The sequence below is a fragment of the Crinia signifera genome, chromosome 2 (genome assembly GCF_055691185.1).
Source record: "Crinia signifera chromosome 2, ASM5569118v1, whole genome shotgun sequence".
Taxonomy (NCBI): domain Eukaryota; kingdom Metazoa; phylum Chordata; class Amphibia; order Anura; family Myobatrachidae; genus Crinia; species Crinia signifera.
This window is the reverse complement of record NC_139218.1, coordinates 337159474-337231562: the sequence shown is the minus strand read 5'-3', so window position 1 is coordinate 337231562 and position 72089 is coordinate 337159474. Positions and strand designations below refer to the sequence as shown.

General features: G+C 45.1%; 1 protein-coding gene across 1 annotated transcript; it reads right to left on the bottom strand.

Annotated features, from left to right (window-relative positions):
* Positions 1–11834: 11834 nt before the first annotated feature.
* Positions 11835–45094, bottom strand: TESPA1 (thymocyte expressed, positive selection associated 1). Its single transcript, XM_083171256.1, has 9 exons — positions 45077–45094; positions 44373–44556; positions 39941–39986; positions 31709–31755; positions 23321–23374; positions 19040–19076; positions 16651–16734; positions 13016–13224; positions 11835–12541 (listed from the first exon to the last, which is right to left on the bottom strand). The coding sequence occupies exons 2-9, from the start codon at positions 44533–44535 to the stop codon at positions 12489–12491; spliced, it is 693 nt and encodes a 230-aa protein (XP_083027382.1). The 5' UTR covers positions 44536–44556; positions 45077–45094; the 3' UTR covers positions 11835–12488.
* Positions 45095–72089: the final 26995 nt, after the last annotated feature.

Genomic DNA, 72089 nt, shown 5'->3' with positions numbered 1-72089 from the left:
TGGGGGCGTCGGACACTTCCTGGAAGGTCCGCGTCATGCAATAGAAGGGGGCGGTATGTCCGTCACAGCGCGGGCTGTACCCCACGTGAAGGGGTGTTGCTAGATTGGGATGCTGCGGTCGTTACCATGGCAACACCCGGAACTGGTGCTGGTCTCAAGTGCTTTCTTTGCCATCCCTTATACAAATAGGGGTCATACCATTTAAATAAATATTCATGACCTTTAACCTTACGCAGTTGGTGTCCGTGTCTTATTTCAGTTAAGGTTTGTCCAGTTATTTCTAGGCTTAAGAGTTAAGTTAAGGTATAGATAAACAACAACAACATAATTCCCTAGGAGCCTTAATGTTATGTAATAGAAAAATCTAGGTAAAATAAGCAGAATGTAGGTCTGTAGCAGAGCAATGTAAGTTCGGCACTCCCATTAAGTCGTCCCCCCCCCCGGTATGTGGCAGATCTCCTGCACTCCGTCTCCTTCTCACCTCTGCCCCGGAGCTGGCTCCTGCAGTAGCTGGCCTCCTCTGCCTCAGCTCTGGCAGTGGCTGGTCCTGCAGCCCTGTGTCTCCCAGCTGCTGGTCTTCTCTGCATCCAGTGTCGGCTCCTGCAGCGGCTGGTCCCTCAGCGGCCCCATCTCTCACAGCAGGGTCTCCTCTGCGTCAACTCTCCCAGCAGCTGGTCCTTCATCCCCGGCTCCCCCAGTGGCTGGACCATCATTTGCAGCTCCCCCAGCGGCGGCTCCCACAGTGTTTGGTTTCCCTCTGCCTCAGCTCTGGCTCCAGTCTTCAGTAGCAGGTGGTCCTCGGCTCCCGCAGTGGCTGCTGGTTCCTCAGCCCCAGCTCCCCTGCACCCCCTATAGTTACGCCACTGGTGCCCACTGTTCTTTTATTCTGAGAATTTATCCCAGATGTCAGCAATGAGTGGTGCTGTGCATCTAGAGATAAACAGGGGTCAAAATTCTGAGCGCCACTGATTCAGTGGCCACTATTCAGTGTTAACCCCACATGGATTGCAGAAAGGTGTGGGGAGACACAGTTTATTGATTCTCCACTCTTAACAGTGAAGATGGTAGTTGAATTTAAGGTATATTGGCTAAGTTGATAAATGAAAAGAGTAAAAGGGAGTCCTTACTACAGTCTCACTGACAGCCGGATAGCTCTATTCGGGAGACAGAGCAGTTTCCAGAGAGGTGGGCATATATGAACCCTCTATGGGAGGAGATAGCATGAAGGAGATAGATAAACAGTATAATGGTGGTATCTGCAGTGAGTGGGATAATTACCGCGGTCTATGATGCCGGTCAGATTGCAGGGATCCCCCCGCCGGCGCTGCAGCGTCCTTGATGAGGGGTGTGGGGCAGTAGGGCTGGTTCCACCAGTGACAGGACACGTGTTTCACCGTTCACAGGCTTGTTTACAGTGAAAGGTCATCATGGAAATGGTCAGCATGTTTTTTGGGGGGGGTGTTGGGGGGGATTTTTATCTTGTAGAACATGGACCCCAGTTGGAGTACCACATCCCCACGCATGGCTCATCTCGCTCTCCATATTTCGGGCAGATTACTATCCCCAATGGTATTCCTAGTGGATTCATAAATACTCTCAGGATCTTATTGTGGTCCGCATGCAGTTCCCATGGGGACTGATGTTTGGCATATGCACAGCCGCATTTCTGCACATGTGCATACACTGGGTGCATGTGACCACGGTGAACAGACTGTTAGCCGTGGAGGCGTGGGGCAGTGGCAGATAGTTGCACCCATGGGAACACGCAGCATTTTATGGACATTCCCATGTAAATTCTGGGGAGTTTCCTTGGTAATCGGGCCGTGACATTGGTGCCAGGGGCAGGCTGATGACATCACCAGATGTCATCACCAGGCTGATGACATCACCAGATGTCTGCTTCCCGCCCACTTCCTCCCGAGGGTGCATGCAAATCTGAGTGTTCTGAGAGTCACTTAGATATGCGAGCACGTTCCACATCATTCAATGGTCGGAAACCCACAGGCCGCGAATAGATGTTTATAATAAACATCCATTACCAGGACCTGTGTGCCAACACACGCTGCGTTGAGGGGCGGGCGTATCACCATTTGCAGGGCTGGTTCTGGTTGACTCGCAAGGGTGTGAATTCCCATCTGAGCGAATTAACCAGAATAACCCCCTTAGTGTTTTTATTGTCAATGACTCAACTCCCGTTCATAAATTTGCAGTAGTATTAATGTATAAAAAGTATACACCCACACACCTTTATGTGTCTCAGATGATGGGTTAACAGGTAAAAAGCTGCTGGCTGCTTCTCCTGGATGTCCACATGAGGGCACCACTGGATTATTAAGCCCACCCCAAATCTGACATCTGGTCACCCATGTAGGGATTTAGGTGCCGTTTATCAATTGATGCCCTAGGTCACTTAATGGGCTGGCCATGAGAAGCGTTCAGTATAGATCCATGGAATAGTGTCCCAGCTGTTGTGGTGGGATCTAAAGCCCCCCATACACTATGTGACTTACTCGAGGGGAGAAGGTACATACGATCTCCCTTGAACTACTTGGGCAGCAGGATCGTGATCCCAGCAAGGGCTGCCAGATCCGATTTCTCGGTCCGATGTGTCAGAGTGAGATTTAAAGTGCCCAAATCACACTAGTGAATGGCCACCTTCAGATAGTATAAAGGTGCCCATGCATGGTGCGTTTGCACCATGCGATGTGATGCGCGCTGTCGCGGGCATCTCATTGCACAGTACAAAAAGTATGCGCTGCACATACTTTTTGTACTGCCTTAGGATTTCATCGCATTGCACGCAAAATGCATGCGTTGCAATGCGATCCAGCCCATAACGGGTGCGGTCATCACACCGTGTATATGCACCTTAAGAAGGCAGGAATACATGACATGCACATACCTGTATGATTGCTATTGTCCAGATTTAAAAATAAATTCTAAGAAAAAAGAAAGCAAATAATCCAAATGAAGAGTGTCTGGACCTGAGGATTTTTAGCTATAGCCACTAGAGATGAGCGGGTCCGGATCCCCGAGATCCGACAGATCCGAATATCGGGTATCCGGGTCAGATCCGAGCCGGCTCGGGAGTTCCCACCTGAATTCCGGACCAATAACGAGGCCGAACGTCATCATCGCGCTGTCGGATTCTCGCGGGAGCGGGATCTTATAAAAGACGCACGCACGCCCCGCCATCTTCACTCCAATCTTGGAGAGGGAAGAGGGTGGTTGGGAAGCTCCGTGTGCTCCGTGCTGTGCTCTGTGCCATGTGCTCCGTGACCTGACCTGTGCCCTCACTGCCCTGTGCTGTGCTCCGTGCCATGTGCTCCGTGCTGTGCTGTGCTCCGTGACCTGCCCTGTGCCCTCACTGCCCTGTGCTGTGCTCCGTGACCTGCCCTTTGCCCTCACTGCCCTGTGCTGTGCTCCATGACCTGCCCTGTGCCGTGCTCCGTGACCTGCCCTGTGCCCTCACTGCCCTGTGTTGTAGACTTGAGAGTCAGTGACTGTTTATAGGCCTGAGCCCTGTAGTGTGATTTAACTAACTAGGTGCTGCAGTGCTCACACGCAGGGGCTGCAGTGTCCACTGTCCAGGGGCTGTCCTGTGGCCCGTGCCCTGTTGTGATTTATTTAACCCTAAGCCCTGTGTTGTGATTTCTTTAGCCCTGAACCCTGTGTTTTTTGTGATTTAACTAACTAACTAACTCAGTGCTGCAGTGCTCACACGCAGGGGCTGCAGTGCTGCTGAGTAGTACACTGTGTACAGGGGCTGCAGTAATACAAGGGGCTGTGTCCAGTGTGACGGCCTATATCTTATCCATTGTCCAGTGTCACGAGTCACTCACGACATATATCCTGTGTCCTGTCCTGTGTGACGACTGACGACATATCCTGTGTCCAGTGTGACGACATATATCCTGTGTCCAGTGTGACGACATATATCCTGTGTCCAGTGTGCCGACATATATCCTGTGTCCAGTGTCACAAGTCACAACATATATCCTGTGTCCAGTGTGACATGTAATGTGTGCCGGCATATATCCTGTGTCCAGCGTGACATATATCCATTGTCCAGTGTGACAAAATATATCCAGTGTCCAGTGTGACGACATATATCCTGTGTCCAGTGTGACGACATATACAGTATCCTGTGTCCAGTGTGACGACATATATCCTGTGTCCAGTGTGACGACATATATCCAGTGTCCAGTGTGACGACAATATATCCAGTGTCCACTGTGACATATATCCTGTGTCCAGTGTGACGACATATATCCAGTGTCCAGTGTGACGACAATATATCCAGTGTCCACTGTGACATATATCCATTGTCCAGTGTGACGACATATATCCAGTGTCCAGTGTGACGACATATATCCAGTAGCAAAAAAGATTTGCAATTAACCAGCGCTGTGGAGATAATACATAAAGAATTATCTGTAATGTAGCATCTCTATTCACTGCCTGTGATTCTTCTGGGTATACAGTAGATTAGAAGTGAACTTACAGTGCACTTCAATTCAGGTATGCCCGTAACGGTTTCTTTAAGGTAAACTTCACAGTGCAGGAAATGCCAACATGAATTCAACTTACATGAGAATTCGCTCTCGCGTTCATATAAGAGGTTTCTTTATCAATAGATGGTCGTAGACGTCAGGAAACAAGTAGGTAGGATTTATTACATAAAAGATCCACGTATCCACACGACAAACAACGGTAAAAACGAAAGTCCAGATGAAGGCAATAGCTGATAGCGGGTGCCGGCGGCTTCTCCTTCCGTGCTGGGCGTGCTGCAGACAACGCCGGGGGAAGATGATGGTGACGCTGCCGGAGTCCGTCCCGCTGTTCCTTGCTCTTGCTGAATAGTATTGCGGCTCAATCAACGCGTTTCGGATATAGGGTATATCCTTTTTCACCTATCCTACTTTTTCAGACATATATCCAGTGTCCAGTGTGACGACATATATCCTGTGTCCACTGTGACGACATATATCCAGTGTCCAGTGTGACGACATATATCCTGTGTCCAGTGTGACGACATATATCCTGTGTCCAGTGTGACGACATATATCCAGTGGCCAGTGTGACATCTAACCATTGTGTGACGGCATATATGCAGTGTCCAGCGTGACATATATACATTGTCCAGTGTACAGGAGCTGTGTCCAGGGGTGGTGTCCAGAGGCTGTGTCCAGTGTGACGGCTGTGTCCATTGTCCAGGGGCTGTGTCCAGTGAGATGGCTGTGTTCAGTGTACAGGAGTTGTGTCCAGAGTCTGTGTCCATTGTCCAGGGGCTGTGTCCAGGGTGACAGGCTGTGTCCAGTGTCCAGGGGCAGTGTCCAGGGGCAGTGTCCAGTGTCCAAGGGGCTGTGTCCAGTGTGACAGGCTGTGTCCAGTGTAAAGTAAGAAAAAGAAATAAAAGTAATAAATAAAATAAAAACACATTTTTGGAGGATGATGGAGGAGGAAATAGTGGGAGTGCTGAAGCTGCTACCACCAGTCATGACAAGGCCGATACCTCTTTGTATTTGCTGTTTGGAGCAGTTCTCTTTTTTTGGGATAGTTTATTAAACTGCCACCCTGTCTGCCCCTGCAGTGCCGCTCTGCCAGGTTGGAAGTGTAAGGTCCACATGTATGTGATGCCGACTGCTGTCGCTTAGCTCAGTCATCCAGCTACCTCGGTATACCCTTTTGGCCCAACTACAGTAAATGAAAACAATTTTGTAAGCTGTGAAGTGATCAAAATTGACTAGAAATTAGTGGAAACTAATGCTATTGAGGTTAATAATACTTTAGGGGCAAAAACAGGCCCAAATTCTGTTATTTTAGCTATTTTTAGCATTTTTTCATAAAAATCCAGATCCCAAACCAAAACCAAAACCCACAAGGGTGGTTTTGCCAAAACCAATCCAGATCCAAAACACGAAGGGAGATCCAGATCCAAAACCAAAACCCGAAAAAGTGGCCGCCGCACATCTCTAATAGCCACATTTATTTCCCTTTTATAAAACTCTGCATAGTAGTGCTCCATGTGACATTGAAGCCCAGACATAAACACCTCATCTTTTTTTTTTCACTAGTAGACTTTTGTCCATGCTCAAAATATAATAATTAGAGCAGGGGCACTTAAGAGAACAGGAAGCCCTTGTGTATCCTTCCCCGTTCGGGCCCCTCCTCTATGTCGGCCACAGCGCAATAAAAGACTGAGCACTAGAGTGCTCAGAATGTACTGCGCAGGCACAGACCTCCAAAAAAATGGATGTCCCACAACGCTTGTGATGGAGGGATAAGTATTAAAAAATGGGTGCAGTGTGTGCCCCCTGGCACCCATTCTAAATACGCCACTGAGTCAGAGCCTTTAAGAGGCACACCTGATCTGCGCTGCTGGTGTTTCCAGACTATGGCACTTTTTGATTCCCTGGGGACCTTAGCACTGATTGCCACGGACCGGGAATGAACATAGTGCATTATACACTAAAAAAAACTCGAAAAAATAACCAGTGGGCGCCTTCTGTACAATAAAACAATTTAATACACAATTAACACAAAAACATAAAGCAATAATTATGCATGCATGCAAAAACCACAATTAATTTAAGATATCAAAAAGCCATTTCAATGCATTTGCATAAGGTTGTAACTAATAGTTACCGGTTCCTGTTTGGACAATACGCAACACGGCACACTTGTCCCTAGCGCTCAAACCTTGCTACTACATTATACACTAAAACCTGCCTTCTGGACTACTATTGGTCGAGGGGCGGGCTTAAATGTGTAATGCAGTATGCCGATTTCTGGGCATAGTAGGGAAGCTGGGAATCATTGCTGATGCTGAGAATCCCTGTTCCTGGTCAGCACTGATCCCCAGCTGATTCCACCTGCGACCCCATACACTACCCCCCCCCCCCCCTCCCCTCCAGCCCAAATTTGAAAGTATGGGTTATTTAAAAAGAAAGAAAAAATGCCACTAAAGGAGTTTAAATTGAATAAAACCTGAAATGGAAGAGGAGGACCATGTGCAATAAATAAATAAATGAAATTCATATGAAAAGCATTTGCCATGAAGTTTGCTATTGTACGCTGCCATCTTGTGGTAAAGTTCAGCCATGCAAGCATCACATGGTATTTTACTTAGTCTAGTAATAAGAGAAACAGTAGGCATTTCAGAGAGTCAGCGTGACTTTCATTTGGTAAAATAAATTTTCCTCTGAAGTATCTGAAAGGTTACACAACAAAGACGACACCAACAAAGACAACACAGCACAATTACATTTCTCATCAAGAAACAAAACTAAAATATAAAGAGTCTAGGAAGATGAGACTGTCCATTGCAGCAGATGTCTCTCTCAGTGCATTACCATTATGACACAATCCTTCCCATCTCCCAGAAATACCACATTGGTCTGACCCCTACCATAGTAGACCAATATACACTACATAACTAGGGCACTGCCTATATATTTAACTATATAGGTGGTGCCACTGGTCAAATGACATTGAGTGTACATGTAAGCCCGAGAACTGTCAGTGCCAGCGCACATAGAGTTAATCCGGCGGCAGCCCGTGATGGACAGGTCAGGGAGCGTACCTGATTGGAGGAGAGAGACTAGGAGGGAGCCGGAAGGAAGGAGGAAGTAGTAAGAGGCTGGACGCACGTGTGCAGGAGCAGCGTGGCGGAGCATGTGAGGCGAGGACCGGCAGCGCGAGCAGCAGGACAGCTGGGAGCCGGGGAGAGACTTAACGGAGGGACGGGTGAGTGACCCCCGCCGACCTCCAGCACCCGCGCCGGGCCAAGTGACGAGTCGCTTGGAAGCGCGCGACCCCCGCCGCCTACAGAGGCGCATGGAGAGCAGCGTGGAGGCGCCCAACCCACGCTGGTGCCTGTGATCCATGAGGGGACAGAAAAAGCACAGCGGAGTGTGCTGCCCAGCATCCGAAAGGCCGCGGAGAAGGTGGTGACCCCCGTGACCCCCGCTGCCACAGCCAGCGTGACACAGAGAGCAAGACGGGTTATACCCCGCCATTCGCATTGGCCGCCATCTTGCCCGTCTCTGAAGACGCCAACAGTAAGTCAGCCCTCGGGGCACCCAGTCACAGTATCCCTGCTATAGTTTCTCCCAAGGGCACTGTTTCTCAGTCACTTGCCCGCTGAGTAAGGCACATAGACTGTCTCCCCATTGAGATGCCTGTCCCAGAGGCCCATCCTGGTGACAGAGCATAAGGACAGAACCCCAAGCCCTTTGTGACCTGAACACTGCTAGGAATAGAAAAGGCAGTAACAGCCTGGCCACCATGGCCCCTCTCCCATTCCCCTTGCCGGTAAGGAAACAGGGTAACTATAAGGGCCCAAAGGCCTCCTACCAACACCTGGGACTGAGCTAATCCTTCCAGGACTCCAAGAGGGAGTCACCCACGCCCTAGTAAAGCGACCCCACTCACAGCAAACCAAGAGCCCTTCTTCTATTGTTTTCCCCTGGCCCATCTTCAGATAGGATCATCGTTTGGGCCCCACCAAAAATCCCTGTGCACGGGTAAGGTTACTAGGACCTGCAGTCCGGAACTTTAGTTAATGGTCATGGTTACCGGTAACCTTAGGTTATGTGCATGCCAAGAGTCTATGGTGAATAGATGTCAGAAGCACTGATTGATTTCATGAGTAATGAGTATGGTCTAGTATTATGGTAAAACGTTTCCTTCTATGCATGGTCTAGTATTATGGTAAAACGTTTCCTTCTATGCATTGTCTAGTGTTATGGTAAAACGTTTCCTTCTATGCATTATCTAATAGTATGGTAAAACATTTCCTTCATGTTGTCTACACTATTGCACTTTGTTCACTTGTTGTTTTAATACTGTTAAATTATTCAATGAAAGAGGTTGACGTCCTCAGGGACAGATTCTGAAATAAAAGGTCAACCTAACCCAGTAGTCGAGTGTTCTGTATCCATTCCTGTATCAAGAGAAGACTCCAGACTGAGATCCGTGAAATCGGGGAAGCACAACCCCCACCGCATCCATAAGGTAACTCCTCCTTTGGGTGTCTACATACACACTGAACAATATCGGTAATCGATATCGATCATTCATGTCACTAGGACCTGCATGTTCAGCAGACGGAGGGAAGGGGTGGGGTCATTAGCAAGGCCCTTCTGTGCAATATCTTTCAATTTCTTGTCTAGTGTGTATGGGGCTCTAAGTTCTGCTCCAATCTCACACTGCACATTACTGCACTAACCCCGCCTGGCCATTGTTGGGACTCAATGGTAAATAAAAGATGGAATGGTATACGGTCACTAGGTCTACAAGCATTGGGTCGACAGCATTAGGTGGACACCATTATGTCGACATGCATTAAGGTCAACATGCAGGAAGGTCGACATGATTGAAGTTCAACATGGGCTAGGTCGACAGGGTCATTATGTCGACACACGCATTGGGTCGACATGTGGAAGGTCGACAGTCCAAAGGTCGACATTGGGGTTTTTCACATTTCTATTGAGCCGACATGTGCCGACAGGTGGTATTTCATGCCCTACCATCCACTAAGGTGTGATGGGCGAATAAAATAGTGTGACAAGTGCAGTAGGGTACTGTGCCCAAAGCATGGCGAGCGCAGCGAGTCATGCGAGGGGACGCGGTGCTACGTTTGAGTGTCCATGTCCACTGTGTCTAAATTCAGGACAAAGAAAATGTGAAAACCTTCATGTCGACCTTTGACTGTCGACCTAATGCTTGTGTCAACCTAATGACTCTGTTGACCTAACCCATGTCGACCTTCTGTCATGTCGACCTTCCTAAATGTTGACCTTAATGCATGTCGACCAAATGCTGTCGACCTAATGCTTGTCAACCAACATGCTGTCTACCCAATGATCCATACCCGATGGAATGTGGTTGGATGGATTACCACAGCGAAAACATAAAAACATGACGTTATTGACTGGAATGATTTATTTATTTATTAACAGTTTCTTATATAGCGCATCATACATTGCACTTTACAAATGATGGGCCTAATTCAGATCTGATCACAGGACAAATTTGTTCTCAAAAAGGACAAAGCACATGCACTGCAGGTGGGGCAAATGTAATGTGCAGACAGAGTAAGATTTGTGTTAGATCTTTTGTTTCTGTGCAGGGTAAATATGGGCTTGTTTATATTTTAGTAATAAAGACAACTCTATCAAGTCATCAGGAAGTGGTGTGTTTGACAGAGAGAAAGGGAGAGAGAAAGAGAGAGAGAGAGAGAGAGCGCGCGCAAGAGAGCAAGAGAGAGAAGGAATCTACTTCAAATAATATTAGGCTTTTTAAAATGTCTGCTTTACATTTTTGTTTTATTTTTAACATTATAACAGGAGAGTGCATTTCATATACAGTTGTGCTCATAAGTTTACCTACCCTAGCAGCAGAATTTGTGATTTTATTGCCATTTGTCAGAGAATATGAACTTTTCTTTCACTCATTGTTAGAGGATGGGTGAAGCCATTTATTGTCAAACAACTGTGTTTACTCTTTTTAAATCATAATGACAACAGAAACTACCCAAATGACCCTGATCAAAAGCCTCCATCCAGTTCCTGTAAATTCTTGTGCTGTCTTGCATGAACTGCACGTCTGAGATCTCCCCAGAGTGGCTCAATGATATTAAGGTGAGAAGACTGAGATGGCCACTCCAGAGCCTTCACTTTATTCTGCTGTAGCCATTGATAGGTCGACTTGGCCTTGTGTTTTGGAACATTGTCAGTACGTCCCATGTGCAGCTTCTGGGCTGATGATTGCAAATTTTCCTCCAGTATTTTCTGATAATATGCTGCATTCATCTTGCCATCAATTTGGACAAAGTTTCCCGTGCCTTTGTAGCTCACACATCCCCAAATCATTGGCGATCCACCTCTGTGTTTCACAGTAGAAATGGTGTACCTTTCATCATAGGCCTTGTTGACTCCTCTCCAAATGTAACGTTTATGGGCCACGAGGCCCATATCTATATATATATATTCGATATACAAATACACAATGGCAGTTATTCAGATCTGATCGCAGTACAAATTTGTTCTCTAAATGGGTAAAACCATGTGCACTGCAGGTGGGGTACGGCCTCATCTGGAATACTGTGTCCAGTTCTGGAGACCATATCTTCAGAAGGATATAAATACATTGGAGAGTGTACAAAGAAGGGCAACTAAAATGGTGCATGGCCTACATCACAAAACTTACCTGGATAGACTAAAAGATCTTAACATGTATAGTTTGGAGCAGAGAAGGGAAAGGGGGGACATGATAGAAATCTTTAAATATATCAAGGGTTTTAACATAGTACAGGCAGGGCCGGCGCCACCACTAGGCAGCTCTAGGCATTTGCCTAGAGCGCCGGCCACTGGAGGGCTGTAGTCCGGAGCTGGGAACCCCCCTGGATGTAGGTAAGCAGCTCCCCCGCCACCCCCAGCAACCTAGTCGGCTGCAGATGCATCTCCCCCTGTCAATTCACTTCTGGCGACAACCCTCCCGCCCAACGCCGCTGTGGAGAGACGCGGCACCCAGCAGATGAGCAGCTTCCCCTCCACCCCCAGCAAACTCAGCGGCTGCCGCATCACTACCCAACCCCTGCCAGATGCCGCTCTGGATAGACGTGGCAGGGACCCGGCAGGTGAGTGCGTTCCCCCCTACCCCCAGTAAACTCGGCGGCTGCCGCACATCTCCCGCTCTGCCCCCCGGAGCGACTGCATCCTCCATCCCCCCTCCCGCAGCGGCCGCATCATCCCCCCCGTAACAGCGCGACAGTGGGCGCCGGGGCGACCCCCCCGCCTGGGGCGACCCCCCCCCCCACCTGGGGCGCTCCGGTGCCTAGCACCGGCCCTGAGTACAGGAGGGAAATTTTCTTCAAAGGAAAAGAAGTAATAGAACACGAGGACATGCACTGAAACTGGAGGGAGGTAGGTTCAGGGGAAATGTTAGAAAAAATTACTTCACAGAAAGGGTAGTAGATAAGTGGAATACACTCCCATCAGAGGTGGTAGAGGCTAAGACAGTAGAACAATTTAAACATACCAGTAAATCTGTAGTCCGTCGGGAGGGCCAAGTTCTTATGATCCAAATCTATGCTAACTGTGCTATTTTGGTTGTGCCCCTATTAAATTGTGCACGAAACGTGGATTTTTGGGGGGTAAAGTGTGATGATGTGATTGTCCGCCCTGCCCGCATCAACGTCCACCTGCTCCTTTATGGAGAGGAGATTTTAGAGGTCTGTAAGTCTTTAGTTTAGTCTCATTCTGAACAATATATATTTACTTTTCTATTACTTGCATATAACCTTTACATGTCCGTGACCAGATAAATTCTGCTGGGTCCACAAAAACTAGCTATAATGTCCTCTGAACCCTACAGTACGTAGAAATGTCTTCTATTTACATATATATATATAATACATGTTCAGAACTTCAGATTGTCTTTGAGATGTCCAGGCCTGGTTCTTGGATCCTGTCCGGTGTCACTTAGGAATACAAGTTGTGAAGTGTACCTTCTGTGTTGTTCAGGAATTCTTCATCTGAAGATAAAAAACAAATATCAGAAGGGTCCACCCAAAGAAAACATCCAACCACATTTGTGAATGAAATTTAACTTTTTCCTGGGAGACTGTAACCAGCGGAAGGGACAGTCTACAATTAGAGGGACTGTCCCGCTGTAATCGGGACATTTGGGATGTATGTCATAGGCAGGGGTGATCAAACCAGTCCTCGAGATCTACCAACAGCCCATGTTTTCCAAATCACCTAGCTACTGCACAGCTGTAGTCATTACCAACTGTCACATTGTCAAACATGCTGCATTCATTCCTACTGCAGATCCACAGGTCGCCTGAAAAACATAAACTGTTGGTAGATCTCGAGGACAAGTTTGGCCACTGCTTTCATAGGTAATTCCTGAGAAGGGGGGCATGGTGTTTGAAGGGCTACACCTCAAAAGTGGTCAGATGTGAAGTGTATATAACGTATAAGCCACTGTCCACTGGTGTACTTACCTGCTGGTATATAGCTGGGGACATCAGTCTTCATTCGATGTAATTGGGATTCAACAAACATCCTAAAATCAATGCCTGAAGCTTTAGATGGGAAGAGGAAAAACCTGGCCGGAATTTTGTACATAGAACACATTTTCTCACAGGCAAATCCCAGGTTATAGAGGACGCTCTCTGGATCTACCTGGCACAGTGTCAGGACCTCTGAGATACTGAACAGAAGAGGAAATTGGAAGCAATTAGTAAATAGAGTATCTCCCACAGAGGATACCTGTATCTATACTAATGCTACTTTCTGCTGCATAGAACATGATTAAAACTGGGGGAATTCAACATGCTGCAATCCTGCTGCTGTGGAAATAGACATCCCAGCAGACTCCTTAAGACAGGCATGTCCAAAGTCAGGCCCGGGGGTCAATTGTGGCCCGTGCTGTCATTTCAAGTGGCCCGCAGCCTCCAGTTGGAAGCAGGCAGAGCATCAGATGAGGGAAGCACAGCACAGGACACTAAAGGTGGGGCCCCGGCGAGCGTGCCTTTACCTTGCTGTCTGCTGCAGTGAGGAGGTGCCGACCACCACAGTCAGATTTGTTTGGCGTCCTACCTCTGCTGCTGCAATCGTATATCACCTTACTCCACAATCACAGTGACAGCCCGCCACAGTCAGATGTGTTTGGCGTCCTACCCCTGCTGCTGCAATCGTATATCACCTTACTCCACAATCACAGTGACAGCAGTGTTTGGGGAGGGGGGCAGCAAGGGGAAGGCTTGCTCCCATAACATGCAGAGCGGAGGAGGGCAGCAGCGGGAGCCCAAGCATCTCCTGTCCTTGCAGTGCCTGCTTTGCCTCTCCTTCCTCTGGCTTACACAGGGGGCTGGGAAACATACAGAGAAGGGAGGGGGGCAGAGTGGGGGACATACAGTGAAGGAGGGGCAGGCTGGGGGACATACAGTGAATAAGGGCAGAGTGGGGTACATAGTGAATGGGGGTCATACAGTGAAGGAGGGTCAGGCTTGGAGACATACAATAAATGGAGGCACTGATGGACATTAAGAGAAGGAGGGCAGGCTGGGGGACAGAGTGAATGGGTGCAGAGTGGGGAACATACAGTGAATGGGGGACATACAGTAAATGAGGGGCAGGCTGGGGGAAATACTGTGAAGGGGCAGGCTGGGTGACATAGAGTGAATGGGTGCAGAGTGGGGAACATACAGTGAATGGGGGACATACAGTGAAGGAGGGGCAGGCTGGGGGAAATACTGTGAAGGGGCAAGTTGGGGGACATAGAGTGAATGGGGGAAAGGTGGGGGACCATTCTGATGTGATTAATGATTCAAAGAATGTCAGGCTGAATGGTCGGCCCCCACCCATTTACACTTCACCAAATCTGGCCGTTGTCGCAAAAAGTTTGGACACCCCTGCCTTAAGACATGCTAACACTGTGACAGGGATCCTGGGGTGTGTAGTTCCAGAGCAGCAGGTATGATAAACATATTCTGACATTTCCAGGTGATCGTTTGCGGTGAGTTGCTGTTTGCATCTTGCACTGTTGGTTCTGTTGTTGGATATAAACATGTAGGCCTATCTGTCTATAGCAGCTGTCTATTATTCTCAAACTCGGTCCTCAGGACTCCACACAGTGAACGCGGCAGGTGCACATGTGCATTCATTACTCACTGACACATTTGAAAAGGTCCGCAGGTGGAGCTAATTATTTCACTTGTGATTCTGTGAGGAGACCTGCAAAACATGTACTGTGTGGGATCCTGAGGACCAACTTTGAGAACCTCTGGTCTATAGTACATATTGGATAGTGATGCACAGTCCTGCACGAGTCAGTTGGCAATGAACAAACAGAATGCTTATGTTCGCCTGTATGGGGGTTATTCTGGTTCATTCACAAAGGCAAATTCCTTCTCAAATAGACAAAACCACGTGCACTACGGGGTGGGGGGGGGGTGGCAGATGTAACTTGTGCAGAGACAATTAGATTTGGGTGAGTTATTTTGTTTCTGTGCAGAGTAAATACTGGCTGCTTTATTCTTACACTGCAATATAGATCTCACTGTAGTAAAACCCCACCCAAATCTAATTCTCCCTGCGCGTTACATCTGCACCCCTGCAGTGCACATGGTTAAGTCCATTTGAGAAGGAATTTGCCTTTGTGAGTGAACCAGAATAAGGGCCTATGTGTGTAATTGTACACATCTGTCCAACCAGTCTTCCCCTACAATTTGTTTTATACCGACTTCATTATCAGTATGCAAGCCCTATACTTAATACATATGCACCACTTCGCATATCCCGCATTTCCACAACACCCTCAATGCCCCTCTCTGCTGGGCTGGTGGACACTGCCTGCCATCGACTGTGATTTGTATTCAGCTGTGGAATTGCCTAGCTCACTGCATGTGTTTAGTGTCCCGGTACTTGTGTACTAGCACGGCGCCCATCGCATCGCAGACCATATCGCATGCGATGGTATGCGATGTGACGTGATATCGGCCGATGTTGTACAATGGCATACAATTTTTAAACTGTATGCCATTGTATATGGCATACAATGCCATACAATGCGATGCGATTATAAATTGTATAAGCACCCTAATGGGTGCTTACAATGGTTAAATGCACCCCCACGCCACCCCCAAGTATAAACGTAAACCGAAGCGTGGCGAGTGCAGCGAGCTCGCGAGGGGCGGTGGTACGCATCCTACGACCTTTTTATACCCCACTATCCACGTCGGAGTGGAGTTGAAAATAGAAAGTGTTGCGAGCGCAGCGAGCCACCGAGCCCGAAGCGTGGCGAGCGCAGCGAGCCCGGCGAGGGGACGCGGATACCTTCACAGGTATACACGTCACCTCGCGGGCTTCACAGGTATCCGCGTCCCCTCCCCATTAGGGTGCTTATACAATTTAATATCGAATATGGGTTAAAATTGCATCGGGTGTATGGCATGCGATGCAATTCGATTAAAAAATCGGGCGACTAATTATCGGGGCGCCGTGCTAGTACACAAGTACCAGTGTCCCTTCTTTCATTCTGCTGTGTCTCTGTGGATTGGTCCTGCCATTGCTTTGGGCTTCTAAAGGATTAGGCAAGTGAGACTGAGTTGGATGATTCTCACTCCATCCTTGGAGATGCATCACCCCTATTGTGTACACATGTTAATGCGCAGTGTCAATGCGCAGTGTCAATGTGTCTTTCCGAAAACCATTACAATGAGAAAATGGTGACTATACTGTGTGTATCAGAGGTGTATTTGGACAATGTAAAATACCAGTTTGGGGCCATCACCTCTCCACCTTTGCACTTTGCAAAGTCTACTGATATATACACAGCTGCATAAACATCAGCATTGAGTACAAATCTGAATTAGGACCAACTTTGAAATTTTGGTTGGCCAGGATATTTTTATAGGGCCCCTTGGAACCTGCAGGGTCCTAGGCAGGCACCTAGGTTGCCTTTTGGAAAATCCACCTCTGGTATGTATGTACAGTATACTCTTTTTTAACATCACAGACTGCAGTGCAGAGATAATGCAAAGCCATTGGATCAAGCCAAGAAGATGTCACAATACAGTGTATATGTTTAATATGTGCAATCTGGTAAAGATCAGCTTTGTATGTCATACTGTACCTGGAACTAGTTTTAAAGGTTTTGTTAGATGTCATGCTTTCACCAAGGTACATGGTTTTGAGTCGTAGATGTTCTTGCACCACCCTGTGGACACAAGCAGAACAGCTACTGCTCTGTATTATAACATGATGGAAGTACATACTGTATAATTATTTTTTTTTTATAAAGAGATACATTTATTTTGATATAAGAAACTTCCTGCATAAGTATTAATATTTACATAAAACACCTCTACTTTTGCCACAGAGAGCTTGATTGACATGCATAACAGCCAGTGTCTAAATCTATGTGATGTGTACCCAGCCGGTATGCCGGCTCAACAGGCTGACATATCGAATCCATGGTACAAGCAAGAATTATGAAAGAAGGGCAGAGTGACATATCGCTGCATCCTTCATTTACATATACTATTGCCTCTTTGGCCATACAGTAGGACTAACTGGGCGATGTTGCTCGCTACTGCAGACAACCACTTACACACTGAGCCATAGGCATACCTCCTCACATTTGTAGTGTAAGTAAGTAAGTTTTATTTATATAGTGCACTTTCTCCAACAGGACTCAAGGCGCTTTACAGACATTAAAAATAATGCACATACTGTAATACAAACGGTTATCAGAACGAGCAACAATGGCAGTACAGATATACATCACACATACAGATGTGCACTAGATGTACTCTAATGAGGGACACGGATATGGGGATCATATAATTACTGAGCTGTGCAGCACCCAGGCAGCCATTCAGCGGCGCCACATGGTGATTGCACCAGCCAGATTGGTAGACGAGTAAAAACGGTACAGATATAGGACACTACGGGAGTGACACAGGGTACATATTTGGCTAGCAGCATAGATCCTAGGCAGCCAGTAGAACAGTACAGGATATACAGAATAAGACATAACAGCAACAGAAGAACAAAAACAGAGCACAATTAACAATACAATTCTTAGTACACAATACAGCTGAGATATAGGGAAGTGAATGAGAAGAGATGCAGGTATAGATGAGTAAGAGAGCTGTAATTGAAATGCAAGAAGAGTGCTGTGGGAAAAGAATGCCAGTGGGACTCCTGCATGCGCCGAAGGTGCGCACCCAATATTTGGGGGTGTGGCCTACAAATCATGTCACTCCCGCGAGGCCCGTTTTCACTGTTGAGGGGGCATGGCCAGCGCTGTGAGATCCTGGCCATGGCCCCCAGCCACTCTGTTACTGTTAATAGACGCTGCGTGTATGAGCTGCTGGTACCCCTGTCTGCTCCAAGCGGGATGCAGACTGTCCCAAGAAAACCTGACAGTTGGGAGGTATGAATATGCCTGATTTGTCACCCTGATTCGGACAGAAATGTGCTGATATTGTGCATACTGATATTAAAGATATGTGTTTGACTGTATACCAGTTTTATTCTGCAAAGATCTAGAAACAGATGTGAACAGAATTTCTGGAAAATCATCTTAAGCTGGTACACATTAGACAATTTTGTATATAATAATGACTGCCCCTAAATGACGGCTCCTGGATGTGGCCACTGACTATATATTTTGCAAGATTGCACAGTGTGTACAGACCTCCCAACTGTCCCAATTTTTGCAGGACTGTTCGCGTCCCAACCGGGGCTAACAGTGTACTGCGGTGGGGGGCACTGGTCATTCCTCCACAGTGGTGAAAATGGGGGGGTGGCCTCGTAGGAGTGATGCAATATTTTTAGCACATGTACCTGACCACTAGACCATGCCCTCACATTTTGGTGTGCTCTGGGAGAATTTGCGTGTTGCAGTGGCGTAACCCCTGCCAAAAAGTTTGTGGCGCAGCTCTCCCGGGATCCTCTGCAGCGTGTTTCCCCAGCGTGTGACATGATGACGTCACACGCATAATGGAGAAGCTGAAGCAGGAGAGAGGCAGAGAGACCAGCATATACTGCTGCTTCTCCTGGCTCAGACGCATCCCAGGCCGCCCCAGCACACCCATCCGCCCGCCCATCCTGTACACAGTAGCCAATAGCTGGCTCTGTGTACAGTCAATTAAATCAATGAGGGGATTTGTTGTCTCTGCCATGGCCGCACCCGGGCTGCGGCTGACTCGCCTCTGGTGCTCAGCCAGTGGGCAGCGGCAGGCAGCAGCATGTCAGTGCATCCAGCGGGTGCCGGCACCCACACAGACCCCACTGCTGCTTGCTCCCCCAAGCGGCAGCTGGGGCTGCCTTACACTAGTTACGCCACTGACATGTAGTCTGATGTGTATGCAGCTTTATAACGGAAAAGCCAGAGTTTACAAACAAATATGTATTACAACAACAACACTGAAAGCAAATGAACAGCAAGCATGAACATGGATAATTCAAGGTGATACTACCAAGAAAAATGTTTGCTGTAAATTCATTTGTATTACCTTATCCTGTTACTATGGTGAACAGATGAGAGAGTTGCTAAAGAAAAAGGAGAAAACAGACTGAATCAGAGAAAATGCTAATGTGTTAATAATAATAAAATACAGTCTATTGGAAACAAATGGATACACAGCAGATTGTGGTGTCATTTACAACTGAACAGTCATGAGACAAAGGGCCTGATTCTGGTTCACTTTCAAAGACAAATTCTCTATCTAATGGAGAAAACCATGTGTATTGCAGGTGGGGCTGGTGTAACATGTGCAGAGAGATAAGGGCCCCTAGGGCCCCTTACACTTGTGAGATTTTGTCATATTTAACCCAATTCAGATGGATTGGGACAATTTATCTGACAAAATATGATGTGCCTGTCTGACAAATCTGATGTGCCTGATGCTGTAGGACCTGGTGCACGTTCCCGTGCACATTGGGTCTAACCAAGAGATTGATCCTCCTGCACATAGGATAAATCTCAAGTCAATCAGGTCCAACTTGTCCCTCAGACTAGTTGGACAAGTGTTAGGGGGACTAGATTTGGTTGTTATTTTGTTTCTGTGCAGGGTAAATACTGGCTGCTTTATTTTTACACTGAAATATAGATATCAGTTTGAATTGCAAACCCCACCCAAATCTAACGCTCTCTGCACATGTTACATCTGTCTCCCCTGCAGTGCACATGGTTTTGTCAATTAGATAGCGAATTTCGAGCTTGAAGACCATCAAATCAACCCAATGCACCCTAACAACAAGAACAGGGTTGGCTTGATGTATTAACAAAAAATGTATAGGAAATTTTATGGTTGTATTTTCAGCTACGGAGTCCTATATGATAAAAGTATAACGCTGTCCCTCATATCTATGGGGGGGAATCCAAGTGTTGCGCACAAAGATGACCACTAGATGGTGCTGACATAGCAATTCAAGTGTTTCTCTGTTCTGCCCTTGCAGACATTACTGTTATGCTGTTTCGTCTTTGGTGGAATAGGAACTAGTTTTGTATAATTAAAGCTAAATTATTTTATGTAAAAGTAGCAATTGCATACCTCCCAACATTACAGGAGGAGAACACAATGCTCTACTCCTGGACTTTCCTCTTAATTTATGATTGCCATCACCTGTTTTTAAACAGGTTAACTAATAAGAAAGGTGCTTCACCACAGGTGATGGCAATCCTAAATTAAGAGGAAAGTCTAGGAGCAGACTTCCTGGACAGGGTCATGTTGGAAGGTATGCAATTGTAGCTTATCAAATAAGCATTAGCAAAGCCTTTATTAGCATTTTCATAGGCTCCAACTGTACCGATTTAGCCGGTACAGTACAGTTTTTTAACGGTCTGTATCGGCTAAAATCCACTGTACCGATTGTACAGGTTTTTAAAGAAACAGGTGGCTCCCCTTCATTGTATAGCAGCTGTGTCAGGCGGCGACCTGGAGAGTCCACACTTCCCCTTCACCCACCAAGAAAATCCGACCTTTGCATATCCTGCACCCGTACCCAGGGGTGCATTGCGGGTCCAGACCAGTGTGCATCCCATCATGATGTCATGAGGACACACCACGGACCCGCCTGCCCAGTGGCGGATTCAGGGGGGGGGCACCCGGGCACGTGCCCCTCCTGTCATTTATTTTGTAGCTGAGGACCAGGGCTTTCCAACGAGCCCAGCCCCGTGTCTCTAGCCCCCTGGGAACCGGAGATATCGCCTGGCAAACCTGTAAAGTTTTTTCCCCATAGGATAATATGGGACACGTCAATTCCGACCCCCACCCGGTTCCGACGGCTGCCAGTTCCGCCCATCACAGAAGCTTGTCGTTGACTTCCTTCAATTCCAAATCGCTGGGCCTTCAATATGATACCAGCATGGTCCAAATCGGTCCCAGAGATATTGCGTGTAAACCGATTTTTTTACTTTTGAAATGTAATTTCATTTCTGTTCATGTTCTTTGAGGGCAGATTACTCTGGAACCAAACGTTCCAGTTTCACTGGACCAAAATCATTCAAAGCCTACTCAAAAGTTCTTCAAAATAATACTTTTCTCATGTAAATGGGTCAGTTGGTTCCGAAGATATAGCCGGTTAAATGAGATAACTGGTTATAGGGGGGGAGGGGTGGTTTTCTCTCCCCCTCACACCAGAAAATGCAGGGACTAGGCTGGTGTAAAAGGGGCCAACCTGGGAATGCATTTTCTGGTGTGAAAGGGGTATTATTTCAAATAGCCGGGACCTGCAGTGCTCTGAATACAGCCAGGCTCTGCCACTGTCGGCGGCTGTCCCCCATTTACCTCGAGCATGTATTCCCCCTTGGCAATGAGCATGTATTCCCACATGGCAATGAGCATGGAACCTCTGGCAATGAGCATGGAACTCTTGGCAATGAGCATGTTGAGAAGCAGCACTTATGTAGCATCATTTTTAATAGGCATTATGGTGTTTGGCATAACACATAATGGACATAATGGCGTGTAACTTAACGTGTAATGGACATTATGGTGTAAATGTTTAATGCGAGCCTTTGGTGGACAATGTCCCTGTTTATGAAGTGTATTGTGAATTTTGGCTTAATCTGTGTGGCATTATGTAAATTCTGGCTCAATCCTTGTGGCATTATGTAAATTTTGTCTCAATCCGTGTGGCATTATGGGAATTTTGGCTCAATCCATGTGGCATTATGGGAATTTTGGCTCAATCCATGTGGCATTATGTGAATTTTGGCTCAATCCGTGTGGCATTATGTGAATTTTGGCTCAATCCATGTGGCATTATGTGAATTTTGGCTCAATCCGTATGGCATTTTATGCATTTGGCTCAATCCGTATGGCATTATGTGAATTTTGACACAATCCATTTGGCATTATGTGAATTTTGGCTCAATCCGTGTGTGTTATTATGTAAATTTTGGCTCAATCCATTTGGCATTATGTGAATTTTGACACAATCCATGTGGCATTATTTGAATTTTGGCTCAATCCATGTGGCATTATGTCAATTTTGGCTCATTCCATTTGGCATCATGTGGAAGGGGCAAGTATAATGGGGTCTAGTATTTTGTTGCATAATGTGTAGAAGTTGTATATGGTGTTGACACGCCCCCTTTTCCGGAGTGCGCCTTTGGCGCGCGCACAACTACATCCTTCACTTTTGTTGCCATGGTGGGCCTGCGTACTTTAAATGCCAGGGCCTATTTTTTATTCCATTACCACCCTCTCCTGCCGCTCTCTTAGCATGTACACTGGCACCACTAACACCGCCCCTCCCCACCCAAACCCTTTTTTATCATGGTGCCCCCCCTGTCATTTTATCCTGGATCCGCCCCTGCGCCTGCCAGTGGCGTAACTATAGTCCCGCAGCCCCCGCGGTGGTGGGGAGGCGCTAGGCAGGTGTGGGCGCCTGGGGGGTCTGCGGGACTATAGTTACCACCTGGTCCCGGCTCCCGACTCCTGCCCTCCCCCTCCTTACCCCATTGCTGCCGGCGCCGCTGCCTCTAACCTGACACGCAGATCTGTGACGGGCGGTCCCCGGCTCCGGCTGCAGTGCTAATATAATAAGAGACACTCGGAAAATGGCTGCCCCCATAATGCTGTATGGGGGCAGACATTTTCCGAGTGTCTGTTATTATATTAGCACTGCAGCCGGAGCCGGGGACCGCCCGTCACCCGACATAGATCTGCGTGTCGGGTTAGAGGCAGAAGCGCCGGCGGCAATGGGGACGGGTAAGGAGGGGGTTAATATTTCGGGGGGCGCCCGAAATGTCCAGCGGGGGGGCGCAAAAAAAGTAGTTACGCCCCTGCCGCCTGCAAACCCTGTCTGTGCACGCTTTTTCTGGACAGCGGCCGTGTTGTGTGGGAATGGAGCTATAAGAAGGTGAGGGAAAGAGCGCTACCTGGGCTGGGGGTTGTGAATCCTATTACACTCCCCACACCTAGGTCTAGCATCACTGGCCCAAGTGCTGCCTTCACTCAGTGTAGGAGCTGCTGGATGAGCATCAGTGTCCACACCCCTTATACCACTGGCCATGCCCCCATATCCATGGCCACGCCCCCTGTACCGATTTATATTTGCAAAATGTTGGAGGGTATGCATTTTCATTTACTTATACACAATACAGCCAAATCTTTATCATCTCTATTGTTTTATTTTCATTGCAACAGGGTATGTAAGCTTGTGTGCACAAACTTCCTGGTGCAATTTGTTCAGGCTTTTCAGCATGATCATTTTATATTCCCATTTTAAAAAAAATGTTCTTTTAAATTGTTACCATTAACAGTATTCTTATTTTTAGATTTTACCTTCAGCTCCAAGAATAAAGTCATCTTCCAAGCTGTTTCCTTTGCTGTAGGACCCTGTAAACAACACATACTGTATGTATTTTTATGTATTACTATTACTTTGAAATGTAGTATATTAAAATTGTGCCACCACCTACAACATTCATCCTAATAGCCCCTCCCTTAACCAGACCTCCAGGTGTTTTCTACTTCCTGGTGGACTAAGCCAAAGCAGATTTATCAATCACAAAATTCAGCCAAAATTGGCAGCAGAGAAAATTTTTCACAAAAAGTCAATGGCACAAAGATTCCAGTAAAGAAATCAGAAACTGTTTAGAGGTTAACTAGCAAAATAGCAATTTGATCCTACAGTTGTGCTCATTAGTTTAGAATAATTAGCGATTTTCTGGCCATTTGACAGAGAATATGAATGATAACTCACAAACTTTTCTTTCATTCATGGTTAGTAGTTGGGTGAAGCCATATTGGGGGAAATTTACTAAAGGAAATTTGTAAAAAAAAATAAGTGTATTTGTATCCAGAAATACACTTATTTTTTGACATTTACTATCCCGAAAATACGGCAATTCATATTCGTATTGATGTGCTATCAATAGAAATACGAATTGCCGTATTTTTGGGATAGTAAATATCAAAAATAAGTGTATTTCTGGATACAAATACACTTATTTTTTACAAATTTCCTTTAGTAAATTTCCCCCTAATTGTCAAACAACTGTGTTTACTCTTTTTAAATCATAATGACAACAGAAACTACCCAAATGTCCCTGATCAAAATTGTACATACCCTGGAGATTTTGGCCTGATAACATGCACACAAGTTTACACAAACAGGTTTGAATGGCTACTAAAGGTAACCATCCTCACCTGTGATCTGTTTGCTTGTAATCAGTGTGTGTGTATAAAAGGTCAGTGAGTTTCTGGTCTCCTGAAAGACCCTTGCATCTTTCATCCAGTGCTGCACTGAGGTGTCTGGATTCTGAGTCATGGGGAAAGCAAAATAATTGTCAAAGGATCTGCAGGAAAAGGTAATTGAACTGTATAAAACAGGAAAGGGATATAAAAATATATCCAAGCAATTGAGGATGCCAATCAGCAGTGTTCAAACTCTAATTAAGAAGTGGAAATTGAGGGATTCTGTGGAAACCTAATCACGGTCAGGTAGACAAACAAAAATTTCAGCCACAACTTCCAGGAAAATTGTTCGGGATGCAAAGAAAAATCCACAAATAACTTCAGCTGAAATACAGGACTCTCTGAAAAAAAATGGTGTGGCTGTTTCAAGATGCACAATAAGGAGGCATTTGAAGAAAAATGGGCTGCATGATCGAGTCGCCAGAAGAAAGCCATTACTACGCAAATTCCACAAAGCATCCCATTTACAATACTCCAAACAGCACAGAGACAAGCCTCAAAACTTCTGGAACAAAGTCATTTGGAGTGATGAGACCAAAATTAAAATTTTTGGCCACAACCATAAACGTTACATTTGAAGAGGAGTCAACAAGGCCTATGATGAAAGGTACACCATTCCTACTGTGAATCACGGAGGTGGATCGCTGATGTTTTGGGGATGTGTGAGCTACAAAGTAGAGATGTGCAGATCCGGATTTACCTGGAGTTACCTGGATCTCAAAACGGGATCTTATTGGCTAGCAAACATATGTTACAGCATAGCCAATAAGATCCCGTTTTAAATTCCGGGTAAATCCGGATCTGTACATCTCTACTACAAAGGCACTGGAAGTGGAAACTTGGTGAAAATTGATGGCAAGATGAATGCAGCATGTTATCAGGAAATACTGGTGGAGAATTTGCAGTCATCAGCCCAGAAGCTGCGCATGGGACGTTCCAGCGTGACAATGATCCAAAACACAAAGTCAAGTTGACCTGTCATTGGCTACAGCAGAATAAAGTGAAGGTTCTGGAGTGGCTGTCTCAGTCTCCTGACCTCAATATCATTGGGCCACTCTGGGGAGATCTCAAAAATGCATTTCATGCAAGAGGGCCCAAGAATTTACAGGAACTGGATGCTTTTTGCCAAGAAGAATGGGCACCTTTACCATCTGAAAAAATAAAGAGCCTCATCCACAACTCCCACAAAAGACTTCAAGCTGTCATTGATGTTAAACGGTAGCAATACACTGTATTAAGAACTGGGGTATGTAAACTTTTAATCAGGGTCATTTGGGTAGTTTCTGTTGTCATTATGATTTAAAAAGAGTAAACGCAGTTGTTTGACAATAAATGGCTTCCCCCAACCACTAACCAGGTGTGAAAGAAAAGTTTGTGAGTTATCATTCATATTCTCTGACAAATGTTCAGAAAATCACAAATTCTGCTAGGGTTATCAATACCGATATTTATATGATCAAAGAACAATAAGTGAAAAGCGTAGGTTACGTATTATGTCCGTAACCTGCGTACCCTTTATTCCTAGCTACATGCGAACAAAAACGTAGCGCAGCGTAGCGTACCTTTATCGTGTATTGTACACGGAAGAACCAAAGTATTAATAAGAGATCCCTTTGCAGTACTTTGTCTCTAATCTGCGAATACACCTTTAAGGACAATGTCCGTAATATACCTTATCGCTAGATGCGAATAAGAGACGAGACCACAGTATAAAGGTGAGGAGATAGAAACTCCGTAAATGATGTATTTAGTCCCTAATGGACAAAAGGGGATTACAGAAAATAGGAAAAACACAGTTTAACACGTAATGCAGTTGTCTAACAATGAATATACTACTCAAGCTCTTCTAGGGAAAGAAAACAGGCACAGGATACAACCAGCCAACAATACAATAAAAGTAAGTACAGTGAATGCAACCGTTTACCGTCTCATCAAATATGCGCAGCGCAGTCCGGTCGGAGCTCGCTATATTCAGGTTGAACTATAGCCCGGTCAATGGTCAGGGGAAAGAAGCTGTGCCGAAGTGACCGAGGCCGCCCTGGGTCACCTAACTTATAGGGTCAGAAGGGGGAGGTTAAAGGCCACTCCTATTGGTTAGGGTTCGTATGTCAAGTCTTCTGTGATTGGGGCAAAGTATTGCACCTGGTTCGGATAGGTGCAGGGGGAGTGAACTTTGGAGTCCTTTGTCTGTTGGCATCGTCGTCAGGGGTCGTAAATAGCAGTAAGAACCGGTTATAACTAGATTCTTTTGTAATACACATTTTAACAGAAACAGTCTTGGGAATATGGATTTTGTCCGTAATTATCGGACCGTATGAATTGCGATTTATTCGCAATGACCGGAATACTGCGCATGAGAAACGGAACGTAACGGTACCAAACATTATACAGACGGAAGTATGTAATGCTGAATAGTCTATGTGTAGTGCTCTAAACCTTTAACTATATTTTATTTGGTGTAAATATGGTATTATGAATTTATGTGGAATAGTATGGCTGCGCTTCTGGTCCACTTTGTCACACAGACTCGGATATGGATACTTTATTTGCGCAACTCTGCGAACCAAAATGGCGGCCATACCATCCTAAAATGGCGTGTGTGCAACTCGACTTTAACAGGGTATGTAAACTTATGAGCACAACTGTATAAGACTATACATGTTGTAACATCTCTACTTATACATATATTGAAAATAAGACAATAGGCCATATTCTCTAAGCTTCAAAAGTGATAAAATGGAGAGTGATAAACAGCAGGCCAATCAGCTCCTGTCTGACATTTTTCAAACACAGTCTGTGACATGGCAGGTAGGAGCTGATTGGCTGGCTGTTTATCACTCTCCATTTTATCACTTTTGAAGCTTAGAGAATCTGGCCCTTTGCCTTATACACATTATGCAACACAATAGTAGACCCACTTTTTTGTCCTGAATATTGACACAGTTGACATGGACACCGTAACGTTGCACCACGTCCCCTAGCGTGCTTCGGGCACGGTGCCTCACTGCGCTCATCACACTATTTTATTCTCCCTCTATGCCCTAGTAGATGGTAGGGTATGAAATACTGCCTGCGGCACGTCGGCTCAAAAGAAAGTGAAAAACCCTTTTGACTGTTGACCTTCACCATGTCAACCTAATGCATGTGTCGACCTAATGACCCTGTTGCCCTAACCCCATGTTGATCTCCAGAGGTGTTGACCTTGGTGCAGGTCGACCTTCAGTGGTGGACCCAATGCATATCGCCCTTCCTCTTGTCGACCTAAGGACTGTATACCCTGCTTCTGATGTAGCAGAACCTGTTGAGCGCAAAATACTGATATAATCAGAACTTTGTGCAACTGCACCTGAATTATCTCCATATAGCCTAAAGGTGCCCATACACTTTGCGATAAGCAGCGCGCCATGCGACGAGTTATCGGGTGGGTCGCATCGCATCGGATCGCACGCGTGCGTTTTGCATGCGATTTGCGTGCAGTGTGATCTGTGGGCAGTACAAAAATTATGTGCAGCCTATACTTTTTGTACTGTGCGATGCGATGCCTGCTTATTGCAACGTGTATGGGCACCTTTACTGACACTCTAATTAGTATATGGTAGTAATATTGCAGATGGGGCCACCATCTGCATATATGACTAAAGGCCCCCGTACATAGAGGCGATTTGGTCCGATTGCAACCAATCGGCCCTTAAATCGGACCAAATCGCCTCTCCCTGACATGCAGTAGGGTCCGATGCGCGGTCCCGTGCGCATCGGACCCGACTAGGTGGTCGGACCGGCTGGCCGTCCGACCACCCGTTCTGGGGCGGGTGGGAAGCAGGGACGCATGCGATCCATCACAGCGGATCGCATGTGTCCCTGCCGCCGGGAAGGTCCCGGCAGCTCACACAGTTGGGTGTCCGTACACTGCTGCGAGACGTCGCAGGCAGTGTATGGGCACCTTTAGAAACAGGCCCATAATGCACATATGGCCTTACTATCAGTCATAATGAAGAATGTATTTGTGCATTTCAGGAACTGGATGTATTCTACAAAACTGAACTCCTAAATAAAAATACATTGTTATATAAACTGTGACATGCAGGATTATCTCTAGAAGATGTATGGCCAGATAGTGATAATAAACCAGAAAGGAAGCATAGTAGATAGAGTAACAAGAAGATCTACCCTGGGAGTATTCTACAGTGTAGTTACAGTTACAGGAAACAAAGAGGATATACTGTATGTCACCAGCCTTTATCAGTATAATAACATTATGTGGGGACCATAGCAACAAAGCCACAAGGCTCATTTGTTATTATTAAACATAGGGCCTGGTTAATGTATGTAAATGTACCCACACATTAGGGCAATTTCACTGCAAATAGTTCACAACCGCGATCCGATGTGCACTGCCGCAGATCATTAGCTGGATCTTCTGATCTGATCTGCTGCAGGGAAGATTCAGCTAAAGACATGTGGGACTCGGGTATTCGGGAGTTGGGGCGCTCTTTCGCTTGGGTGTTTGGGCTCTTGAGTGCGTTCGGGCAGGTTCCGGCTGCATTCAGGCTCTCGGTTGTTCGGGCCAGTTTGGGCACATTCGGATGCTCGCATATTTGGGCACTTGAGCACATTTGCACTTTTGGGTATTTGAGAGTCATTAATTTGGGAGTCGGGTATTTGTACATGCTCGAGAACTCAGGTATTGGGCATTCAAGTGTTTCAGTGTTTGGGCTTCCAGGCTATTGGAGGGGGGTAGCAGTGGTGGGGGTGGGGTTTGCGGTGAACTGGGTACAGTCGCCGGGGTTAAGTGAGGGGGGCACACACCTACATGTCAGTGGCATCCACAGAAATCTTCCACCAAAGGGGTCGAAATATTTTGTCCAGGACTGACTGGGATTTCAAGGGAAATCTTCAGATAAAGTAAGTAAAGCAAAAAACAAAAAAACAAAGCAAGCATCTGTGCAAAACCATGATGCACTACAGGGGGGGCCATATCTTCTTTAATGCCAACATCAGACATCTCCACATGCCTATCAGACCTCCCCAACGCCTCTCACATCTCTCCATTTACATTTGTAGCCAGAGTGCAGGGGAATTAGGTAGTGCACACTCACTTACTCCTTCTCCTCTTCCTCTGATTGGTTGTGCTGTGTAACCTCAATATGCAAATAAGTCTTAAGGAGACATCTCAAACCTTTGAGGGCCAGATGTATCAAGCTTCACAAATTGATAAAATGGAGAGTGATAAACAGCCAGCCAATCAGCTCCTACCTGTCATGTTACCGGCTGGGTTTGAAAAATAACAGGTAAGAGCTGATTGGCTTGTTGTTTATCATTCCTCACTTTGGGCCTTATTTTGGTTCATTCTTTCTGACAAAATCCTTCTTAGATGGGCAAAACCATGTGCACTGCAGGTGGGGCAGATGTAACATGTGCAGAGAGAATTAGATTTGGGTGGGGTTTTACTTCAAAGTGAGATCTATATTGCAGTGTAAAAATAAAGCAGCCAGTATTTTCCCTGCACAGAAACAAAATTATTCACCCAAATCTAATTCTCTCTGCACATGTTACATCTGCCCCCCTGCAGTGCACATGGTTTTGCCCATCTAAGAAGGATTTTGTCAGAAAGAATGAACCAAAATAAGGCCCTTTATCACTTTGGGAAGCTTGATACATCTGGCCCTGAGAGAGATAAATTGGAGTAGTTGCTGAAAGCAACCAATCATTCTAAAGACTGTTTGCAAGGGTGGATTTGCCATAGAAAGTAATGGGGCACTATTCTTTGGGTTGGATCTCCTCTATCCACATTACAGTACCTCCTGGGGCACGTTTCCTGGCCCTCCCTTAAACCTTCGGGGCAATGCTCTCTCAACTATGCCTGTAGCCAATCATCGCAGAAGTGACCGCGCAGGTTGTAGGGGTAGAAGGGATGGGCATATAAACACATGAGGAGGATTGGCTGCAACACCACAAACCTGTTCTCTCAGATATATTCCCAACCATCACTGTAAAGCAAGGAGTATGATGAAGGAGATGATGGGAGGGAAGTGTGAGGGAAGGAGCAGGCTGATGGAGTAGAGAAGGTGCCAGAGTGCGAGAGAAGGCGCAGAGTGCTGAAGGACAGGAGAACCCAGAGTGTGGAGGAAAGAGCTGGGTGATGGAGGAGGGGAGAGAGCGGAGTATGAGGGAAGGAGCAGGGTAATGGAGGAGAGGATGGGCTGGAGTGTGAGGGAAGGATCAGGATGATGGAGGAATTAGAATGTGAGGAAATGCGCAGGGCGATGGAGTGGAGAGGCCGGAGTGTGAGAGAAGTAGCAGGGTAATAGAGGAGAGGATGGGCCAGAGTATGAGGGAAGTAGCAGGGTGATGGAGTAGTGGAGGGACCGGCATATGAGGGTCCCACACATACTGATACTTATCTATCTTGAGCCCGTAGGTAGCCGTCCACCCGTCCTGAAGAAATCCATAGGGGTACCTGTGGAAGGAAATTATACTTACAAGGGTCCTCCGGCGTAGATCTGGTCCTCTTCGTTCCAAAGTAGGCATCCACGGTCTTGGCAAAACCAAAAGAAACGCAAAAACCAGAACCAGCAAACTGTCAGGAAGAAGCGCAGGATGTGTGTGGTTTTAGGCAGTGGCGTAACTACTGTAAGGCAGCCCCAGCAGCCGCTTGGGGGAGCAAGCAGTAACAGGGTCTGTGTGGGCGCCGGCACCCGCTCGATGCACTGACATGCTGCTGCCTGCCGCTGCCCACTGACTGAGCACTAGAGGCGAGTCAGATGCAGCACGGGTGGGGCCATGGCAGAGATGACAAATCCCTCCCCACTGATTGAATTGACTTTACACAGAGCCGGCTATTGGCTACTGTGTACAGGATGGGCGGGCGGACGGGCGTGCTAGGGCGGCCTGGGATGCGTCGGAGCCAAGGGAAGCAGCAGTGTCTGCTGGTCTCTATTCCTCTCTCCTGCTTCAGCTTCTCCCTTATGTGTGTGACATCATCACGTCACACGCTGGGGAAACACGCTGGAGAGGAGCCTGGAGGGGGGCGCCACAAACTTTTTGGCAGGGGGGAGCAAAATTTATAGTTACACCACTGGTTTTAGGACTACTTCAGAACGCTAGTTTCCATCTCAATTGGCCCCTGACTGTGCGAGAAAAATGAACAGGAGCTGATTGGTTGTTTTGGGCAAAGTCTCTGCTTTATCTCTCCTGTGCTTGATACATCTCTCTCTTTATACCAAAGCAGAAATTAAATCAGGTTAGGTTCAGCCAACTAGGAAATAAACTGCTCCTACAAGCATCCAGAACATCTTCAGGTAGGGATTACATTTATAATTCAGAGAGCAACAGGCCTAATTCATCTCTACATTATCAAAGCAAAACCATAAAAACTAGGACTAAGATCTAAAGCTGAACTTGTATAGGTATTATACTGTATACTTATCATTTATCGTGAAATGAATGGTTTATAACCAGAGAGTTTATAACTACCTTTCGGATGAAGTAACGTCTCTTCACATGTGTTTTCCATAGATGAGCTGTGAGACAGTGAACATAAATTATATGTCACAATGTGTATTCAACATTAATTCGTTTTCATAAACATTTACATTTCTGTACACTTTCCTGGGGGCTGCTGGGCTGGCCCTGTGTCACATGTTACATTCAGCTCAGTGGAGAATGGAACCTTTACCCAGAGCCAGATTAAGGTCTAAATGGGCCTGGAGATGAAATTTATCAAGGGCCTATTATGTGCAATAATAGGGGTTGTGGCCAGCACCTAATAATGTGGCAGGCGTGACCAGTGTTCTGGTTGAGTGGTCTGCTCATGGGTGTGAAAGAAAAAGAATCTGCTTCACTAGAGAGCAGTATAGGGCGCCTATTATATGAGGTGTCTCTCCTAGCAGCTGCTGGGGTACAGGGGTAGTCAATCCCTGTGGTTTTTACAAAAAGAATTGTTGAATTAAGTTTCAAAGAAGCAGCGCTGGTGTTACAATGAACAGATTGACCAATTTTAAGGTGGAAAAAACTATTTATATTACAAAAATGAATAAAAACATTACATACATTTACACATGACAATATAACACAGTAAAAATAAGTTAAAAAGAAGGTCTCACTCTTTGATTGGATGTAGATCCGTGAGGGCCACTGCCCTATTGAGTATCAGTCCAATTGGAAAGTGCACTTAACCAATGGTATATCTGCCGATTGGGAAGATGAATGGGGGAAAGATTGTGGGGAACAATTCACCGGTCCTCTCTATATTCATGGGTAGATGTTAGTTCGCGCTGGAGGAATCAATGGAGAAATGTCCGTAATATATCCCTCAAAGGACCTCTGATGGTTTTTAGGGAAATTGGTACCCCTGGTCACTATTATGGTGGAGATTATCAGTCCCACTTGAAATATTTTGGTGGAGGACCACTGTCTCACACAGGTGGCTATAGATGGCGGGGCTCACCTAGAGTTCAGTGTCCTGTAGAGGTCTTGGAGATCAGGGTGGAAATTCCCAAGGTAGGCAGAGGATGGACTGGAAGGTGTTATAGGTCCAATCTGTCAAGAGTGAGAGGCTACACCTGACGCGTTTCGCCACTGGCTTGTGGCTTTTTCAAAGGTGACCCTGATCTACCCTCCAAGACCTCTACAGGACACTGAACTCCAGGTGAGCCCCGCCATCTATAGCCACCTGTGTGAGACAGTGGTCCTCCACCAAAATATTTCAAGTGGGACTGATAATCTCCACCATAATAGTGACCAGGGGTAACCAGCAGCCTTTACCTCCAGGTGAGCAAACACCATCATAGCCACCTGTTAGAGGTTCTGCCACCCCCCTCTACCAAACCAAGTCCAGGTTGGAGAACTCCTGCCCACCCTCCTCCAGTGTTTACAACATCCACTGCGACTTTTTCCACATATGGGAGGTGCCCAAATTGGGTATTGAATACCAATTTCCCTAAAAACCATCAGAGGTCCTTTGAGGGATATATTACGGACATTTCTCCATTGATTCCCCCAGCGGCAACTAACATCTACCCGTGAATATAGAGAGGACCGGTGAATTGTTCCCCACAATCTTTCCCCCATTCATCTTCCCAATCGGCAGATATACCATTGGTTAAGTGCACTTTCCAATTGGACTGATACTCAATAGGGCAGTGGCCCTCACGGATCTACATCCAATCAAAGAGTGAGACCTTCTTTTTAACTTATTTTTACTGTGTGATATTGTCATGTGTAAATGTATGTAATGCTTTTATTCATTTTTGTAGTATAAATTGTTTTTTCCACCTTAAAATTGGTCAATCTGTTCATTGTAACACCAGCGCTGCTTCTGCTCATGGGTGTGTCTCTATTTGTGTAAATACTTTCAACTAATTATATATATATATATATGTATATATATTACAAATTCTGACACTCCCAGGATGCAGGGAGATATATTGGCGGGTGCCCTCCAAAGGTGCACCCGCAGGATGCCGATGTCCTAAGATACTTGCGGGGTGAGGCGGAATTCCAGTCCTAAAAAAATACTAAAAGCCAAAACTTGGTAGACAACATTTCAGCATCTTTTATGTTGTCAACTAAGTTTACCACACCATATACCCCTTATACAAATCAGGCAACACAATAGTAACCCTCTTATATTGTACTTGCCTCTTACACATTATGCCACATGGAATGAGTCAAAATTCATGTTATGCCACACAGATTAAGGCAAAATTCATATTTTTCCACATGGATTGAGCCAAAATACACACTATACCAAAACCAATTGAGCCAAAATTTACAATATGCTTCTCAAACAGGGACATTGCACGCCGAAGGTGCGCATTAAAAATTTACACCATAATGCCCATTACATGTTAAGTCACACACCATAATGCCAATTAAAAATTGAAGCTACATAAATGCTGCTTACCTACATGCTCATTGCCAGGGGTTCCATGCTCATTGCCATATGGGATTACATGTTCATTGCCAAGGGGGAATACATGCTCGCAGTTACTGGGGGACAGCCGCTGCCAGGCAGAAGTGACAGCCATTGACAGCCGGACAGAGTGCGGGGAGGCTGACCGGCTGTATTCATAGCACTGCAGGCACCGGCTATTTGTAATAATACCCCTTTCACACCAGAAAATGCAGCAGGGATTTACCCGGGAATATGGTCCCAGGATCATGGAGGGACATGAGCCTATTCCCTGCATTTTCTGATGTGAAGGGGAGAGAAACCCCGCCCCCCCCCCCCCCCCCCCTCTTTTACCAGCTATATCGTTTAACCAGCTATATCTTCGGAACCAACAGACCCATTTACATGAGACCAGTATCATATTTAAGAACTTTTAAGTGGGATTGAAATTGGTCCCATGAAACTGGGCCATTTGGTTCCAGAGAAATCTGCCCTCAAAGAACATGAGCAGCCATGAAATTACATTTCAGAAATAAAAAAAATCGATTTACCCGCAATATCTCTGGAACCAAGTAACCCATATGAACCAGCCTGGTATCAAATTGAAGGACCAGCGATTTGTGTTAGAATGAGATTGAACTTTGAACTTCTGTGATTCCAGGGGGGGAACTGGCAGTCGTTGGAAATGGGTGGGGGTGGCGGAATTAGCGGGTTCTATGTTATCCTATGGGGAAAATGTTCCAGCTTTGCTTTGCGGTATCTCCGGTTCCCGGGGGGCTAGCGACGTGGGGCTGGACTCGTTGGAAAGCCCCAGTCCTCCTCTACAAAATGGGCCTATTTGGAGAGTGGGCCTGGAGCTGTAGCTCCATCAGGCCCATTGTTAATCCGGCCCTGCCTTTACCTGGGGAACATTTCCACTACCAGATTTTAATTTATTGGATTGTTCATTTCCATCTGCAGCCCAATTTACATTTCTGCTTTTCATCATGTTTAAATATGAGCATGTCATAGATTTGTGCTGTGTTGCTTGCCTCGGATATAACCAGAGTCATAGGTGAATATAAGGGGTGGTCCAGGGGTGCACTGGACCACCCATTAGACCCGGCTGCTAACAGTGGGCACCCGATGGCAGCTGCAGCTCTGCTCATGCCTCTGAGCGCTGAGCCGCCTGCCCACACACAGTGCACCAGCTGGAGCGGGTTTTAGCTTCTGCGTTGCCCACATATGAAGTCTCGCCCAAACACTGGCCTGCCCACACCCTTCCTGCATATCACAGGTTTTGTCTCTCCAATGCGGCCACGCTGTGATGACACAAATGCCGCCCCACCACCTGCACCATGCAGAGGTTCTGTAGGCTTCCCCGCCCCAGGCAGCAGATTCCCAGCAGCAGCATGTACTAGTACAGCTGCTGCAGACAAGACTCCAGCGCTCAGCACTGGAGCTGCGGAGACCAGGAGCCAAAGGTTTTGCAGGAAGCTGCCTATGCTTCCCACAGCGGTCAGTTTATAAAAAGCATGGGGGGGGGAGGTGATATCATTAAATATATTTTATAAGGTGGAGGGGAGCGAACAACATATATATAGGGCATCCCCAATAAACCACCCCACTTTTCATGAGGCCATGCCCCCATTTGCACGAGGGTCCCTTCCCTACTGCTGGAGTAGTTTAATCTGGGACCACCCATTAGCACATTTCTAGATTCGGCCAATGTCCAGTGGGGGCTTTAGCCCAGTTAAAAATTTGAAATAGGAGAGTTACACCATCTGTCACCAACTGCCATTCCAAACTGGTTCACTTCCAGTTGGTGTTTCTCTCCTATATGAATTTTGAACTGTGCTAAAGCCTCCAACTCTAGAGCTGCCACTGGATACAACACAAAGCTGGTATCTGAAAACACATTACTGGGGCTTCTAAGAGATTATTCAGGTCATGGTAAAAAGAGGAATGGACATCCATTGGGGCATAGCCACACTGCATCTGGTCCTTTTGCAGAGCCTAATGAGGAGAGTGTAGGTATGGCACCTAGAGGGTGTGGCAGCCCAGGCCCTCAGAGAAGCCCAAGTGTTTTGTATTATTGCTACCTCCTGGCATAGTTGTCTTCCCTCCCGCATCCTGCCATAAATCTGCTGCCGCCGCAATGCACTGCACTACTAATCTCCTGGATTCTTCACATTCTGCCAGGGGTTCCACTAAGGAGTTTTTCTCAGAAACAGTGCTTTGCTGTGATTTGGTGTAACTGCTCAGAAGTCCCTGCTGATGACTTTCATTATTCTCCCTTGGGAAAACCCCTGACAGGAGAAAGATGGCAACACATTATCTCTGGTGCTGGTGTGCCCTAATCCATAGCCTGCTGCTGCTGCTCTGCTAATGAGTTGTTAGTTGTGTTTGTTATCTTTCTGTAGTTAAAGACATTTGTTTAGTTAGAGTATCTTGTGTTCATAATGATTTGGCTAATGCTATAATGGTATGGAAAAGAGCATATACAAAAAATATAGGGTCAGGACCTTAGTACTTTTAGGGGAAATGCGGTTAAACCCCAAAAATGGGGGGGCGGGGGTACCGCATTTTTCTGTTAATATATACTGTACCACCCACAGTGTATTATTGAAAAGTTGATATACTGGATGAACTGGGAAATATATTAATTTCAACTGAAGTTCGAAAACCAATTAAGAAACTTTTGAAGGCTCCATCTTTCAGATCCTCTGCAGTTGCTGAGAATTTTCTTACATACGATTCTATTCTTTAAGAATCAGCACCTAGAGAGTTATTAAATGGGTCAGGATATGTGTACCCGGGTGGCACATGTGTCACAGCTATAAGGTTTGGTGTTTCGGACCTATCTATACTGTGTATATACAGTATCTTTGAATATTCTTATATTGATGCATAATGTTACACTTCAATAAAACGTCATCTCAATAAGACGCCATTACAACAGTGAGAGGGTGGTTTCCAATTATACAGCCTCACATTATAATATACTAACTTAATTTCATACGATAATAGTACAATGCTACTGTAATTTATACTTATTTTACAAACAGCTGATCAAACCCCCAGAATAAGAACATGGGTAGTTGTGCTGTAGCAGCACAGGGAACAAGGCAAGTGGCACTTTACAGATTTCTAGCCGTGCAGTGCACAAAAGTCTGCAATTGTTTAGTTTCACAAAAGACAGGGACATGGTCAGGGTCAGATTGTTCGCTCATGTTATTTCTGCTAACTATATATTGATACTAAAAGACACAAAGCAGAGACTGTTCTATGTAACGTATCTCATTATTGTAGTAGTGTAATTGGCTTCTACATGCTCCAGCTATTCGCTGATTCTAAAACACAAAATCTCATTATCTAAAGTAACAAGAACCCAAAAGTAATACACACTTAATTGTATTTATTGTAATAAAACAACACTTGAAGTAAAACTCTAACTTTATGTCTTTTTTTTAAAGAAAATATTAACCTACATAAAATAGTGTATTTGGATATCAGCCATGGCACCATTACATTCATTACTTAATGGCCCTGATTCAGACCTGATGGCAAAGCTGTGAATTCGCACGATGGATGATTATCAATATGCACTTGCATATAGCACTTGCATACAGTTACAGCGAGTTAGAAACATATGGTTTCCCTGCAAAAATTGCTTTCACTGAGTAATTGGTCCGTCAAGTAGCCTCTAGTGGTCAGTGACGGTACTTCACCTCATAGAGTAGTTAGCCTTTTATATAATAGGGTTCAAGGAACTTAACAGATAGAATGAATGTAATACAATACAGGAACAATGAAGTACAGAAACGTTTTTTTCTAGACTATACTTCAAACTACAATATAAGTCTTGAGTCTGTTTTTGAAGGAATCTAGAGTGGAGGTCTCCTGAACTGTGCGGGGAAGTGAGTCCATAGAGTCAGAGCCACAAGTCTAAAAGCTCAACCCCCCAGATGAATTACGGAAGATAATTAGTGCTAAAAGTCCTTCTGTCATGGACCGCAGCGGCAGCACGCGGTGGGTTCATTACTCACCCGTTTGTGCCTACCATCGGCTGTCCGTGCGTTCAGTGTGGCTCCGGCAGCAGACCGAGTGGTAGGTGCAGGTGGGATGCGCTGCTCTGCTGGCATGTCCCGGCTCTTGGCTACACTTGCCCTCTTCTGTCTGCCGCAACCGGTTCTGCTTGGCTGCAGGGCCCACCGGACTCTCTCCCGGAACTCGCCACTTCACCATCCCCACTCCATGTCTTCTAAATTCTTCAACCCAGATTCAATTATCTTCATCACCACTCCACATCTTCTCAGTCTTCTAACCCGGGTCTAATTATCTTCGTCACCACTCCATGTCTTCTAAGTTATTCAACCCACATACAGTTACCTTCATTATCACCTCACGTCTTCCAGTTCCTCATTCAAGTTCCACGCTGGTTCTGCTCAGCTGCAGGCAGGCCCCACGGACTCTGTCCCGGTACTACCTATGCCACCATCACCACTCCATGTCTTCTCAGTTCTTCAACCCGGATCCAATCATCTTCGTCACCACTCCACATCTTCTTAGTTCTTCAACCCAGACCCAGTTACCTTCATCATCACCTCAGTTTTTTAGTTCTTCATTCAATTTCCATGCCAGTGTTCATCTCTTCTAGTTATCTTCTCCAGAGCAGTTATCCTCATCATCTTTGCTAAAGAACTTTTCCCTGCCTAGAACTATTGTCACACGAAAGGACATATTGCTCCCACTTCCTGGATTATTCTTTTGACATTTCTCAAATAATTTATTTGGGATTAGCCTGTTTGTTTTCTATACATGAAAAAGTCAATCTTTAAACCAGCTTGCTTAAACCCTGCAATCTCTAGTCCGAGTGAATTTCCTGAGCACAACACAAACCCATCCAAATCTACTACCGTGACACCTTCATTTACAGATCGCAGTACTTGGCTGGGACAGTATGGAGTCAGTAGCTGTATCAGGTACAATGGGCCTTCATCATGTAGGGCTTTAAAACTCAGTAATTTAATCTTGAAAATGATTTGCCATTTTATGGGCAGCCAGTGAAGGGAGTAGAGAATGGGAGTTAATTTGCTAGAACGGGGCTGGTTGGTTTACAGCCTGGCAGCTGTGTTTTGTACAGTACCAGCTGTCATCGGTGCAATTCTTTTTCTGGGAGACCAAGGTAGAGGGCATTGCAGTAATCTAATCCGAATGATACAAATGCATGTATGATTTTTGGCAGATCTTCAAAGGGGATTCAGTGTTTGATTCTGGCTATGTTCCTCAGATGAAAGAATGAGGATCTGATTGTGACTGAAATCTGATGTTTAAGTGTCAAACCACCATCTAGTACCATGCCAAGATCCCGCACATGATCAGAGTTTTGTAATTCTGTACCCCAAGTGTCATATATAAGTACAGTTATTGTGTCACATATGTGGAGGCATGATCAGATGACCCTTCTAGGAAGTGTATCTGTTGTGGGTGTAGTGGGATTAGTGCAATAACACAAAATAATGATATCCAGTAACCAACAGCAGTGTTATCTATCTGCCAGAATTAAGCATTGAAAATTATTTCGGAAGTACACCACTTGCTGCTATATGTAATAGTTTGGTGGCATAGGAAGTAATATTAGATATAATACTATGGGTTCATTTCCTTGGCCTATGTAAAGTGGACTGGCCATCTGAAGATAAAATGAAAACATTTAAAGTTGGGTTTCATAGAAATTGCTGAAATGACCTAGCACATTTAGCACATTTGACTGTGATATAAAAAATAAAGTAACAGCTGACCAGGTCATTATTTGTACATCATAAACTTACCCACAATCCTGGAGCCAGTCCTGTACCATTTCCATGGAGCATCCTTCTGGAAGGAGAAATGTTGAAGGTTATAAGAACATGCCAATTTCTAGCAACCTGAAATCCTCCAGGGAAGTAATGAAGACTAATGGGTAGAGCTACTAAAGTTTTTCAAAATTAAATGAGGAGTTGTTGCCCATAGCAACCAGATTTTACTATTCTAAAAACAAAAAACTGAAAAGTCCCAAGGCGCTACCAGTCCTTGCAGCCGAAATTCCAAATTGAGGACCACTGGGTAATCCTCCTGTGCAAATCTTCCAAAACAAATGGGAATTCCTGGCGCTGGACTTCTATGTTCAGAATACCAATGAATTTCTCATGCAAATATAGAAACAAGAGAAAACATGTGTATAAATAATAAAATAAGGGTACAACAGTGTGGGGGGTAGGTTGACCCAAAAAATGAAGTCGTACCACGACTCACACTTTGTGTGCAGTTACAGGTGTGTAACGGTTTCTTTAAGGTCCACCAACGTGTAAAACAGAAAGGAGGTACCAGAAGAAAAGATGAAATCACTGGTGCATACCGTACTCAACTAAATAGCAGGAGTTAGAAGCATATAAAGGTTTCTTTGGTAACAAGGATCCCATTCACATGTTAAATAACAATGGAGGTACTTCGTACCATACTCACGAAAAGTACTGGTACCATAAACACATAAAGGTATCTTGTTGGGGGACTGGTGGAGGGCAAATTTCCACTGGTAGGTCCAACGTAGAAGCCGATGTACCCAGAAATAAAGGGATGACCAGTCTCAGTACAAGATTATTTATTTAAAAAAGCTGTAATCGTGGCCCATAAGCCATGGGCACGGTACAGGTTAAAAGGTGAATAAAAAGCAAAATGAACATCAAAATAGCACAAGAACTCACTTGACATCCGACATGTTTCGGCGGGCTCTGCTGCCTTTCTCAAGGATAGTCAGTGAGTGAGACATACAGTGTTCTTATAGCAATATGGAGGAACCGTTTCCGGGTCAAAGTGCAATGATCTAAAGTGGTGTATATATCCCCTTTAGAGTGTGGTGAGCAGCCTGTAACGTATATACGCTGAACAGACTATAAAATAATACATGGTGAATAACTTCCAGACGCGTATAAGCGGTAGAAGGATGATAAATATGACCACGGGCGATGGTTTCCGGTTAATGGAACGCATCCCCGGGAATTTTGGAACGCATATCCGGCTAGTACGTCGGATTATGCGTCCATTCGTGATTTTACTATTCTACCTATCATTCTTCGAAAAAGATAGACATAGCATTAGTTACTATGGGCAATGCTTCCACCAGTCTGTTTTAGAAGCTTAATGCTGGGTACACACCAAAACGATTTGGGCACAATCCCATCAATCTGGATCCAATTCAGACGGATTGGATGCAGATTGGATGCAGATTGGGTCAAAATCGTTTGGTTGGATCCGAATTGGATCCGATTCCGATCCTACCTGCAGCAGGTAGGATCTGTATACGATCCATTCATCTGAATACAGATGGGATCAGATCTTATGCAAATTGTATGCAAATTGTATGCAAATCGGATAGGTCGATTTGCATACGATTTGCATCCAATCCAAATGGTTTTGGTGTGTACCCAGCATTAGTGTATATACAGTATACAGTATAAATCAATATTGTGGCATCATCCACAGGGAGACATCCCTTGTTGCAAATCAACATTTCGTTATTGAAAAATGATGTCAGCATATAAATATATAAGAGAAATTAGAGATAAAATTGCTGCATTTGAATAATCTCTCTCGGATAATTTGAAAACCGATACATACTCTCCAAAATGAATGAGCCAATTGAGAAGCATAAATGTAAATGTATAATTATTATTATTACATTTACATTATATTACATTTGCAGCGCCGAACATATAGCACACATTAGAACAGCGGTTCTCAAACTGTGGGTCCTGACCCCTCAAGTGGGTCCCGACCTTTTCAGTATGGGGTTGCAACTATTTAAAAATCTGTTGAATTGTTTATTTTAGACTCCTCCCATCATTTTATGCCTCCACAATGCTGCCATGCAGGTGCTCTCTGATGACTACACATGTTATGTGATCTTCTGCAGTAACTTTCTGGGGTCCTGTAATTATTTTCATTGTCTGATGGGGTCCCAGAGCAAAATAGTTTGAGGACCCCTATCTTAGAACAATACAAGGTACACAGAGCTAGACATAACAGTAACTGAAGAATTAAAACAGAGCACATGTAACAAATAGCAGCACAATTCTTATAACACAATACAGCTGAGATGTAGGGAAGCAAAGTGCAGTAGTTGTCTAGGGGTAGGATCTCGTAGGAAGAGATGATTTATTACAAGTGAGAAGAAATATGGCTATTAGGGCCAATTCAAAGTTGTGCGAATCGATTATGGAATGACGGCACATGTGTACATGGTAGCGCGTATGCACGAGGCCAAACAGCATCAAAAATAATATAAAAATCTCTTTGCAATCCCTTCGCATTTTGACGGACAGGAAGTCGCCGTTTGGGAGTGGTAACCAGCTGTTTTCTGGGAGTGTCAGAAAGGGTGTATGACATGAGCACCGGCCTCAAGCAGCCTGTCTCTGTTGCGGAAGGGTCCGAGGTACTCACATTGTCTGGATGTGCGACAGGTTACCGGATTGCAAAATTTTCACAATTCACTCACAGATTTACACAGATCCACCAATCTCAGACACAAACCTCTTTTCCAATTCTCAAAGATTACCCACTGGCACATTATCAAGTGCAACATTTTGTTAGCTCAATATTGAGGGTACTGTCAGACCAAGACTTCACAAACACATTGGATTGGGTGTTGCGGTCTACACTGGTCACCAGGAAAGCCATTTTGATACATTATCGAATCATTTTGATACATTATCGAATATTCAATTCAACCATTGACCATTCTAAATCTATATTCAGAATGAATCAATGGATACCACAATTCCCATCAGTTTCTTGTGACAAATTACTAAATAAATCTGAAAACATCCTGCAAATTATTGTCCTCTGCTCAATATCAGGAAAGTTTTACAACATTACACATAGAGCTTATTGCTTGCCAAGTAGGCAATATTTGGCTGGCATGACTACTTCAAATGAATTTTGTAAGTGTCACACACCTCAAGCCAATTTATTACATTGCTTTTGGACATGTCCATTACTCCGCAGATTTTGGTTACAGGTCAGAGCCTATGTCACTCAACACCACTTGGTAAATGACTTGCCTTTCATAGCGGAATGGGCGATTTTGGGAATTCTTTCTGAACATTAAAAAGGTTACAAAGGGTTGTTAGAAATTGCTTTTAGCTAGTGGTTTCCTTACTATAAATTTACATAATAATTGCATACAATAAATTGTGCTGTATAATTACTAAATACTTTGGGGTCTATTTACTGAGGCTTGGGGCCAAATGTAATAGGGTGAAAATCAGAAAGAGATATTTTGGGAGAGATTTTCAATTTTATTAAAGCAGCAATCATTTACATGGCAAAATCAACCTGGTTTTGCAGTGTAAATTGCCCTTTTAGAGAGATAAAGAAGACCAGGGGTGGATTGGCCCACCGTGAACCCGGGCCATTTCCCGGTGGGCCGGTCCAGATTTCCATCTGGCTGCGCCACCAACCGTGCTACCAGGGCCGGTGCTATGAGCCCTGCGGTGCGGTGCCCATATTTGTTTTGGGCTATCCTGCCCTTCTTTATGACCAGGCTGCGGCCGCTGGTCGCTGGTTGGTGACGACTCCCGGTAGCCGACTTCAGCCTGGCGGTGCGGCGGGTGACTGGTGCCTGGTAAGTAACATCCCCACCCCGGGCGTAGCGAGCACACCCCCCCCCCCCCTCCCAGGCAGTAGCGAGCGTACCCCCCCCCCCCCTCCGGGCTGCTTAAAATGCCTAGGCACACCTGCGTTTTTCTGACACTCACAGAAAACGGCAGGTTATTAACCCTGAATGCCGACTTCCTGTCAGCAAATTGCTAGGGGATTGCGGCTAGATCTTATTGATATTTTTCTCACTATTTTGACACGTGCATGCACGCTTCCATCTGTACACCTGCACATTCATTTAATAATTGTGAATTTGCACATCAAGAATGAATTCTGAATCAGGCCTCTTATATCTGTCGATATCTCTAAAAGGCTTAGTACATAGACCCCTTAGGAGCATATCTATCAAAGCTTCGAGAAACATATGTATGGCCCAAACAACTCCTAACTGCCACTTTCAAAGCACAGCCATAAAAGTTACTAGCTAATTTGCTGGTATATCATCTCTATCCACTATATCATTCTCCAAGCTTTGATGCATATACATAATATATAATAGATGCAAAAGATACATGTGGTTGCCTTGTACAGGATATTAAATTTGTATGGGTACCCACTATTATTCACCTTTGAGAAAGGCATCATCCAAGTTTTGGAAAGTGAATTCTGACAATGACATGATAACAGCCACATAATCTTCTAAATCCAGTGTATTGTCCACATGTCGTGATCGCGCCCAGGCGGAACGTCTCTGTGATGAGGTCGGGTGCGTCATTGATGAAGACGTCATGGTTTGTAGAAATTCAGAACACTGCGAACAATACAAAATAATGAAGCATTAGACTTCAAGCAATAAGGACATGTCCTACATTTAACAACAAGTATTATTAATGGGCATACTAATGTATATATCCAAGGGTTACTGTACACATCCTCTTATCCTTACAAGAATTGTTTCAAGAAAGGGTGCAAGAGGGATGGTACTACATCAATGATCATACAGATTTAATTATTAATTATCCAATGCATAATACGCTACTCGAGTAATTAATATGTTCAGAGCATTCACATATGTTAAGTTCTGAATTCAGCTTGTAAATTAATACAAAAATTGTAATTTAAAAATATTCTTCTGTATCTAAAATACTTTTTTGTTTGTTTATTTGTATTTTGAAATTAATCATCTAAAGCTTACCTGCTTTTTTCTTGAAAGGATGAGCAAACTGGTGACAAACAGCAATGTCTAATTAATTCTAAATGGCAATTAATATTAATTAATATTTGTGCAATATGGTTTGGTCAGATGAATTACCTCCGGTGGCTGCCCTTACCGTGTTATATCTTTGGTGTCCAAGTAGTCTCTCCAGCAGATCTTTACCATAACTGGGGTTTTTAATAGTCAGCTAACAAGCCTAAAAATAATGCATGCCTACACCCTGCTGATGTACTAGCACAGGAAACATACAGATAATCATGGTATAACACAAGTTTTCAGTAACCACATGTTATTTTCTAGATTTTTATCATTTGTTGATTCATAGACTCTACTTTATTAAACATGTAACTTGCATCATTACAGATGGTGTAATGGTTAGCATTACTACCTCACAGCACCGAGGTCATGGGTTAGATTCCCTCCATTGCTCTCACTGTGCACAGTTTGTATGTTCTCCACTTGCTTGCGTGGGTTTCCTCCGGGTACTCCGGTTTCCTCCCACAATTCAAAAATTTACCGGTAGGTTAATTGGCTCCCAACAAAATTAACCCTAGAATGTCTGTGTGTGTGTACATGTGGTAGGGAATATAGATTGTAAACTACACTGGGGCAGGGACTGATGTGACTGTTCCAATATCCTCTGTAAAGCGCTGCGGAATATGTATGCGCTATATATATAATAAAAATAATAAATACATTTTTAAATAATAATGTTTTATAGCAATCATAAACAGAAAGGGTAAATGTGCCAAAACGGTGCTCATTGGGGTAAATTTATTAAGATGGGAGTTTCATTTCAGTTGGGATGTTGCTATGGGCAACCAATCAGCATCTACATTTTATTTATTTAGCACATTCTAGAAGATAATAAATAGAATCTGATTGGTTGCCCATAGCAACATCACATCTGAAATAGAACTCCCATCTTAGTAAATTTCCCCAATAAGAGTTTATTTTCTAAGACGGGAGTTCTATTAAAGATGAGATGTTGCTATGGGCAACCAATCAGAATCTATTTCTTATTTATTTCGCACCTTTTAGAAAACATAAGATAGAATTTGATTAGTTGTCCATAGCAATAGAACTCCCATTTTAGTAAATAATCCCCATATAATGTAACAAAGATGGTTTGCATATTAGTAATCTATTAGCAAAAATCAATCAAGCGTTATTTCAATAGAAAACAATCCAAAACAGAAATGATCTAAGAATCATGTGGGATATCATTGCTCAAAAGTAGCACAGGTTGAGTATCCCTTATCCAAAATGCTCGGGACCAAAAGAATTTTGGATAAAGGATTATATTGTATTTTTAAATATATTCTGAATGATGTATCTTGATGTATCTTGCATTTATGTTGTATATAAACACATCAAACACATGAAATACACACAAATATATTTTATTTGTGCATGAAACAAGGTTTCAAAAGATGAAACAAATCTCAGACCCTGAATTTGTATGCCAAGCAATCATGTCCTTGCACATATTTAGTGCCAATATAAAGATCATTTCCTCAGTGGTGCCAGTTACAGATGTAGCCAGTTGGTTTTTTGTAAAAAATAAAAAAGTACATTTTGGAGTATATGGTTTTCTGTTTAATTTGGATTACGGATATTTGGAAAAGGGACACTCAACCTGTAGTAGTTAGCAAACAGAAAAAAAAAACCTCAATTGCATGTATTCAATGCCGGTGCGAGCGGCTGGCGAGGGGGTTAAACTGCAAGGATCACAGAAAACCAGTGATCCTCGCAGTTTAACTCCCGTGCCGGCCGCTCGCACTATGCAACGTTCCGGGGGAATCCTCGCCGTCACAGAACTGCGAGGATTCCCCTAAACTGCGAGAGCCGTGGCTAGTGCAGGAAACTCGCTGTAATTAGCCTCGATTCTCGCAGCTTTTGGAGGCACATACGCCAATTCTCCCTCGCTCAAAAAACGGAGCGAGGGGGAATTTGCGTATGAGGGGGGTCAGTTGAATACTGACAGGGTGAGCGGTGACTGCGAGCAAAAAGTCCTGCTCGCTGTCACCGCTCGCCCACGGCATTGAATATATGCCATTGAAATTAATAGTCTGAATGCTGATTGGCTGAGGCAATCAGTGGTCAGCCTATTGATTTCAATAAGACTGAAATTGGCGCCCAAATCCAAAACCCACAATTTCCGCCAGAGGCAAGATGATATTTTCCCATGTTTTGAGCTTTGAGGCAGGAGGGAAGATCCAAGCCACATCTTGTATCCCTTCAGACATGAAAAGTTTGGGTGGGCTTGCTTCTCTGAGAACCAAACCTACTCATCTCTAATATAAATCAAATTGTCAAAAACAGCTTGCAGGATGCAAACACAAAGCGGACATTATTATTATTATTATTATTATAATTTTATTTATAAGGCGCCACAAGTGTTTTGCAGCGCCGTACAAAGGAACAGTACATGGAGACAAAACTTGGCATAACATTGAATAAATAACAAAAATAGAATACAAATAAAGAGCGCCACAGTTCAATACACATTACAACTTGAATATAAGTAGTGAGGACTCAATCAACATACAACTAGAGGCTTGAGGACAATGATGGAGATGATTATGCGGACGAAGATGGTCACTGAGTGTTGGAGTATAGGAGGGCTGTGAGTGAAACGTGAAGAGAAGAGGGCTTTGACAACAGGGAAGAGGGCCCTGCTCGGAGGACATGGGGAGAGGTGAATGAAGAGGTGGTTAGTGTCAAGTGTAAAACAGCCCCTGTTATGTCACAGGCTATATTTGAAAATAACAATAAGGAGCTGATTGGTTGGTGGTTTATCACTGTGCATTTTATCACTTTTCAAGGCTTAGTACATCTCGCCCGGGAGTAAAAAATGGCATAAATTTAGAAGTCCATTCGCACTGTTGGCACCCTTGCACTGTTCGAGGGAGACAACAGTATCCGCAGTGCAAGAGTGCTGATGGTGTTGCATACCTCCCAACTGTCCCGCTTAATGTGGGAACATCCCGGTTTTTGGGGATGTTCCCACGTCCCCCCCCGGGGCCACCATTGTCCCACAGTGGGGGGTTGGCAGTTGGGAGTCCCCCCCAGCCTGAAAAGAATAGACGCTGTGCGCATGCGCACATTATCAATTCAGCCTATGCAAAGTTACGGAAAATGGGGCCGCTGCCTTAGGACACGTCATCTCGCGAGGCCACACCCCATTTTCACAAAAGTTGGGAGGTATGGTGTTGGAATTGTAGTATATTATAGGTGATATTTCCTCACCATTATAGGTGATAGCTATCCAGGTGAGGAACTATTGTATTATAGGTAATATTTCCTCACTGTGCTAGCCATTAAATTATAGTGAAAAATAAAAAAAACTTTTTCTAAAAATATATCAAACGTTTTGTTCCTGCAGTGCCTTAAGCATGTTGATCATGCGTGATTCATTGATAATAAACCTGGAATGCGCCCATTGGAACAAACGCCTTTTGATGGACAGTAAATCAAGAATGATTAGAATTAGTCCTAATATCAGGAAGATGAATATATGAATCATTCTAGATCCACCTGAATACAATGACACAATATGAAAGACTTTGTGCGCAGAATACAAAAAAAAATAATCTTTATTGACAAATTAATCCTACACCCAAGCACATGGCTTCATTCCATCTGAAATTATTACCTCACACTGCATCACACAGATTTCTCCATTGTGGGATTACACTGGTCCTTATTCTGGTTCACTCTCAGAGGCAAATTCCTTCTCAAATGGACAAAACCATGTGCACTGGAGGTGAGGCAGATGCTACATGTGCAGAGAGAATTAGATATGGGTGACTTATTTTGTTTCTGTGCAGGGAAAATACTGGCTGATTTTTTTTTTTTTACACTGCAATATAGATCTCACTTTTAAGATAAACCCCACCCAAATCTAACTCTCTCTGCACAAGTTACATCTGCCCCACCTGCAGTGCACATGGTTTTGTCTATTTGATAAGGAATTTACCTCTGAGAGTGAACCAGAATAAGGCCCACAGTCAGTATTTCATATTATGAATCAAATATCTCTTTATTATACAGGGAAAATGAATTTATGGACGGATTCTGAGGTGCACACAATGCGAATGTTTTTGCTACTGTGTGTGTGTGAATATCCCTAAAATTCAGGGCCGTAGCATACATACCTCCCAACCACCCAGATTACTGTGGGAACGTCCCGGTTTTTGGGGACGTTCCCGCGTCCCTCCCGCGAGCGGCAGTTGGGAGTCCATTTCCGCAGCCAGAGGGGCTGGGGTGTCTATTTCGGCACAGAGCCTCTGGGCCATGCCCCCAACAGCGTCAAAATGGGTCATGGCCTCATGGGATGAAGCGATTGTAGACCATGCCCCCTCCTGCGACAAGCCATGCCCCCTAATTCTGCCCGCACACCGGAGCCGAAAAGTTAGGAGGTATGAGCTTGGGTGGTGGGGCGTGTCCCACCACTCACTGTGCTGCCGGGTAGGGGGCACATTTATAAGCACTAGTTAGTTATATGTTTTAGTTGCTTTTACTTGTAATTCCCATCTCTTCATAGCCCAGCATCCCCTGACTGCCCGTCTCCTTGCCTGGGAATTTAAGAATGTTTTGTTTACAAAAATCAATTTAAATATTAAACACAGACAGTATAGATCTGGAAGCTCTGGCAACAGAATGAGATGCGCGATTTATGTTCCTGCCTTGCATTTCTCTCATGTTCAGATTCTGCAGCACTGGCAACAGCATGAGCAGGGTTGCCTACCCTCCTGGAATGGCTGGGAGGCTCCCGAAAATCGGGTCGACCTCCCGCCCCCCCCCCCCCCCGAAAGGTGGGCAAACCTCCCAGATACCGGCAGCACCGGGGGAAGGACGGGGCTAAAGATTCAAATCGCTTCATTTAGCCACGCCCCCTCCTTGAAGACCCGCAAATTGAGGGATTTTTCAAACTGGGGACCCGGGGCTTGATGACGTCTACATCAGGTCCCCCCCACCAAAATGCTGCTGACAGTCTCCTAGATAGGAGACTTTAAAAGTAGGCACCCTGAGCATGAGTTGTGTGATTACAGGGTCTTGTCTGACTGAAAAGTTGCTGCTGTTGATGAATTATTTATTCTGAATATGGAAGATGAAATTGACTGCATACTATTGTTTGATGAGGGTGTGGTATGTGGTTCCAACAGTTGGGATCCCGAAAGTCATTAGCCCGACATCGGGATCCTGACTGGCCGGACTCAGACAGCGTGGCCAGCGCAACAAAGCCCCTTGCGGGCTCGCTGCACTCACCACTCTGCGCTCGTCACGCTGCAGGCACGGTGGCTCGTGCTATTCTATTATCGTGGACCCCCACGAGGGAGAATAGCCGAGGGCCGTCGGGAACCCGGCCGTCTGTGTTTTAACAGTCAGGATCCCGATGTCGGATTAATGACTGTCGGGATTCCCGACTGTCCGGACCCCGTCCGGCACCCGTTATTATAGTGCCTATTCTTCTGCAATATATAGAAAGCGCTCTGAGCGATATATATTTTGCTAAATCTTCTAGTGTGTACACTCAATATCGGTAATGATGTGATAGTAATGTGTGTATCATTAACCCCTTCCCGACAATTGACGTACATTTACGTCATGGTCGGGAAGTACTTCCCGACACATGGCGTAAATGTACGTCATGGCATTTAACTGTCACCGCGTCTATAGACGCGGTGACAGTTTCAACATGTCTGCTGTCCCTGACAGCAGACATGTCCGTGCATGCCCAGGGGGGGCTGCGATGCCGCCCCCCCGTCGGCGATCGCTGTGATTGGCTGTTCAGTGTGAACAGCCAATTACAGCGTTTTCCTGTGTCACCGGCGAATAACGTTCGCCGGTGACACGGGATCGGAGGTGATTGGTGCTGTAAAGTACAGCACCAATCACCGCGGGGTGTAAGGGTGACACTGGTGTCACCCCACCTCACCCCGCCCGCCCCCAAAGGCCGTGATTGGTCCGTCGGACCGACGGACCAATCACAGCCATGGAGGGGGTTTTAAACTAACGGTGACTGCACTGCAGACGCCATTCCGGTCTGGAATAGCGTGCAGTGCGGTCACCGTGCCGAGCTGTCGCCATTTACTGACCAGAACCTTGCAAAATACTTACCTGATCACTGCAAATATCTTGCCTGCTTCATCACTGCTTGTGTGTGCTGGATGCTTCCTGGATCCTGTTACTTGTGACTTCCTGTGCTGCAGTGTAATAGCGTTAGTTAGATAGAGAGAGATAGAGAGAGAGATAGAGAGAGATAGTGTCAGAGAGTGCTATATTTTGTGCTGCTGCAGTGTGATATAGTTATAGAGAGAGAGATAGAGAGAGATTGAGAGAGATAGAGAGAGATAGAGAGAGATAGAGAGAGATAGAGAGAGATAGAGAGAGATAGAGAGAGAGAGAGAGAGAGAGAGAGATAGAGAGGCCTAGTGACAGAGAGTGCTATATTTTGTGCTGCTGCAGTGTAATAGTTATAGATAGAGAGATAGAGAGAGATAGAGAGAGAGAGATAGAGATAGTGACAGATTGTGCTATATCTTTTTTATATAACTGACTGCTGCCCCCCCTTTTGTGCTGATCAGTATAAATTAACTGATCAGCAACTTTTTGGGGGCGCAGGTTTTTTTTTATATATATATATACCTGTCACTGCTGCTGCTGCAGTGTCATAGAGTGTTAGATAGTGAGAGATAGAGAGATAGAGAGAGATAGTGACAGAGAGTGATAGAGAGTGCTAAATTTTGTGTCTGCTGCCCCCGCCTTTTGTGCTGATCACTATATCTGAGGTGATCAGCAACTTTTTGGGGGTGCAGAGGTTTTTTTTTTTTTTTATATATATACCTGCCAGTTGCACTGTCAGTTGCACCAAAGGTTGTGCACCTGCTGCCCCTCACTGGTAATCAGTGTCGCATCACTAATCACCTTTTTTTTTTGTGTGTGTGCTGTGGGGTCTTTTTTTAATTTTTTTTTACACACACTGTGATTTTGTGGGTGTCCTGTGGCCGCTGTGCGCTGATCAGTGACGTACATCACTGATCATCTTTTTCGGCACAGGGTTGATCTATTTTTTTTTTTTTTTGATCAAATTCCTGTTGCCTTTGAGCGCTGTTCAGTGACGGACGTTACTGACCAACATCTGTGCTCAATTTTTGGCGCAGGACCTTTTTTTTTTTTTTTGTTTAACCCCTTCCATTTTTTTTTTTTTTTAACCCCTTCAATTTTTTTTTTTAACCCCTTCAATTTTTTTTTTTGTATAAATTATTTTTTTTTTCTGCACTACATACACACTACACACTACATACCCCCCGGGTTGAAATAAAGTTTGTACCCCCCCCTACACTATACACGTGTTGAAACATTTCACTACCAGTAACACAAAAATAAAAATGGCATCCCAAATGTCATCCCAAATGTCATCCCAAATGTCATCCCAGTCATCCAGGAGAATGTATTCAGTGGAGGAGGCATATGCCATGCTTGCCTCTGACTCTGACACAGCCAGTGAGGCAAGCGGGGAATTTGAAGGATTCGTCTTAAGCTCCTCTTCCTCCTCTGATGATGAGGGACCCCCTCAAAGACGCCCCCGTAGAGCAGCTGAGACCCCCCCCCCCCAATAATTGATCTCATATGGACCCCACCACCAGACAATTTTGAGCCCCAGGTTCCTGAGTTTTTGGCCATGCCAGGAATCCAATTTGATTCCACAGGTCTCAGAGAAATTGACTTTTTCAAATTATTTTTCTCTGATGATTTTATAAATTTAATGGTGGACCAAACTAATTTATATGCCCAGCAGTTTATTGCTCAAAACCCCACGTCATCATTTGCTAGGTGGACCCCTGTAGATGCAGTAGAGATGATGACGTTTTGGGGTCTGGTGTTTCATATGGGCATAGTAAAAAAGCCAGAAATTAGGCAATATTGGAGTACAGATGTTCTGTACAGCACCCCATTTTACCGTATGGCCATGCCCCGGGCTCGATTTGAGACGATTCTTAAATTTATACATTACACCGATAATGCACAGTGCCCACCCAGAGATGATCCCACCTTTGACCGGCTATTCAAAGTCAGGCCGGTCATTGATCATTTCAGTGCCAAATTTGAAGAGGTGTACATCCCTGAAAAATTTATTTGTATCGACGAGTCCCTTATACATTTTAAAGGAAGGGTTAAATTCCGCCAGTACCTTCCCAGTAAGAGGGCAAGGTATGGCATAAAAATGTATAAACTGTGTGAAAGCACCTCAGGGTACACCCACAGGTTTAGGGTTTATGAAGGGAAGGATTCAAGAATTGAACCGCCAGAATGCCCCCCCTCCCTCGTAGGTGTTAGTGGGAAAATTGTCTGGGATTTAGTGCACCCCTTCCTGGATAAAGGTTATCACCTCTATGTGGATAACTTTTACACCAGCATCCCCCTGTTTAAGGCCCTTGGTTCAAGAGGTACAGCAGCTTGCGGTACTGTGCGCAAGAACCAAAGAGGCCTCCCAAAAACGCACATTGCCCAAGTAATGAGAAGGGGTGAAAGCAGGGGAATATGCAACGAAAATATGTTGTTGGTCAAATATAAGGACAAGAGGGATGTCCTTATACTGACAACAATTCACGGAGACAGTACCACCTCCGTCCCTGTACGAGGTACCAGTACCCACACCTCAAAACCTAATTGTATCCTGGATTACAATAGGTACATGGGCGGAGTGGATCTTTCAGATCAGGTACTGAAGCCGTACAGTGCCCTGCGGAAAACAAAAATCTGGTACAAGAAGGTGGCCGTGTATATCATCCAGATGGCACTGTATAACGCTTACGTGCTATTCCGTTCTACCGGCCAGAGGGGGACATTTATGCACTTTCAAGAGGAAGTCATAAAGGGCCTAATATTTGGGAACCAGCAGGCAGAGGGCCCCAGTACTTCTAGTACTGGCCCCCGTATTGTACCAGGGCAGCATTTTCCTGATGAAATCCCCTCCACTGGAAAAAAGGGCAGGACACAAAAAAGGTGCAAAGTTTGCTATAAAAAGGGAATAAGAAAGCAAACTATTTTCCAGTGTGACACTTGCCCCGACAAACCCGGCCTATGTATAAAGGAGTGTTTTAAAATATACCACACATCTATGGAATACTAGGTTCATAATTTCACCGTGCTTCGGGGGTCTTGCTAATGCCACATAGCACCCACCATTCATTCCACCAGAATCTGAGCCGCAAAATCCAAAAATCACTCCTTCCCTTCTGAGTCCTGCCATGCACCCAACTGGTATTTTTTGGTCACATGTGAGGCATTGCCGTACTTGGGAGAAATTGGGGCACAGATTTTGGGGTGCTTTGTCTCCTTCATACCTTCTGAAAATGAAAAATTTTGAGCCAGAACTGCATTTTTGTGTAAAAAAATGTAATTTTTCATTTTCACTGCCCACTTGTATCAAAATTGGTGAAACCCCTGGGGGTTTGAAATGTACACTATACCCCTAGATGAATTCCCTGAGGGGTGTAGTTTGCAAAATGGGGTCACTTGTGGGGGGGTTCCACTGTATTGGTGCTTTGGGGGTCTTGCTAATGCGACATAGCACCCACCTTCATTCCACCAGAATTTGTGCTGCAAAATCCAAATATCACTCCTTCCCTTCTGAGTCCTGCCACTTTTTGGTCACACATGAGGCATTGCCGTACTCGGGAGAAATTGGGGCACAGATTTTGGGGTGCTTTGTCTCCTTCATTCCTTCTGAAAATGAAAAATTTTGAGCCAGAACTGCATTTTTGTGTAAAAAAATGTAATTTTTCATTTTCACTGCCCACTTGTATCAAAATTGGTGAAACCCCAGGGGGTTTGAAATGTACACTATACCCCTAGATGAATTCCCTGAGGGGTGTACTTTGCAAAATGGGGTGACTTGTGTGGGGGTTCCACTGTATTGGTGCAACATAGCACCCACCATTCATTCCACCAAAATCTGTGCTGCAAAATCCAAAAATCACTCCTTCCCTTCTGAGTCCTGCCATGCACCCAACTGGTATTTTTTGTTCACATGTGAGGCATTGCCGTACTCGGGAGAAATTGGGGCACAGATTTTGGGGTGCTTTTTCTCCTTCATACCTTCTGAAAATGAAAATTTTTTAGCCAGAACTGCATTTTTGTGTAAAAAAATGTAATTTTTCATTTTCACTGCCCACTTGTATCAAAATTGGTGAAACCCCAGGGGGTTTGAAATGCACACTATACCCCTAGATGAATTCCCTGAGGGGTGTACTTTGCAAAATGGGGTGACTTGTGGGGGGGTTCCACTGTATTGGTGCAACATAGCACCCACCATTCATTCCACCAAAATCTGTGCTGCAAAATCCAAAAATCACTCCTTCCCTTCTGAGTCCTGCCATGCACCCAACTGGTATTTTTTGTTCACATGTGAGGCATTGCCGTACTCGGGAGAAATTGGGGCACAGATTTTGGGGTGCTTTTTCTCCTTCATACCTTCTGAAAATGAAATTTTTTTAGCCAGAACTGCATTTTTGTGTAAAAAAATGTAATTTTTCATTTTCACTGCCCACTTGTATCAAAATTGGTGAAACCCCTGGGGGTTTGAAATGTACACTATACCCCTAGATGAATTCCCTGAGGGGTGTAGTTTGCAAAATGGGGTCACTTGTGAGGGGGTTCCACTGTATTGGTGCTTGGGGGGTCTTGCTAATGCGACATAGCACCCACCAAAATTCCACCAGAATCTGAGCTGCAAAATCCAAAAATCACTCCTTCCCTTCTGAGTCCTGCCATGCACCCAAATGGTATTTTTTGGTCACATGTGAGGCATTGCCGTACTCGGGAGAAATTGGGGCACAGATTTTGGGGTGCTTTGTCTCCTTCATACCTTCTGAAAATGAAAAATTTTGAGCCAGAACTGCATTTTTGTGTAAAAAAATGTAATTTTTCATGTTCACTGCCCACTTGTATCAAAATTGGTGAAACCCCTGGGGGTTTGAAATGTACACTATACCCCTAGATGAATTCCCTGAGGGGTGTAGTTTGCAAAATGGGGTCACTTGTGGGGGGGTTCCACTGTATTGGTGCTTGGGGGGTCTTGCTAATGCGACATAGCACCCACCAAAATTCCACCAGAATCTGAGCTGCAAAATCCAAAAATCACTCCTTCCCTTCTGAGTCCTGCCATGCACCCAAATGGTATTTTTTGGTCACATGTGAGGCATTGCCGTACTCGGGAGAAATTGGGGCACATATTTTGGGGTGCTTTTTCTCCTTCATACCTTCTGAAAATGAAAAATTTTGAGCCAGAACTGCATTTTTGTGTAAAAAAATGTAATTTTTCATTTTCACTGCCCACTTGTATCAAAATTGGTGAAACCCCTGGGGGTTTGAAATGTACACTATACCCCTAGATGAATTCCCTGAGGGGTGTAGTTTGCAAAATGGGGTCAATTGTGGGGGGGTTCCACTGTATTGGTGCAACATAGCACCCACCATTCATTCAACCAAAATCTGTGCTGCAAAATCCAAAAATCACTCCTTCCCTTCTGAGTCCTGCCATGCACCCAACTGGTATTTTTTGGTCACATGTGAGGCATTGCCGTACTCGGGAGAAATTGGGGCACAGATTTTGGGGTGCTTTTTCTCCTTCATACCTTCTGAAAATGAAAAATTTTTAGCCAGAACTGCATTTTTGTGTAAAAAAATGTAATTTTTCATTTTCACTGCCCACTTGTATAAAAATTGGTGAAACCCCTGGGGGTTTGAAATGTACACTATACCCCTAGATGAATTCCCTGAGGGGTGTAGTTTGCAAAATGGGGTCACTTGTGGGGGGGTTCCACTGTATTGGTGCTTGGGGGGTCTTGCTAATGCGACATAGCACCCACCAAAATTCCACCAGAATCTGAGCTGCAAAATCCAAAAATCACTCCTTCCCTTCTGAGTCCTGCCATGCACCCAAATGGTATTTTTTGGTCACATGTGAGGCATTGCCGTACTCGGGAGAAATTGGGGCACAGATTTTGGGGTGCTTTGTCTCCTTCATACCTTCTGAAAATGAAAAATTTTGAGCCAGAACTGCATTTTTGTGTAAAAAAATGTAATTTTTAATTTTCACTGCCCACTTGTATCAAAATTGGTGAAACCCCTGGGGGTTTGAAATGTACACTATACCCCTAGATGAATTCCCTGAGGGGTGTAGTTTGCAAAATGGGGTCACTTGTGGGGGGTTTCCACTGTATTGGTGCTTGGGGGGTCTTGCTAATGCGACATAGCACCCACCAAAATTCAACCAGAATCTGAGCTGCAAAATCCAAAAATCACTCCTTCCCTTCTGAGTCCTGCCATGCACCCAACTGGTATTTTTTGGTCACATGTGAGGCATTGCCGTACTCGGGAGAAATTGGGGCACATATTTTGGGGTGCTTTTTCTCCTTCATACCTTCTGAAAATGAAAAATTTTGAGCCAGAACTGCATTTTTGTGTAAAAAAATGTAATTTTTCATTTTCACTGCCCACTTGTATCAAAATTGGTGAAACCCCTGGGGGTTTGAAATGTACACTATACCCCTAGATGAATTCCCTGAGGGGTGTACTTTGCAAAATGGGGTGACTTGTGGGGGGGTTCCACTGTATTGGTGCAACATAGCACCCACCATTCATTCCACCAAAATCTGTGCTGCAAAATCCAAAAATCACTCCTTCCCTTCTGAGTCCTGCCATGCACCCAACTGGTATTTTTTTGTCACATGTGAGGCATTGCCGTACTCGGGAGAAATTGGGGCACAGATTTTGGGGTGCTTTTTCTCCTTCATACCTTCTGAAAATGAAAATTTTTTAGCCAGAACTGCATTTTTGTGTAAAAAAATTTAATTTTTCATTTTCACTGCCCACTTGTATCAAAATTGGTGAAACCCCTGGGGGTTTGAAATGTACACTATACCCCTAGATGAATTCCCTGAGGGGTGTAGTTTGCAAAATGGGGTCACTTGTGGGGGGGTTCTACTGTATTGGTGCTTGGGGGGTCTTGCTAATGCGACATAGCACCCACCAAAATTCCACCAGAATCTGAGCTGCAAAATCCAAAAATCACTCCTTCCCTTCTGAGTCCTGCCATGCACCCAAATGGTATTTTTTGGTCACATGTGAGGCATTGCCGTACTCGGGAGAAATTGGGGCACAGATTTTGGGGTGCTTTGTCTCCTTCATACCTTCTGAAAATGACAAATTTGGAGCCAGAACAGCATTTTTGTGTAAAAAAAATAATTTTTAATTTTCACTGCCCAGTTGTACCACAATTGGTGAAACCCCTGGGGGTTTGAAATGTACACTATACCCCTAGATGAATTCCCTGAGGGGTGTAGTTTGCAAAATGGGGTCACTTGTGGGGGGGTTCCTAACTTTTAGCATCTTATGGTGCCTAGAAACCTACATGGTGCCTAAAAAATAATGTCATAAAAAGGAGGCTCCAAAATCAAGTAGGTGCTCCTTCTATTATGAAGCCTGTGGTTTGGTCAACGTGCACACTAGGGCCACATATAGGATATTTATGAAAACAAAAGAATTGGGGGAATCAATTTTTAGTCACATTTCTCTAGTAAAATGTACTATGTTCCTTAGAAAAATGTATTAAAATTGCAAATCTGCAAAAAAAATGAAATTTTGAAATTTCACCTACACTTTGTTTTAATTCCTGTGAAACACCTAAAGGGTTAACAAACTTCCAAAATGCTGTTTTGAATACTGTGAGGGGTGCAGTTTTTGAAATGGTATCATTTATGGGGGTGTCTCACATACAAGTCCCTCAAAGTCACATCAGAACTGAACTGGTCCCTAAAAAAATCAGTGTTTGAAATTTTCTTGAAAATTTGAGAATTTGCTATTCATATTGTAAGCCTCCTAGTGTCCAAAAAAATTAAAAGGAAGTTGAAATAATGATGTCAACATAAAGTAGACATATGGTCTATGTTAGTTATTAACTATTTTGAGTGGTATGATTATTTGTCTCACAAGCAGAAAATTTAACATTTTGCAAATTGCTAAATTTTCCATTTTTTTACGACATTTTGGTATTTTTCACAAAAAAACACAGACTGTATCGACCCAAATTTACCACTAATTTGAAGTACAATGTGTCACGAAAAAACAATCTCAAAATCACTGGGATAAGTAAAAGCAAAAAAAAGTTATCCCCACTTAAGTGAGACATGTCAGATTTGAAAAAAAGGGCTCTGTCAGGAACGCAAAAACTGGCTCTGTCAGGAAGGGGTTAACAACCATTGCCAAACATGCAGGTCGGTTTGGCTATGTAGCCAAAGGACCCAGATCTTCAGTGGGTCCTGTGATGTCACTGAACGATTTCATTTACAGATATCGTTCAGTTTGTACATTTAATATCGGCCACCCACGACCGATATTATTAACTAGGACCAGGGTCACCTAGTGTGCATGGGACTTTAGAGAAGGCATTGTTTTAGATTGAAGATGGTCAGAAATGAAAAAAAATCCTTCCAAATGACCCTTTATGGTTACAGACATATGTGAAAATAGTAATTAAAAAATATTACCGTTATAATATGACACCCTAATAAAAACAAAACAGTATTTATTTAATAAAACACTTGTACTTAGCTCAGTGGTTCACAAACTGTGTGCCGTGGCACCCTGGGGTGCCATGGAGCCCTTGCAGGGGTGCCCTGGGTTGGTGGTCAATGACCAATTCAAATAATTAATGGTCAATGTAACAAGGAAAACAAGTGCTTGTGGTTTCCAGTCATAACATATGTGGACAACCAAGAGCGAATCCTGTCCCTCACAACATAACTGAGGACATACAGTATAAACAAGATTTATTCCATTTAATATTTTGGCTAAAGTACAGTACTTAATAAGAAACTTTTGGCCTAGGGGTGCCACGAAAACGTTTCTGATACTCTAGGGCAGGGGTGATTTGAAAATGTTTGGGAACCACTGACCTAGATGAATAAGTATCATTTACAATTAATGAATGATACATAAAAGAATCCCACATGTAAGCAGGTACAGTTCTCCCTGTTGTTGGAGTCAATATTAAAAATGTCCTGTTCTCAAAGTGGGTCAGATGAACAGTTACTTTATACATAAATATTTATATTGTATATGTATAGAAGAAAAGCAGAAATAGAAGTGCGCTATATATATATTTTTTTTTTCACCAAAATATAAACACAATTGGGTACTTGTTTCCTAGCACGGCGCCCAAGATTTCCATCTTATGCCATCGCATGCCATATAGCCGCATACAACGCATGCAATGCGATTTTTAATTGTATAAGCATCCTAATGGGTGCTTACAATGTTAAATGCACCCCCACACCACCCCCACTATCAACGCGAACCAGAAGCGTGGCGAGCGCAGCGAGCCCGCAAGGGGCTTCGGTACGCGTCCTCCGACCTTTTCATACCCCCACTATCCACGTTGGCGTGGGGTTGATTTTAGATAGTGTGACGTGCCCAGCGAGCCACCGAGCATGAAGCATGGGGAGCGTAGCGAGCCCCGCGAGGGGACACGTATTACTTTACATGTATTCCGCATCTCCTCGCCACGCTTCGGGCTCGGTGGCTCACTGCGCTCACCACACTATCTAAAAATCAACTCCACGCCGACGTGGATAGTGGGGGTATGAAAAGTTCAGAGGACGCGTACCGCCGCCCCTCGCGGCCTCACTGCGCTCGCCATGCTTCGGGTTGGCGTTGATAGTGGGGGGGGGCATTTAACATTGTAAGGACCCATCAGGGTGCTTGTACAATAAACAATCGTATACCATCGCATTGTATGCCATTGTACGGCATACGATGCCATACAATTTTTTATTGTACAACATTGCGTTGCATCGCATACCATCGTATACCTTATTTAGTCTTATGGTATACGATACGATGGGCGCCATGCTAGGAAACAAGTACCCACAATTGTAAAATCAAGTATATTTATTCAAATCTTCAGTGAACAGATTCTCTTCATGTGGACATTTCTCATAAGTGCACTTCTATTCCTGCTTTTCTTCTATCTTCATCTCTGATCCTCTAACAGCAAGGTTCTATAGGAGTGCTGCTATTCTGTAAGCGCAAAATAAGGGCCACATTCTTTTCTGATATTAATATATATGTGTATCACATCATCTTTCACCGGCTCCCCTCTGCACTGACTGACAGCTGAGCCGCCGTATAGTAGAATAGGCTCAGCTGTACTATAGTATGTAAAGCAGCAGCTCAGTCACTGGCTGGGTGGGCAGGCTGCTGCTGCAGGAAAACTCTGGCTGCACACAGGAGGGGGACTTTATACTCAATTTCACTTGTGAGGGCCCCCACAAAGTCATTGTCCCTGGACCCCCACCAGTCTCAATCCAGCCTTGCCCAGTTCATATTATACCACATTATAATCAAAGAGTGTCCACGGTTTAACTTCATCTGTTTTAGGCAGTTGCCTACTTTTGCACTGCCCTCTCTGGGAGAAGGCAGCCAGTTCTTTGAGGCAGAGGGGCGGGGTCGCTGATGGGGTGGTGGAGAGGGCGGAGCTACGGTGATATGACACAGTTTGAGGACGTGGCCAGCGTGACCGCATACCCTCCAACATGACCCATCCCATTAGGTACAAAATGCTCTGTTCCTGGACTTCCCTGCCAGTGCCAGTTACAGATGTGAGCCTACAGCACAGTCCAATATTCAAAGAGGGGGGGTCACATCAACTCTCAGTGATGTTTGGGATGGCAGCTGGTGTGGCTCCCCTTTTTGAATATTGGACTGTGCTGCAGGCTCACATCTGTAACTGTCACTGGCAGGGAAGTCCAGGAACAGAGCATTTTGTACCTAATGGAATGGGTCATGTTGGAGGGTATGTGACCGCATCCTCATGGCCATGCCCCTGCTGTGCAATGCTGGACTACAATGACGCAGACTTGTCATTTGGTCCCACCGACCCCCGCCGATGGGAGCAGTGTGGAAAACAGGAAGAAATCCGGGAGGCTTGCCCCCCTTTCTGGGGGGCCGGGAGGGGGTCCCATTTTCCAGGACCCTCCCAGCCATTCAGGGAGGGTAGGCAACCCTGGTTTTAGGCCCCCATGCAAAATTTTATTAGGACCTCTATGTAACAGCCAATCGTTTCACATTTATATAATCTCTCTCAGCTCAGTGCCCCATAAAAGCTGCACTATCTGCACCTATGGTCACTACATCCTTGGCGGCTGAAACAACTAAGACAAAAGACACCAAAGCAACTCTGAATCAGACCCTAGTAATGACAGTTTATTTTTAGCTTAATTATTTCCTAGGCTGTTCCCAGTACTACAGTATGCCATATAGCTAGTAAAACAAGATATACAATATCTGCTAGCCAAAATCTTACTATGTACTTTATTGGTAGAGCAGCCAGAAACAGCTGCCTCCCAAAATAGTCAGTGCCGCCGAGATATAGGTGTGTGTGTATGTGTGTGTGTGTGTGTGTGTGCATACCCTCCAACATGACCCATCCCATTAGGTACAAAATGCTCTGTTCCTGGACTTCCCTGCCAGTGCCAGTTACAGATGTGAGCAGGGCCGGTGCTAGGGTGTCCGGCGCCCTCCTGCAAACCATACATTTTGTGCCCTTTCACATTGTTATTGCAACAAGCTGCAGCCCGATTGTGGGAGTGTATGCAACATGCGATCCTATGGAGGATCTCAGGCACATGTACATGTATGCATACACCATCTCAGTGCTGTGTTCGCAAAATGTTGCAGGCCCTAAAGATGCCCATACACGCTGCGAGAATTGCATACTTTATGGGCTAGATCGCATTGTATCGTACGGTACAAAAAGTATGTGCAGCACTCGTGACTGAGGGGGAAAGGAGGGGAGAGAAGGAGGAGATGGAAGAAGAGGGGAGAAGATAGAGGGGGCGGAGTGTTGAGGACTGGTAGTGGCACTGGCACAGCACACTGAGAAGAGGGAAGGAAGGGGAGGCAGTGCTGCTGCCTGTTCGTCATATGATTGACAGCTGACAGGCGCAGGGAGCAATGGGTAGGGGGCGGATCCGGACATGACATGTCATCCAGGCATTCACAGACAGCGCTACATGCCTCAGCTCAAGTGTCCGTGAGGAAGAGGGGGCAGGTCGCAGGAGGAGGACAGTGTGTGCGCGGTGCAGGGAGCTGCTCAGCCTCTCCATACTGCCACCCGCTGTCAGACAGGCGCTGTGGGCGGCATAAAGGAGGCATTGACAGTGAGGGCTGAGGCAGCTTTAGCAGAGCAGGGAGGGAGACCGCGCCTTTTCAGCAAGGCGCCTCCCTGCTTTGCAGGAGCTGCTGAGTGGGTAGCGCCGGCCCTGGATGTGAGCCTACAGCACAGTCCAATATTCAAAGAGGGGGGGTCACATCAACTCTCAGTGATGTTTGGGATGGCAGCTGGTGTGGCTCCCCTTTTTGAATATTGGACTGTGCTGCAGGCTCACATCTGTAACTGTCACTGGCAGGGAAGTCCAGGAACAGAGCATTTTGTACCTAATGGAATGGGTCATGTTGGAGGGTATGTGTGTGTGTGTGGGGGTACTCTTTACCCGGGCCCAGGCCTGATGTAGGGAACCAAGCCTCCCTCGTTGCCGTGAGCCGGGTAGGGACGGAGAGATAATTAACTGCAGCTGCAGAAGCCTCTCTCCCCAGCCCAGAACTCACTGCTCAGTGCTAAAAAGGTATATTATCTTATCCACACCCTGCTGCCCACCGCCTGCTAGTTTAGACACCAGCGCCCCTTTTAGGTTCTTTATTACAGGGGCTCAGCCACGTTGCCTACTGTTGACCATGCCCCCTCATTTTCTGAGGCCCGGCAGAGCTGTCGGCACCCCTGAATATAGTAAAATCATTATTATTAATAAATTAACCAGCTGCACTCACATGAATATTGGTCCAGCCAAATATGGCTGCTTACATTGCATGTGGAAGGAAGCATTGCCCATAGCAACCAATCATATTGTTATGATTGTAAATGGTAGGTAGAATAATATCGGTTGCCATGGGTAACACAAGCGCCAGTCCCCTTTAGAAAGTTTGAAAAATGTACCCCATAATTTACAAGCACTGACCAAATTGTCATTGATTATTAAGTTGGACAAAACTCTCCATCTTTGTGTTTGTTCAGAATAGTTAGTAGAACTGTCTTCAGGCCATAACTCAAATCAGAAGTATATTAATGCTAACTTTCTCTTCAGCAATTGAATGGCCGCACAATACTGTATTGGGCTGGACTGGGGCGGAGCCTAGGGGGAGGCCCACTTGACAGGGGTTGGAAGGAGCTTAAGGGTAGTAGGGTAATAGGGGTTTGGGGGTGTACCTGGGTAATGACAAGGTGGGGGAGGGGCTTAACAGGGTGGTGTGGCGGTATATATTGAGGGGATCACGTAGCCCTCGTTCAGACATTTTGTCGGGGATCAAGAAGCTCCCACCCACCCTCCCTATAGTTTAAGGTTAGCAGGACTGTATGTATTAGATAAGGTGGTCATTAGGGTAGGTTTGATCTCTGTCACGGTGGCCAGGGCGGAGGGGATCCTCGAGGTTGGTGGTCATGGAGGCTTGGCTTTGTGGAGGGGAGGGCCCCATGGCGGGGGCTGGACTCCTCGGGGTGAGGCTATATGGATACATTGATAATGAGCACGGGGTCTATGCAGGGCCGGATTTATGACTAGGCCCATGAGGCACGGGCCTAGGGGCGGCACAAATAAGGGGCGGCACTTCAGGCTGACAGTCTGTTAAATTAACAACCCTAACCACCAATGACTTATCTAGGCAGCAGCATGGTGGAGCCGAGCGATCAGCAGCGAGTGATGAGCCGCGTCGCCGCTGACATGGTTCATCACATGCCGGCAGCTGCGCCGCTTGTCACCTGCCGCTGCCCGCTCACACATTCACATTACATCATGCACATTACATCACCATTGGTTCCCGCTGCATGTGTCCGGAAGGCTCCTCCACCCAAAGCTCTCACTGGCTCAGCTCAGTGGCCTCACTGAGCCCAGCGGCGCGCCCAGCTGTCCCTGCGTCCAGTGTGCTTAATCCTCTACCTCCCGGCCGCCCTCCCTCCAGGTCTGTACAGTGTGGGCAATCCAGACTGCTCCAAAAAATATTAAGGTGGGCTTGCTGTAAGTTTTATTTTACTGAAATATATATATATAAATTTAAAGTATAGTATATTATAGTAGATATATATATATATATCTATAATATGTAGAAATAGAAATGTAATACATTTTTAAAATGGGGGGGGGGGGGGACCAAAAATGTTGTGCCTAGGGGCGGCCTGACCCCTAAATTCGCCCCTGGGTCTATGCAGATCGGTGCCCTCGAGCCTGCGTCATCGGCTGGGGGTAAAAAAGTGTGAGGGAGAGTGCTCTGATATGTATGCCGGTTTTTAGGGTTTTGGGCCTCGAGGATCACCTTTGGCGGGTTATGTGGGGATCATGGTTGAAAAACTGTTATTGTTATTATTATTATTGTTTTAATAAAGATGGCTGCTGTGGCCAATTTCATCCAACATGAAGGAGTGGAGTCTTATTTGGGAAAAAGGGGGTGGGGAAAAATGGTCACAGCGAGTTGACAATACCCTGTCAAGCTTTTTCTCTTTGAAGTCTTATTGATCATGCTCTGTACTGTATGTGGTATGTGGGTATTTACAACTTTATTTCATAAAGCAAATCGTGAACTGTGTTAGTGAGTTATGTTGACAGATAATTAGCATTTTAATGTCCACTTTTTACATATTGTAGTCTGTGTGGCTTTAGACGGAACCTTGTATTTAAAGAGCAGGGGTCCTTTAAGAGTTACTCTTTAGACCAGTGTTAAACACAAATACTATATATTCATTATATATTCTCTTCATGCGTCCTGGGAACTGGAACCCGTGTGTGCCCGGACCTTCATCATACAATTCTTCTTATCATTCCTGAAATTTGCAGCCAGATGTCATGTCTTATGTAACAGAGCCCCCATCCTACATCCTGCTGTAAATCTGCAAGGGAAATAGAGGTTTACGGATACATGCTCAGCACCACACACACAGAAGTTGTTATAATCCCTTGCTGTATGAGTCGGGTTCATTAAACACTGTTATATAATTGTGCCCAGGTGACAGAGATGAGCATGGTAACTGCAGAACAGAGCGACATATGTTGGGGAGAGCTGGGGACAGATAGCAGCACATTAACATTTGGCCACAGTTGTTATTGACAGCACTAATAGAATCAGAGTACAGTGGATGGAATTGTACACCTAGTGTGCCTATATCTGACATGCAGGAAGGATCTTTAGTTGCTCCCTTCTGACGAGTTATGGGGACCTTCTTTAGACCAGCATACTAAGAAAAGAACATCATTGGTCGCTGGGAGTATAGTGGGATTTTGGATCAGATGCCAGACAGCCTCCTCGCTGTTATTGCTAGGGTATGGGACACTTACAGTAGATTACTTTCTTGTTTCTGACCTGGTTGCTTGGAGATCAGTGCACTCTCCGTATTTTCAAGAATACAATGCGGTTGTGTTTTTGAAGAGAACTAAAACAGTTTTGTAATAATATAGAACACGCACTGTAGCGATGGCTGCCAGCCAAGGCCTATTATCGTTACTAGGAAAGGGATGGGCATGTCTCAGCTCAGATTAATATGTTATCAAACTAAGGCCCTTATTCTGGTTGGTGCGGATATGTCCGCGTGCGTTCGTTCCGCCGATGTTTTGTGTCTGCGCATGTGCAGAGGCATATCTGCGCATGTGCGAAAGGGACATACGTCCAAATTCCGCATGAATTTTTACACTACGAACAGGGGGAGGAGAGGGGTGTGAAGGGCTGTTTGGCCTCATTAACATATGCATACGCCCCGCGTTTCATAGGCGTTCCCATGAAAACGCTGGGCGTACGTATGGTAATGCGGCCGTGACGCACGTGTAGGGGGCGGACATATGACATTGCCGGATGTCAGCTGCCTGCCCAGATGCCTGCTTTTGCACGGAGAAATGCCTGAGTGGTCTGAGCTCGCAGGAGCTGCCTGACCACTCGGTCCTGCATTTGATGGTTACATACATAGTTACATAGTAGGTAAGGCTGAAAAAAGACTTGCGTCCATCCAGTTCAACCTGGTATAGATTATCCTATAACTGATATGGTGTCCATTTTACAGACAGATTCTATTTCTTATTTGTACCCCTGGACGTCTTTGTCCAGTAGATGTTTATCCAACTTAGCCTTGAACGCATTTAATGAGCCAGCCGCCACCACCTCGCCGGGAAGAGAGTTCCACAGTCTGACTGTTCTGACCTTAAAGAAATTCTTTCTACTAGCTGAATGAAATCTTTTTTCTTCTAATCTATACTCATGCCCTCGTGTCCTAGATTCCTTTCTAGTAGAAAAGAGGGTGTGTGACAGTTCCTTATATTGGCCCTTGATATACTTGTACATGTTGAGCATGTCCCCCCTTAAACATCTCTTTTCCAATGTAAAAAGTCCCAAATTTCTTAATCTCTCCTCGTAGCTTAAATTCTCCATTCCCCTAATAAGCTTTGTTGCTCGGCTTTGGATTTTTTCTAATTCTATGATGTCCTTTTTGTAGTGCGGGGCCCAGAACTGCACTCCGTACTCGAGGTGAGATCTCACCAATGCTTTATACAGTGGCATAATTACCCTTGAGTCCCTAGTTTCCATTCCCCTCTTAATACATGCCAGAATTTTGTTGGCCTTTTTTGTAGCTACATTACAATGGGCACTACATCCCAGTTTGCTGTCTATTTGGACTCCTAGATCCTTTTCAAGTATGGAATTACCCAGTTCCTCTCCACTAAGGTTGTAAGTTGCGCACTGGTTGTGTCTCCCAAGGTGCATAACCTTACATTTATCTACATTGAACCTCATCTTCCATTTTTTTGCCCACTCGTCTAGAATTACGAGATCATTTTGAAGCATGGTGACATCTTCTGATGATTTGATGACTTTGCTAAGTTTTGTATCATCCGCAAAGATGGATACATTGCTGAGTAACCCTATCCCAATATCGTTAATAAAAATGTTAAACAGAATGGGCCCCAAAACAGAACCCTGGGGCACTCCACTTAGTACCGGTACCGTATCTGATACGGCACTATTCACCACCACTCTTTGTTCTCGATTACATAGGCAATTCCCTACCCATCTGCAGATATTTTCACCCAATGGTATGCGACCATCGAATGATGGGGGAGGTTCCCAGAGATGGAGGAGGTGTATACATGAGAAATCCACTCGTGCTCCGTGCGGTCAGCGGCTTACCGCATTCGGACGGAGTGAGCGATCAGTATGGAAGGCGGGGTTTAGGACGCACGGTCCTGGCCGCATATTCGGCTCCGGCCGCACAGACCAGAATAAGGCCCTAAATGTTTTTACATCAGCTGCAACCTAAAAAAATGTGTTGATATATTTGATAGATTTCTCATTTTTATTACAGAAATACGTCCAATAAGGCAACTGCACAGTATCCCACAACCCTCATATTCTTCAGAACAATGAGCACTAATGCAAGCTCAGACAATCAACCCTAAATTAGCATTTCAGAAGAGCAAAGTTGACTTTCTAAGAATCATAACAACAGTGAGAAGGATTGACCTGAATAGCCTACTAGGAAAATATAAATATGCTAAACATAAAACTTTTAATAAAACTGCTCTATGTGGTTTAACCCCTGAAGTAGTGGGTTTTGCCAGGGCAGGACAAACCTACCAGAGCAGGTTTGTCCTGTCCCAGCAAAACCCACCACAGAGCGTAGAGCCAACCCCCCCCCCCGTCGCCCCCCCCTCCTGTCGCTCCCCCTCATCTCTGCGGACGCTCCCGGGCCCTGCGGCAGCCCCAGGCACAGTTCACAACAGGTGGCAGGCTCGGTGATGTTCGGGGTGGCTCCCTGAGTCCCCCCGAGCCGAACATCCCAAGCCTGCTGCCTGCTCACTGCAACTAATGTTGGTGGGGGCAGTGGCATATGATCGCCGGAGCAGAGGGATGAGGGGGAGCGACAGGAGAGGGGGGTGGGGAGCGAACACTGGGGGGGGGGGTGCCCCGGAGAGGTGATGGGCCAGTGGTGCACAGCTGCAAGCACCACTGGTGCACACCTTCATATTGGAGCTGCTGAGCCCGGAAAATTTCCAAGCATACCACTGGTTAAAGACGGCCCAGTGACAAAGCTAGAACCTTGCAGGCCCCATAGCAACATACTGAAGGGACCACCTTCCCAATATTTCTTCTACAGAGACACCTCTCCACACAGCAAAACCTTAAGCCCCAAAATAGTGCCCTAATTGATTTTCTGACCCATAGTAGTACCCTAGTTCACATTATGCCACAGTGTAAGAATAAGAATAAGGCTCCAAATGCCGTAGTTAGTACACAAATGTGATCAGTGGTGCACTTGCGCACTTCACCCTTGTGCCAGGGCCGATCGCAGACACCGCACACATGGCCAAAAGAATTGTCCAGAAATAGGTTTTACCAGAAATAGGTTGGTAGCGCGATGACGCTGCTGGTTGCTTTAGTAACAGCATTAAGGGGCCTGTGTTGGGGTCCATTGTGACCAAGGTTGGGTCATGAGCGGTCTCGTCAGCTTTGTCTTGATTTTGCAAATACAAATCCAACAACCTCAGTCGTTTTGGTGGCCTTCCCGAGGGACCCGGCTGTGGAGAAGCCCCATAACTTTCCTGGTGATCCGATTCTCTTAATTTTTTCTTCTCTCTATACCTGTGGCTCCGTTCTGCAGAAGTTAATGGCGGTTGTCGGTTTTGTGGTGGATTTCAACTCAGATCCTTGCTCTTCTTTCATGGTATGACACTGTTTCATTTTCAGAGTAGATCAATAGTTGTTGCATCAAAGGGAAAGCCCTTTTATGCCCTTTCGAATGAGCTATCATTCATGTCCATGGCACTTGTAGTTTCGAAGCAATGGCTTGTGAAAGAATCAAAGTGCTGCAAATTGTGCCGAAATTTGTCTGAAATGCAATGATGCACCACCTGAAACGATAAGGCGAATGTTATAGAACAATGTTGTTTTAGTGTGCGGGCAACCTTGCGCTGTCGATCGGTACATGTGCGCAGTCCACGGCACGAATGGGGACTGAGGCAGGGCGAGGAGCGGTACATGTTTTTGTGACAATGCAGCCTGCATTACTGCCGAGAAAGACATGTTCTCCATGTCAAAAGGTGTCTCTCCAAGTATTGGGGTGTGATCCATTAAAAATGATGTTGTGGAGCCTATAAAGTTCTAGATAAGTAATTGGGTAGAGTTGTGATTGGGGGGGGGGGATGTGCTATTTCTAAGTAGAATCCCATGGGTGAATAGTGGCAATTGCAGTTTGTAGGATAATCAAATTGACTAGAATATAACAAGTAATTTTGTCCACAACAGGAGATGCTGGATGTAGATTGTACATTATGAGATTGTTGTCTGTTGTCCTGAGACCTGGCCTACATTACATGACTAACATAGAATTGTGTCATATCTCTGATGTAGTCAATTATCACATTGGGCCGATGTTAGCACAGCACATCCCCAGCCTCAGAAGCCTCAGCGGACGGTGATATACAGTATGGGCCAGCGCTACAGACAGAAATCACTGGAAAAAGGCATCATGGCCATTTTCTCCATGATTAGTGCATAAGCAGTAGAGATGTCCCCAGGTATAAGGCCCAGACACCATGTTCTTGAGATGCCTGTGTGAGTGTGAGTAAGGAGGAGTGTCAGAGGGATACAGCAATGACAAATTACTGTAATAGTGTCAGAAAAATAAAATGTAATTGATGCTTTGGGTGCGGCTAGAATTCCTCTGCATCAAAATGTTTGCAAGATGTAAAAAAGTGTTTATCAAAAATACATTAAGACAATAGTGCGCATAAAACCTTAGTGCACCTAAATGTAACAATACAAAAAAAAAATGACATCCAAAGCATTCCTACAATATAGAAGAACGTAGAAAACAGAGTTACAATCAGGGCTCAAAGGGAGACCATGAATGAGAATAGCACTCTTGAACAGAATCTCTAAAGGACACAGGATGACCAGGAATGTGCTAGGAAACCGAATTGGCCTCTATCAGCATTATCATGATTATATTCCCATAATCATGATAATGCTGGTAGAGGCCAATTCTGTTTCCTAGCTCATTACTGGTCATCCTGCGTCCTTTAGAGATTTATTTCCCAGAAGTACTCAGAAGGAACCACACTACAAAGTTGGCTGCCATCTTGGACAAACTCCAACGGTTGCAGCGGGTGAATTTGAAATTCAAGCACAAGCTACAGAACATCCCCAGAGAAATCAGTTCTATGGATCACCAGGTGAAAACAGTGGATTGAAATCAAGGAAAAACCGAAATCATCCAAGATCATCCTATTGGGACATTAAGTGTGTTTGCTTACTCTAACAGGAAGCACGGGTTCCATTTTATTATTATTGGTATATTGTTTGGTAGAAGGTGTAACTACCGGTACCCAGCTGCATCTGGTTGGAGCACAGCTACTTCACCCCTTTGTCTTTATAACAAACAGTATAAGCCCATGTAAAACACTACTCACATGTCCAAAAACCGTCCTGGGATGTTAATGATCACTGCACCTCCAGATGGAGCAGCTGTCCTCCAGGGGGGAATGAGAAGGAAGCAGGCGGACAGTCCAGAAACAATAAGCGGAGCCACTCGTAACGTGTTTTGGATTGGAATGAACAATAAGCGGAGCCACAATTAACGCGTTTTGGAATGTAATGAACAAAAAGCGGAGCCACACAGCGCGTTTCGAGTCATCAGAAGTCTGACGGAAAATCATTCCAATCCAAAACGCGTTAAGCGTGGCTCCGCTTGTTTGTTTCACATTCGTGGTCACCCTCTGAGCGCTGATTGTAACTCTGTTATCTACGTTCTCCTAAGATGTAGAAAAGTGAGCACTAAACCCATGTTATAATGAGATACGATAACAAGAGTCAAGTCAAACTGCGAAAAATAGAAATAGAATCAGTGCCATAATAAGAGCCAGGCAATGGCTTGCAGGGTGTAGGGTCTGGCTGCCAGGTTAACTCTAAAGCTTACCAGTATAACCACATCATAATAAGAGCCAATCATGGCATTCCATCTTATGTAC

Coding starts and splice junctions, on each gene's coding strand:
- TESPA1 (XM_083171256.1), bottom strand. CDS start 44,535: ATGACGTCTTCATCAATGACGCACCCGACCTCATCACAGAGACGTTCC. Junction 23,375..31,708: donor GACGTTACTTCATCCGAAAG/GTAGTTATAAAC, acceptor TGTTGTTTACAG/GGTCCTACAGCAAAGGAAAC. Junction 16,735..19,039: donor CACCATAGTAACAGGATAAG/GTAATACAAATG, acceptor TTGTGTCCACAG/GGTGGTGCAAGAACATCTAC.